Source organism: Coffea arabica, chromosome 1e (genome assembly GCF_036785885.1).
Source record: "Coffea arabica cultivar ET-39 chromosome 1e, Coffea Arabica ET-39 HiFi, whole genome shotgun sequence".
Lineage (NCBI taxonomy): Eukaryota > Viridiplantae > Streptophyta > Magnoliopsida > Gentianales > Rubiaceae > Coffea > Coffea arabica.
Window position 1 is genome coordinate 30,750,814 of NC_092311.1, and position 72,089 is coordinate 30,822,902.

Genomic DNA, 72,089 nt, shown 5'->3' on the forward strand with positions numbered 1-72,089 from the left:
AGGCAGATGATTCAAACGAGTGCTTTGATAGGTCAGGGATGGGTAAACGAGTTGATGGTTGGATACTGCACTAGAATACTTGAGAACATGTGCATGATGTGCCAACCTTTGTTCAACTCTGTCCGGTGTTGCGGGATAGTGGAAACATCACTGAGGGACCTTATGATAAAGTATCTGTAGAGGAAGGAATAGAATTGGTCTATATGGCATGAGCCTTGATTTGATACAAAGGGTTTTGGGTGAGCGATTCCAGTATTCCACTGAGACAATCCACCAACATGTGCACCGAACGTGTCAAGCCTTAGTGTATTAACACCTGTTGCAGTCGGACATAGGAACACAGATGCTACTCATTCTAGAATATTGAATAATAGACAGTTTTATCCATGATTTAAGGTACTTGCCTGTCTTGAAATAAAACTATTAAGTTATATATTATATAATTTATATAACCTATTCTAATACAGGACTGCATTGGACCTATTGATGGAACCCATGTCTCGGCAAATGTGCCAAGAGAGGAACATGATGCCTTTCGTAACAAGAAGGACATGTTCTCACAAAATGTTCTAGCTGCATTTGACCACGATATGAGGTTCGTATACATCAAGGCTGGTTAGGAAGGGAGTGCCCATGATAGCCGTGTCTTGATGTGAGGACCTAGAAAATTTTTTTTGTCAATTTACTTAGTCTAAATACATGGTATTTTATTTATTTAGTCATCTATTTATTTATTTATTTATTTGATAATGATTTTGTTTTAAGGCTTTTATTAAATTTTACATGTGAAAATTTGTGTGTGGGGTAAAATGCAATTTTCTTTTTTAGTGGGGTGTGAAATGAACTTTTGAAAAAAATGAGAGGGTTTAGTGCAATAAGAATTCTCTAGAAGGTGACATGTGTCACCATAAGAGTCAAGCCTCTTTCTTTGACTTTTGACCAAAGCTTTCTTACCATTTATCTTCCATTTCTTGCCCTAAAAAATAATAAACAAAACACAAGAGAAAGAAAGAGAGAGAGGGCCGTGAGCTTGAGGAGGAAAGGGAGAAGAAACTTCATCCAAAATAACTTGAATCTTGCTTGTATTTTGCGGGAAAAGGAAGAAGATAGCTTGGAGATTCCATCTGCCTTTGCTAGAGCTTGAAAAATGGAGAAGATTTGGTGGTTGGAAGTTCATCTTGGTTGGAAGAAAAAGAAGTAAAAGGCTAGATTAACCTTCTTTCTTGGTTTTATTTTGAAAAACAAGGCTGATTGTTGGATAAAGATAGGATTTGGTAGTGAATCTTGTAGTTTTCAAGTTGATGATGTTTATACTTCATACTTGAGTTAGGGTTTGATTATACATATGCTTATGGTATAATTTTGATGGCTATTTTGTTGTAATTTTGGCTTCATAAGTGTTTATTATTGTGTTGGTGATGAAACCCTATGGAGTTACTAGATGGTATGGGCTGATTTTGGGACAATTAGTTGGAAGAGTGTTGGAAAAATTTGGGAAAAAATTTCTGTTTGATGGCTGAACCTAAGAGCTGGAATTTCAGCTTTGAATTTTACATTTTCATGATGATTTTAAAGTTGATTTTTGCTCAAGATACTCTATATTACTTTAAGCTAAAGGATGTGCTAAAATTTGACTAAAAATCATGAGTTTAAGTGGAAAAATTGAATCAAGTTTTGCTGAAAATTTTTCCCACATGTGACTCTGAGCAATTTTCAAAAATCTGTTATATCTTAGTGTAGAAAAATTCAAATTGAGTTCTGCTTGTCGCGTTTGAAACTAGATTCAGAGTGCATTCTCTCGTGAAAAATTTCACAATTTTTCTCAATTCCTATGAATATCTATGATTTTCCAAAACTGACTGAATTTTCACACCTGCTCTGTTTTTCTACCTGATAAAGCAGCAAATTGAGACTGGAATTTGATTAATTTATGGATAGAATCTTGCAAATGTTTATTCTGGAAAATTGTAGCCCTTTGATTCTATTTTCCAACGGTATAAAGTTTATAAATTTTGGACTTAAGAAGCTTGCGATACGATTTTTGAAACAGTATTGTTCAAAACTGGAGAAAATTCTATTTTTCTAAAGTTGTTCTTGCTTCCATTTCCAACCTTAAGTTAGAGTTGTTAAACCATTTTGAGTTTAGTTTGATGGTTGGAATGAGGAAATTCTTGGTTACTCATGTCCCTTGGGTCTAAATATTCTCTTTTCACTCCAAAATCATATTTGCATCATTGCACTAGTAGTTACTTGGATTTTCTTTGGTTGACCTAAGTTTTGAATGGTTGAACCATAATAGTTTATTTTGGCTGTTCTTAGGGTTTGTTAGTGATCAAAGACTTAACCCGAGGGCGAACTTTAGACGCTGTTTTGCTTAAATTGGTGAGTGTCAAGTGCATGTTTCTTAATATCATGATTCGAATGATATTACATGTTATGTGTTGAATTCTGAAATTGATGAGACAAGAGTGTACTTTATCGTACTCGTCCTCCCTTTCTTGAATGATCTTGTACCCGCTTGAACTTAATTGACTTGTACTTGTGTTTGTGCTTATACTTGACTTGTAAGTGATGAGCGTCTCTCATCCCGTCTCAGTACTTTTATTCTGATTAAGTCGATTGGAGAGTTATCTCGTCGACTCTAGTGCTAAGCGACAACATGTACCATACTCAAACCGAATGGGAGGTGCCTCTCATCCCGTCTCAGTACCTCTATCTTGATTAAGCCGATTGGAGTGTTATCTTATCGGCCATACTTGTTCTTACTCGGGTATTACCACCACTATTTCTATTTGGCGTTCGGGCCCGATAAGCGGTGAAACGATGGATGGGAATTCGTGTCAAGTGAATTCTACGGACTTATTATTTGCGTGGTTGGTGGAGTGTCAACAAAAGAAAATGATATCCAAGATCGTAAAATGGAAAGCTTGTGGATTAGTTCCTAAGAGCCCCTGTATCCTTTTAATGAACGTGTTTTAGTCCTTTTGTGGTTTTACGTGGAACTATTGTTGTTATTTGGTGCACGTGCCACTTGAGTTGAATTATGGTACTTGTTTTAATTGCTTGCTTGTTTTCTTAACTTCACTGAGCGTTAACTTATTCCTTTTAATTTGTTTTCCTTAGCAGGCGTTGGCAACGCGGAAGCAGGGAAATAGACAGTTCGAGAGTTGGCGTCTAGCTTTAAGTAACTTGCCATCATAGTTGTACTTAGTGATTTGATTAGATGACTTAGATTTTATCAGTTTGAATGTATGTATAAGTAGGGATAACCCGGAGTATTGGATGGTTTGTAATGTTTAACCATGAAATTTTGATACTTACTTTGAGGTTGATACTATTGGAGTTTTGGAATTGTTATTATTCTCTGGGATTCGTGAGTGAGTCCTGCCGAGAATTAGGCAAGCGGCTCGCCAAATCCTTGGATATGCCCTAGGAGAAGGTGGGGCTGTCACAGGTGGTATCAGAATCGCCTCGCATGGTCTCTGCGCGGGGTGAGTTTGGGCTGAGGTGTGTTATGGTCCCGATTGCGTGAATGAATGTGAAGGATTAAATGCTCTTCTTGAGCGTAAACTATGAATCATGAAAGTTATAGGTGTAAAACCTTTATCATGATACTTGAGGAAGATAGATATGTATGTTTGGTAGGAATCTCAAATGTAGGTGATTTACTTTTGGGACTGGCCAGCTCAAATTGTGAATTACCCTATTTTTGGATTCTTGTACCCGAGTATCCAAGAGTTAAGAGCATTTGGATAAGAGTCAACATCACGACTGCCTTTGAGGTAAATTGTTATGGCAAAAGTGAAGACGTGGGAGATTCTAGTCTTGGACTTGAGATTGAACCGATCAAGGAAAGTGGATCAATGGGTGTCGTCATGGACTAGTCTTGTACATGTCTAGCTAGGGTTTATAAGATGATGGCCAGCTCGCAGTCGTCGTGAATGTTTAAGATACTAGTATTGTAAGCCTGTTTCATTTCTCCTATACATGCCTACCCTTGTCCCGTGTTTCCTTAATTTTGCTGTGATCAGATTATAGTTACATACTTATTTATTATGAGTTCATTTTAATTCTTGTTTGACTACCCTTGTCTATTTCCTACCTTTTGGTGATGCCCTATAGAAACTTGGTTTTGATTCCTATTTCTCTATAAGTTATGAATTATGTATGAAGATTTTAGGGACAAGGATGCGGGTTCTACACTTGTATGTAACTTTTGGCAGAATTAGGATGACCGCTTTGAAGCAGGATGGTAAAAGGTACTAGTGGGGGCAAGAGGTCCTGATTTCTTCTTGAGCAAGTCTGTAGGTGAGTGTATAAATGAAAGTGAGTTAAGGTGTGGAACTTGTGGTCTAAGGAGTATGATTTAGTGCTTCATTATGTGTATAAGACCCCAAAATGGGAGTAAGTGGCATAGTATCTTGAGGTATTTTCCTCCTTACGTTTCGCTTTTCATTTATCTTATTTGAGACTAGTTAATAGCTAGTTTGGAAGTGAAAGACTTTAAGAGATATGTGGTTAGAGTTTTAATTTGTGATTAGCCATTCTTATCGATCTTTTGGTCTGTCTAGCAAGTTTTCATTTGAGTTAAAGTGAAGTGGTGATATGAAGAATTTGAAAAATATACATGAGGAAAGAGAGGTTTGTCGGAAGGAGGTAGAGTTCTACAAGAAACTAGCTAACCATTGAGAAGAACGATAGAAACAAAAGTGAGTTATTGAACAAGAACGTGAAAAAGCGAGGAAAATACGAGAGGAAACAAGAGAAATTGTGAAATAAGGTGTGAAATAAAATTATTGGTGCATTCACCTACTCAAGTTGTCTCTCCCAGACATTCCTAGCAACCAAAGTAAAAGTGGTGAAGGAAACTCCCACGATACAAAGAAAGAAGAGATACATTAAAAAGAGATTTGTAACTGTTAAGTGTGAAATCTATGACAAAACTTCATACTGAAAGGTGTGAGTTGAAAATTAGTACCTTGTAGATGCAGTAACTTTGGATGTCAAGTGAGAGATTGCCCGAAATAAAATGACTTAAACTTTGGGAAATCTGCTATTTCAGTCAAAGTTAGCCCTTCATGATGTTTTATCTGGAAGAGTTATATTTGTTGGACTATATGTAGCAAAAGTTTTATGTAGTAAGTTGGATTCCAGTTATAAACTTTGAACTTGAAACCTGTTGTTTGCATTAGTAAATGAAATGTCTATGTTCAGTTGGTATTAAACTCCTATCCATGAGTCTATTGTTACAACTAAATCTCAGATTTAAATGAGAATTCTTCATTTGTGATTAGTAAGGGAGGAATTTTGATGAGAAAGGATGATATGTGTTTTGTTTGGATAAGTCAGAGGAAGCTCTGTAGAAGAGAGAACTCGAGTTTATTTTACAAGCAAAGGGTGAGAATTTCGAGAACGAAATTCTTTTAAAGGGGAGAGGATGTGAGAATCTAGAAAAAAAATTTGTCAATTTATTTAGTCTAAATACATTATATTTTATTTATTTAGTCATCTATTTGTTTATTTATTGATTTGATAATGATTTTGTTTTAAGACTTTTATTAAATTTTACCTGTGAAAATTTGTGTGTTGGGTAAAATGCAATTTTTTTTAGTGGGGTGTGAAAGGAACTTTTGAAAAAAATGAGGGGGTTTAGTGTAATAAGAATTCTCTAGAAGGTGACATGTGTCACCATAAGAGCCAAGCCTCTTTCTTTGACTTTTGACCAAAGTTTTCTTACCATTTATCTTCCATTTCTTGCCTTAAGAAATAACAAACAAACACACGGGAAAGAAAGAGAGAGAGGGCCGTGAGCTTGAGGAGGAAAAGAGAGAAGAAATTCCATCCAAAATAGCTTGAATCTTGTATTTTGTGGGAAAAGGAAGAAGATAGCTTGGAGATTCCATCTACCTCTGCTAGAACTTGAAAAGGGGAGAAGACTTGATGGTTGGAAGTTCATCTTGGTTGGAGGCAAAAGAGGTAAAATGTTAGATTAACTTTCTTTCTTTGTTTTATTTTGAAAAACAAGATTGATTGTTGGATAAAGACATGATTTGGTGGTGAATCTTGGTAGTTTTCAAGTTGATGATGTTTATACTTCATACTTGAGTTAGGGTTTGATTATACATATGCTTATGGTATAATTTTGGTGGCTATCTTGTTGTAATTTTGATTTCATAAGTGTTTATTGTTGTGTTGGTGATGAAACCCTATGGAATTACTTGATGGTATGGGCTGCTTTTGGGACAATTAGTTGGAAGAATGTTGGAAAAATTTGGGGACAAATTTCTATTTGATGGCCGAACCTAAGAGCTGGAATTTCAGCACTGAATTTTACATTTTAATGATGATTTTAAGCTTGAATTTTGGTCAAAATACTCTATATTACTTTAAGATATAAGGGTGTGCTGAAATTTGACTAAAAATCATGAGATTAAGTGGGAAGATTGAGTCAAGTGTTGCTGAACATTTTTTCCACAGGTGACTCTGAGCAGTCTTGGAAAATCTGTTATATCTTGGTGTAGAAAAATCCAAATTGAGTTTCGCTTATTGCATTTGAAACTAGAATCAGAGTGCATTCTATCGTGAAAATTCACTATTTTTGTCAATTTCTATGAATATCTATGATTTTTCAAATTTGACTGAATTTTTACAACTGCTCTGTTTTTCTATCTGATGAAGTAGCAAATTGAAACTGAAATTTGACTAATTTACGGATAGAATCTTACAAATGTATATTTTGGAAAATTGTAGCCCTTTGAATCTATTTTCCAACGGTATAAAGTTTATAAATTTTGGACTTAAGAAACTTATGATACTATTTTTTTAAACAGTATCGCGCAAAACTGGAGAAAATTCTGTTTTTTCTAAAGTTGTTCTTGCTTCCATTTCCAACCTTAAGTTGGAGTTGTTAAACCATTTTGTGTTTGATTTTATGATTGGAATGAGAAAATTCTTGGTTACTCATGTCCCTTGGGTCTAAATGTTCTCTTTTCATTCCAAAACTATATTTGCATTGTTGCACTAGTAGTTATTTGCATTTACTTTGGTTCAACTAAGTTTTGAATGATTAAACCATAATACTTTATTTTGGCTGTTCTTAGGGTTTGTTGGTGATCAAGAACATAACCCGGGGGCGAACTTTAGACGTTATTTTGCTTAAACTGGTGAGTGTCAAGTGCATGTTTCTTGATATCTTGATTCGAATGATACCACGTGTTATGTGTTGAATTCTGAATTTGATGAGACAAGGGTGTATTTTATCGCACTCGTCCTCCCTTTCTTGAATGATCTTGTACCCATTTGAATTTGATTGACCTGTACTTGTGTTTGTGTTTATACTTGACTTGTAAGTGTTGAGCGGCAGCATATACCACACTCAATCCGAGTGTGAGGTGTCTCTCATCCCGTCTCAGTACTTTTATCTTGATTAAATCAATTGGAGAGTCATCTCGTCGACCCTAGTGTTGAGCGGCAGTATGTACCACATTCAATTCAAATGGGAGGTGCCTCTCATCCCGTTTCAGTACCTCTATCTTTATTAAGTTAATTGGAGTGTTATATCATCGACCATACTTGTTTTTGCTTGGGTATACTCGAGTATTATTACCGCTATTTTTATTTGGCGTTCGAGTCTGGTAGGGAGTGAAATGGTGGATGAGAATTCGTGTCAAGTGAATTCTACGGACTTGTTATTTGCGTGATTGACGGAGTGTCAACAAAAGAAAATGATATCTAAGATCGTGAAATAGCAAGCTTGTGGATTAGCTCCTGAGAGTTCCTGTATCCTTTTAATGAACGTGTTTTAGTCCTTTTATGATTTTACATGAAACTATTGTTGTTATTCGGTGCATGTGCCACTTGAGTTGAATTATGGTACTTGTTTTAATTGCTTGCTTGTTTTCTCGGCCTTACTGAGCGTTAGCTTATTCCTTTTAGTTTGTTTTCCTTAGCAGGCGTTGGCAACGTGGAAGCGGAAAAATAGACAGTTCGAGAGTTGGTATCTAACTTTAAGTAACTTGCCATCCTAGTTGTGTTTAGTGATTTGATTAGATGACTTAGATTTTATCCGTTTGATTGTATGTATATGTAGGGATAACCCGAAATATTGGATGGTCTATAATGTTTAACCATGAAGTTTTGATATTAGAGTTTTGGAATTGTTATTATTCTCTGGGATTATAAGTTCTGACAAAAGTTAGGCAGGCGGTTCGCCAAACTCTTGGGTACGCCTTAGGGGAAGGTGGATCTATCACACTTGATGGAGGTCATTTCCAATTCAAGTGCAATATTTCCTGTACCGCCGATCAGTAAATATTACGTAATTGATGTTGCTTACAGACATATGCCAGGTTTCATGGCCCCTTTCAAACATGGCCGAAGAGGGCGATCACAGACAGCACAGAAGGGATTGTTCAATCACCACCATTCTTCAATTCGGAATGTGATAAAAATGTTGTTTGGAGGTATGGAAAATGAGATTTAAAATTTTGGAAAGTCCGATGAAAAACTACCCTATTGAGGCACAGAGAAAAATTGTACTGGCTTGCTGTGTACTGTATAATTTTATCAGAGAGATGCAGCCACATGACCAATTCCTGACGGATCTCAATATTGCCTCTAATATGGATGTCGGAGATGCTGAAGGTGCTCAAGCGACTCAATTTCATGTCATGCCAGAAGCGCAACATGATTAGAAGGAACTGAGAAATGTGATGGCTTATCATAAGTGGTTGCACCGAAATGAGTAATACATGGGGGGACCTGTACAACTTTCTATGTTAAAAAGTTGATTCGCACTTATTCTAGACTAGTTTTTGTATCAAATGACCTATATCCTTTTGTCAAATATCTGGTTATGTAGATGTTTAAGCCTTTTGGTTAAGTAGGTACTTAAACTTTTTGGTTATGTAGGTATGTAAGCCTTTTGAATGTTTTCTAAAAATTATTTACTACTTTGCGTGCCTAATCCAAAATGCATTTTGAGGTGCAAATTTTCTAAATTATTTTGGCAAAGCAAATAATTTTCACAATTTTTTGACATTGCAAATTATTGTAAAATATATGAAAAACTACAATTTGTATCAGTCAATCGAGAAATTTTTTATTTTTGCTACAATAAAGTTTTTAAAAAAATCAAAACCATAGGAGAGTTTTTCACAGAATTTTATAATACGCTATAGTAAAGTTTTAGATAGATTTCCAAAAACTCATTTGCCAAACGGGGTTTATTTGGTGATAAACCCAATATTTCTCTTTTGAAAATTTTTTGTTGTGCGATTTATGTTTCAATCACACCATCCCAATGGACTAAATTAGGCCCCTAAAAAAGATTGATGTAGGATATGAATCACCTTCTATATTTAAATATATTGAACCATTAACTGATGATTTATTTACTGTAAGATTTGCAAATTTTCATTTTGATGAATCATATTTCTTGACATTAGGGAGAGGAAAACATTAACCGAAAAAGGAAATTATTTAAAAAATATTATTAGATTTACTTGATACTCGTACAAAATAATGCGAACTGAAAGTTCAAAAAATTATTTCATTTGCAAAAAATTACAAATTAATGACCGGATACTTTAGTAATGTCAGAAAAGTTACTAAATCACATATTTCTATATCAGAAGAGTTATTAAATCATATATTTCTGCAAAAAATGCTCCAGTTAAAATTGATATCTCAAAAGGACAAATTACAAGTGATAATGATTTTAAAGCACACCTGAAGCGTGGTAGACCTGTTGGGTTCAAAAATTAAAATTCTTGAAAGAAAAGAGAATTAAATAACAATAAAATCGACGAGTCAATAATTGATCAAAGATTTCAAAATAGTGCTAGTCATAAAATTTAACCTCCTAAAGAGGTTGTTTCAAAAAAATTAGTTCTTGAAGAACATACTTCTGAAAAGGATGAAATTATAAAAATTATAATAAATTTTGTCACTATAGAAAAAAGTTGAAACCGAAAAGAAATAATTATTGATGATATTTTTGCATATGCTATAGCACTTGAAATTATGGAAGAGGATGAAGATCATGAACCTAGATCGACTGATGAATGTTGGCGAAAAATGATTGGTCGAAATGGAAAAATGCGATCCAATCCGAATTGGATCATTGGCTAAAAAAGAAGTTTTTGGACCTGTAATTGAAATACCTGAAGGTGCAAAACCAGTGAGATATAAATAGGTATTTGTAAGGAAAAGAAATGAGAAAAATGAAGGCCCCATTTGGCAAATGAGTTTTTTTGGTGTTTGTCTAAAATTTTACTGTAATTTATTATAGAAGTTGTAGAAAAATTTTTGAAGTGTGCAAATTTTTGAATATTTTGAAATGTATAATTTAAAAATTTTGAGAAGTTTTTTGAGTTCACTGTAGCAAAAGTTGTTAAAAGACTTGCAGCAGACAAATTTGGCCAAAAACTTGTTTGCTAAACAAGCCCGAAACTGTGAGATATAAAACAAGGCTAGTAGCCCAATGATTTTCACAAAGATCTAGGTTTGATTATGATGAAACATATTCATTGGCAGTGAAAGCAATCACATTTAAATATCTTGTGAGTTTAGCCGCACATGAACAACTAGATATGTGTTTAATGGATGTAATCACTGTTTATTTGTATAGGAATCTTGATATCTATATGAAAATCTCTAAAGGATTCAACATGCCTGAAACATATAAATTAAATCCTAAAGATATTTACTCTATTAAATTACAAAGGTCTTTATATGGGTTTAAACAATTTGGATGTATATGGTATAACTGTCTCAGTGAATGTTTAATTAAATAAGATTATACCATTGACTCAATATGTCCACGTGTTTTTATCAAGAAAAATTGATCAAATTTTATAATAATTGCAGTGTATGTTGATGAACTTAATTTAGTGTATGTTAATGATTTTAATTTAATTGAAACTCTTAAAAAACTTTAAAGACTATTTTGAAGAAAGAATTTGAAATCAAGAATTTTGGAAAGACTAAATTTTGTCTTGATTTGCAAATTGAACATTTGAAATGTGGAATTTTGTCTGTCAAACTACTTCTACCTAGAGGGTATTAAAGCGGTTTTATATGATAAAACACATCCATTGAGTATCTTGATGGTTGTCAAGTGTTTTGATTCCAATAAGGATTCCTTTAAGCCAATAAAAGGAAGATAAAGAGATTTTTGGTCACGAAATACCATATATCAGTGCAATTGGTGAACTAATGTATCTTGCTAATTGTACAAGATTAGATATATCATTTGTTGTGAATCTATTAGCAAGATTTAGTTCTTTTCCTTAAGACGACATTGAAATAGTATTAAACATATTTTTCACTAACTCCAAGGAACAGTTAGTCTATTTTATTTGAATAAATCTTGACATGAATTGTTTGATTATGCTGATGCTAGATATTTATCTGACCCACATAAAGTAAGATCTCAAACTGGATGTCTATTTATATGTGATGGTACAACTATTTCATGACTATCTACAAAATAATCAATAGCTGCCACTTCTTCGAATCATACTGAAATAATAGCAATTCATGAGACTAGTTGAGAATGTATTTGACTACGATCGATAACCCATTATATTTGAAAAAAATAGTGGATTATCTTTTGAAGGGGGAAAATCCTCCGATTACATTATATAAAAATAATGTAGCTTGCATAGCTCCATTGAAAGGAGAATATATTAAAGGAGATAGAACGAAAAAATTTTATCAAAATTTTTCTTCACTCATGATCTACAAAAGAATGGTGAAATTGATGTACAATAGATCCAATTAGTAACAATCTGACATATTTATTTATCAAAACATTGTCAACTACAACATTTGAAAACTTAGTGAAGAATATTGGAATGTATTGGCTAAAAGATTTCAACTCATGTTTGGATCAAGGGGAGAAATTAAAACACAACAATAGTGTACCCTTTTCCCCTCATTAGGGTTTTCTTTCCGCTGAATTTTTTTCTAGTAAAGTTTTAACGAGACATATTTTTTGTCTAATAGACATCTAAAGAGGAGTGCTATGGAATAATTTAATATTGTAGATGTCTATCACATTTATCTCATCGCCTAAATGATGACAAGTCTTTCACATTGTTCGATATAATAAAGTTATGGGGTGTAAAATATATCATGACTTTCGATAAAACTATCATGTCTTTCAAGGTGATGAAATTAACACGACTTACAAGAAGATCTTATCATATCTCAAAAAAGTTAGTTGATTTACTTTGAATTCACCTATAAATAGGGTTAAGCCCCTCTTGTATCAAAGTGAAAGAAAACTAAAGTTTCACTTGAGTGAATGAAATAATAATTCTTTCCTTAATTTTCTCTTCATTTGAGTTCTCTAGTTTTCTTGTTTTTCTTAATATAGTACCCACCACATAAACAACTCAAATCCTATATCACATTAGTATCATTTTTATAATAATTTCAAGGAAAATTTTCAGATACCTCCCCTGAGGTTTCCGACAGTCTCACTCCCCTCCCCTGAGGTTTTCAAAATATCAGAGAGCTCCCCTGGCAGAATTTTGGGTCCCATTTCTTATATCATCATGAGCGAAAAGACTTAAATACCTATAGAAGTTAGTAGATATTTCATGATTATCTGGACAAATCTAGTTAAGTTAGTTACAAACATAGTTAATGTAATTAACGATAATTTACATTCCTTTAATGAATATATAAAAAGCCTTCAGCAAAATGGCGCGAAATTTAGGTGCTAGTTGGTACATATAGAAAGCTATAGGTACATACAGTTGACGGGATTTTTACATCAATGCAAGTTTAAATCCGATTTTATACCCGTTGACTGCAAGTATACAAGCCGAAATCGTAATGTAGGGTATGTCTTGGGTCGATCCCACGAGAAGCAAATTAAACAAGTACTAAGCTCTTATTTTTCTCTATTATTTAGACTTACAATAAATTGGAGCAGAGAAAGTATATTGCTATAGTCTACAAATCTGATATACAAATCTAGTTTAACAAATGCTAAATGCAAATGGAGAAATTTCACTCAAGGAAGACTCTAGGGATGTAGATTCCACTTATGGCATAAACAACATAAATGAATGGATTTACCTCTTGTTATTATTCTTGTTTAACCAGAGATTCATTTCCAAAATTACCAAGTCCCATTCTCATGATAAAATGGTCTAGAGTAGTTCAGTTTTCCCTATTTTCATGGTGAAATACTAGTTCTACTCTGTTTTCTTTCATGAAATGCTAAGTAATCCACTTAAGTGTATCTCTATTTTCATGAACATACAACTTAAGCTCTACTCATGTGTTTCCATTGTTACTACCAATTCTTATTGAACAATAACAACTATAAACATGCTATTGGTGATCAATCAATAATAAGTAATCACAGCTACACAAGTAAACAAGTTAATACAAGATATAACAAGTGTAAATCACATTCAATTCATATTATTTAGCCATAAGCTTCATCTATTCCCTAGATAAAGAAAATTACCTACTCATGAATGATTTAACAATCAAACTCACAAGTTTATTAATGCAAAACATCATAAAGTACAAGTACAAGAAAGATAAAAGAAAGCTTAGCCAATTGATGGTGAAACCCTCAAATTCTGCTATGTTCTTGTACAAGATGATATCAAGTGAAAACTCCAAATGCTTCTCCAAGAACTCCTAGTTAGAGAGAAACTAGTTACAAGAAGGAAAACTAGCTATGTAAGGGTCCTCCTGGCTTCTCCCCTGTGTTTCTGCATAAAAGGTGATAGAAAGTCTATTCCTCTCACTTCATAATTTCCTCCACTCAGATTTTGTAAAAAGAAGTCAAAGATATGATGTTTTCTTTTGTCTACAACTCATTTGGTCTTCTCTTTTGTTGCAGAAGCATGTGCCATCGATTTCTATCCCTCAAAATAGCTGGAAAAGTTGTGAGAAAGGTAAAGAAAAACGGTTGTGCCACTTTCTGAAGAGAGAGACAGATCCGAGCCTCGGATCCGAGGGTTGAATATGGATCCGAGCCTCGGATCCGAGGGTTGAATATGGATCCGAGCTCAGATCTTTAGGATCCGAGGCCTTTTTTCTATGGATCCGAGGTCGGATCTTTTGACCTCGGATGCACTGCTTCAGAAACACAGACAAGGGCTCGGATTGCCCCTTGTTCACACGGATCCGAGCTCGGATTCGTGTTGATCAAATTTCCAGTTTTTCACTTCTTTCCTTTTTTCCTTCATTTTTGCTCCTAGTTTCTCTTGTACTTTATCCTCAGGACGATTCTTACAATTTCTTCATCTCGTGCATGAATTCCATATATCCATATCCTTCATATTTTCACAAAATTAACACATTAATCCACTTATTTATCAAGTTTTGAATATTTAAACAATATTTAATCAATTATCACCAAAAGGGTTCAAATATGGCTTTAATCTTCTCAAAACATACCAAAAGTTCATGCCAAACTTGTACAAAATGTACGTTAAATATTCCCTTATCAAATTCTCCCACACTTGAATCATTGCTTGTCCTCAAGCAATTCGCACAAAACTTACTTCAATGATTCAATAGATAAAACAATATATGTACTTTTGTCAAATTTAATTCCTCAAAAACCTAGAAACCAATCATTATGCCATTTCTCAAATTACACTAAATACTCAAAATATTCAATTAAATAAAAATAATTAAGCCTTAATTTCAACAAATTCAACTCAAAATCTCATTCTATCATAATTTCACAAATAAGTAAATCACATAGTCAATTCTATGGTCTTCCTCATCCCATGACCATCAAAACTTAACAGTTGAGAGGGATTTATTCACACTTCATTTTACTTAAATAGTGAAAACGCCTTTTTACATGAAAATCAACACTTTTATGTGAAGATTCCCGATTACTCAACATTTCACTTATTCAAATTGCTAAGCATACTCTTAATTCCAATACCTTTTTACGTGAATGTTGACATTTGACATTTGTAAATGCCAACCCTCGGTTACTCAGTATGTGAATCATTGGAGTAGAAAAATAATATCAACATATATATATATTTTCTCTTTTTTTTTTAAATGTTGGAAAGTAATTTGAGAAAATTTCGGTAGAGTTTCCCCTTGTAAAAGGACGAAACTCCCTGCCAACAATCAACAAATTGAAGCAAATACTCTGCTTAACACATTCTCAAATCCATTTTTAACATTTAGAAGATATATCTTCAATAAGGAAATCAACCCCCGCATGATAAATCCAAATGTGTGAGATTTAAAACCATTTGCAAGGATAGAATATTATCTCAAAGTAAAATGGACTATCATGCACTATTTAAGTTAAGCCTCAATCATCAATTGAACACAACATCTCCTTATGCATTACGAAAAACATCCTCAATTCAAACAATTCTCAGCTTTTGTCTATTTCCATCAAAGCAATACATAACAATCCACTATACTTACTACAATTTATCATCAATTTGCATAAAAATGAGTTTCATTTCAAATAAACAAATGCAAATTATACAAAGAAACAACAAAATTGCAAACAAAAGTCTAATGTGCTTTCATGAGAAAAATTATACAAAATTTATCACCACATTAGCAAATTTCTCAATTCTAAACAAATAAGTATTGCTAATGACATATATTGGCACAACGTAACAAAATTATAGCATTAAAATTCAACATATATGCATTTCCCAAATTTATAGAAAAATACAAAAATTAAGAATTGAGAAATGTAAAATTTCAAAGAAAGTTGAAAATTGTTACCTCAAATGTGTGGAATGATGATGGAGGATGATAGTAATGCAAAAATGAACAAGAAACAAGCCCAAATCCGACTCAAAATGGAAGAATTTCAGTGCGGCCCGAAGTCTCTTTTTGAAGATCAAAACCCTTGTTTGAGGTGGTTTTGATGCGAAATAGCTTGGGGTTTTTTATCACCAAAGTGTTTGGAATATTTTTGTGGTGAAAATTTGGATGATTGATGGATTAAATAAGAGATTGGTGGAGAGGGGCTAGGGTTTCGGAGAGAGAAAAAGAGAAGAAAGCTGGAAAATGAAGAACCGAGCCCTCGGTTCCATTCATATCGCGAACCAATCCGAGCTTGGATCGGTTCTGGAAGCTCTCGGATCCGACAGAGCTCGGATCCGTCACTCCAGAAGTTCAGCCGAGCCCTCGGATCCAACTGGGTTTTGTTGGATCCGAGCTCGGATCATAGGATCCGCGGTCAGATTCGTCTGGGTTTTTCGGATCCGAGCACGGATCTGTATTTCTCTGCACTAATTGCAGAAACTGCAATTTTTCAAACTTTTTCTCCCTTTTCCAGCCAATTCCAAATTACACATTGGACAAACTTTTTATCAATTCCAACCTCTCACACATATGTAATATACCATAAACACAATATCTAACCTCTCAAAACCACATCAAACACATCTTCATTGAAAATCGAGGGGTGAGGTTCTTTGATCATTTTTGCACTTTTACACCAAAATGTCATTTTTGGACATTAAATGCACATCAAATGAGTCCATGAGCATTTATAACCATGTTATCACCAAAACTCACTTGAATATACTTGAAATGCACAATGTATATATGCATGGGAATTTTAAACTCTTAAAACACAATTTGGTAAGAAAACTTCCCTTTTTACACGTGTTCTTCAATTGTACTTCCAAAATGAATGATGAAACTTCGGTACCTCCTACAAACAAGTAAAATATATCTAATTAGTCAATGAAATCACACCAAAATGTAAGAAACAATACAAACACACAACTACAATATTATTATTGGGTTGCCTCCCAACAAGCGCTTTTGTTTATGGTCGTTGGCTCGACTCTCCTATAACTTTATTAACTCTCCGTTGCATTTCCTAAAGAGTAAATTACTCATTTATGAACCTTTTCTCGGGACAAATAGAGATTCAATCTTTGACCATTTACTTTGAATGTGTTCATCTCAGTCCGTATCTTTTGATGATGACAAAACAAATGGATGACACTAATATTCTCCAAAATAGATATTTTCAGATTTGGAGCAAAACTAGCTAACAAATGTTAAAGCATGTGTCGGACGCACAAAAAGTCTGCATCGGCCGTCCGACAACCTACGAGCAACTTCGGACGCATAAGGAACTCACTCTCGGACGTTCGAAGCAAATGAACCTAGCTCTCTAAACTCACTGATTTCGTTTGGACGAACAATACCTGAATACCGGACGTCCGACAAACGGTGCGACACTTCGGACGCAAAGTATTGAAGCACCGGACGTCCTAAACATTTCAAGAAAAACTTCTACAACTCACTACCTGCGATCAGACGCGGAAAATCTGCCTACCAGACATCCGACACCACCAACGGCTAGTTGACTCTTCAGCTGCCTTCTATCCGTTGACAGCATTTATTGGAGTACTTTTTGGTCTCTTATAAATAGAAAAAGTTGATCACTTCAGAAGTACTTTTGCACATTGAGACTACATCAGATCTTGAGTGATTCAAGTGTGTGAATACTCCAAAAAGAAGATTTGTACTCTTAGTTGTGTAATTTTCAATAAGCTTTTCAAGTGTGTTTCAATTTTTTCAATAGTGTAGTTTTGTGAGGGTTATTCAAGTGATTATAAACTTCCTTACTTGATCAAGTGAGACTTGAGGCAAGGAGGAAGTGATCATTCCTTTGTACACAAGAGATTGGTTGTAAGTTGATCAACTTGAAGAACCTTGCTATATAAAGTGATATTCAAACTCAAGTCTAATTTGAAACTTGATTTGCTATTCCATCTCTTTACATACTGTGATGCAATATAAATTGCTTATTTCTTCTACTCACAATCACTTCTGCTTATTTATTAATTGTTCCTTTGTGAGGTCTGTTAGAAAAAGAGGGCAAGTTCGAGAAAAAGTGATTCACATCTTGGTTAGTTTTTAAACCACCTAATTCACCCCCCTCTTACGTTGTCTTCGATCCTTACAATCGGTATCAGAGCTTGGTCTCCTAGAGATTAAGCTCAATCGACTTTGGAGTAAAAATGACAGCCAACAATGCCATGTTCTTTGAGGGACAATCAGTCACTAGACCTCCAATGTTCAATGGATCAAATTATGTGAGTTGGAAGGAAAGGATGATTATTTTCTTACAATCTATTGATATCGAGCTATGGTTTATTATCAATGAAGGTCCATATGATACTTCTGTTACTGATAAAGTTACAAACAAGCCGAGACCAAAAATAAGAAGTGAGCTGACTGCTGAAGATAGAACTCATCTCACTCTAAATGCCAAGGTGATGAATGTACTATATAGTGTTTTAGATTCAAATGAATCTATTAGAGTCAAGGGCTGCAAATCTGCAAAGGAGATTTGGAATAAATTTAGAGAAATCCATGAAGGAAGTGAGAATATGAGAGAACAGAAGAAGTCCATTCTGGTCACTAAGTATGAATCTTTTAAGATGGAACCTCATGAAAACGTTGACAAGATATATTTCAAATTAAATGATCTTATTAAGGATTTAGAAGTGCTTGAGAAAGATTACTCTCTAAGTGAGAAAAATAGAAAAATTCTGAATGCCTTATGTAGTCACCAAATTTTTAGTGTATTTTTATTTACTATTATTTTATTTGTCATGTTAGTTTTATTTGCTTTTAGTCTTTTATTTTTTTTAAGTCATTTTAGCATAGAATTTTTTGAAGAAAGAAAGAAAGAAAAGAAGAAAAATTATTAGCATTTTGTTGTTATCTTTTATTCATAGTTTTGTTCATTTTATCTGAATTTATTTTAAATTGTTATTTTTCTTTATTTATTTAGTTCATTGTAAAAAAAAAAAAAAGAGAGCCCATGCACACGAGAAGCCTACAATCAAAACTCCTCTACATTTTCATCTACAAAAACCGCAGATACAAAAATGGTTTTCTCTTCCGTTATTGGCTCAATTTTCTCTTCCGTCCGATGATGTTAATAGAAGACACTTGGCTTGATTCAAAGTTGATCAAAAAACATGAAAATCTAAGGCTGTAAAAATGCAAGAGGAGAGGGAGTTTTTTCGGGCCGTAGATGCTAGGTTTCAGAAGGAAGTCTCGGATATAAAAAGCTGTGGAAAGCTAAGGTTTCTGGGGACGGCGGATGAAAGAAAAGAGAACGGCAGAGAACTAAGAGAGCAAGGTAGAGAGACCGAAGGAGTTAGAAGAAGGAGAGTTTGGACGGCTAGGGAAAGCAAGGGGTTGACGGCTGGGTTTAGAGGGCAACAAAAATGGAATAGAGTGTGGCAGCTGAGGGAGGAAGAAAAGGGAAAAAATTGAAAACAACCGAGAGAGAGAGCTGGGGTTGAGCAAGGACAAAAGAATACGACGGCTGGGCTTGATAGGAAAAAGGCAGCTTCGAGGAGAAGGTTTGGGCGTGAAAAAACAGAGCAAGGAAGGAAAAGCTTCGGATAGAAAAACATGAAGGAGGGCCAGAGGTTTTCAGCTAAGAAGAAACGAGAAACAGAGAAAGGAAATCTGGGTGGCCAAGGGAGAAAGGAGATAACAAGCCGACGGCTAGCAAAGCTGAGTAGAAAGAGCTAATAGGGAATAGAGGCTACGGATAAGAAACAAAAACGGAAACCAGAAGAAGAAAGCTTCGGGTAATGACGGAAGGAAAATTGCAGGAGTTCCTTCTGCAAAAGTTCAGCCCGGATGATGAACTAACCTACTTTAGGACCAGATTCCTGTTTTGATTCTAGCCTTCTGAAGGATCTCTTGATTTCTGCACATTCTTGGGAGGCCATAGAGGAAATCTCGTTCACAAATCTCTGGGAAAAGATCATGGGAAGACAGCTCAATCAAGAGCCCAAGTGACGGCTTCATCAGCCCGAAGTTCTGCGGCGGCGACATCCGCAATTTCGTTTTTGGAATCAGCAGCGCTTCCTGGCATTTTCCACTCTCAACTAACCACGTAATCATCCTCAGGTAACTTTGGCCCCTTCTTTCGCTCCTTTTACATGGCTTTCATGAAGATTCCAGCTAGCTAAACATGGGTTTTGGGTTGTTTTCGCTGTTTGATGTCATTCAATGACAACATTTTTTTTCCTGTCTCATTTGGTGGTTGTGACTAGTTATGCTTGATGTTTTCCTTTCGGTCATCTACTGTAAGTCTTGGTGATTCTTCGATGTGACCGGAACAAGGAATGAAATCAGGAAAATTTGTTTCGCACGATTCATCTGTTGAAAACTGTCGGACATGAACACCCGCATTTTATTACTGATGCTTGTAATCACCCGCACCTTGTATGTATGTATTGTTCACCCCTATTGTAGACTTTGGGTTTGTTTCTGGTTTGAGGTTGTTGTCGAAAAGCTTGCCGCATAATAATTGTTGATTTCTCAAAGCTTTAAGAGGTTGCAGACGATATCTGTTGGGTTTCCTCTGTTAGATTTTAGCAAGCTTGGCATTAGATTTTGGCATGTTAGTTGTGGTGTCTTGCGGCATAGTTGTTTGATAAGTTTATGGTAGTCGCCTTTTATCTTGTTTTGGTTAAAGTTCATACAATGAATAAGCTGCAAAGTTGCAGCAAGGAACCGGTAAAGAAGAAGATTGCAAGGTTGGATTGCAGAGCGATGTTGCAGCAGTTTTCTTCGAAAGCTTGCATGGTAACTTTTAAAAATCATGTTTTGACCCCTCAAGTCCCCCTTTGTTTTACTATGACCCAACCAATTGAATAATGTCTTCAATTTGGTCCTTGGCAGTTTTAATTCTACAACTTCATTGCTTGTTTGTTTCAATTAATTACTATGCTTTGTTTCAATCGCACTTAAGTCATGACTTTAGGGGCTTTATGACCAAGTGAGCTTGGGTTTGCCTATTTTCTTTAATTTTCCCAAATAAATTGGTACCTTGACCATTTCTTTTATTTTGGAGGATAAATAAGTGATTTCACTCCATTTAAGGCGTCAACTCAAGAGAGGTATAACTTCTTTTATCTTTTTTGTTTCTCTCCTATGTGATCCAACGTGCTAAGTGAGAATTGCATGTCTACTTTGCTTTCCTTGTTTTTTCCCTTAATTCATTTCATTTATTTCATTTACTTTTTCTTTTGTTAAGTCATTCTTTTATTTATTTATGGGGTATGTGTACACCTCTTGGCTTGTAATAGATAGGGCTTGGAGAGCATTTTTATTCACTTTTCCCCTTCCCCATTTGTTTTAGTTAGCCAATGTAACAGGTTCATTAGCTTGATTGCTTGCTTTTGTTGCTACGTGTTAATTTGCTTTATTAGGCTCTTGCATTTAGTCGAGCATGCTAAGTGTTATGTGCTACGTGTTTATAGGTGATTGGCATGTCTACTCGCTTTCTATAGTCGTAGATGAATGTGATGGATGTGCGTCACCGTGGCTAGTCCAACGCTGGCCATGGTCTTTTCCCTCGAGCTCTCGCTAGTCCAATGCTTGCGAGAGAATTTTAGAAAAGGGCTAGTCCAACGCTAGACCCAATAGGTCGTCCCCTTTCGTTAGTACATACTTGCATGTTTCACTACATTTCATACATTTTTCTTAGTTTTCTAGCATTTGGCATGATCCTCCAATCCTTTCCCCTTCATTTTAGGTTTTTGCATCCTCATGCTAGTTATAGGGTACATTTGCTTGAGAGTCCCCTTTTGGTAAGGGAAACGAGCGAGTGTGGCTATAAAATAGCCTTAGCACGCTAGTTCTTCCTTCTAATCAAAGAAAAAATTAAAATCATGAAGATAGAAGTCATTCCCGTACCCGACTTGATGCATTCCTCTAGGATCATGCACCTCCATTTTACCATATCATTTTTATCTACATTTTCTCACTACTTATATTTTTCTTTCTCCACATGCCATGGTCACACACTTCTCTTCTTTTCCTATCACTTATTTATTTTCTACCTCACAAATTGCACCCAATTATACTTAGATGCATTTACTACTATTTATGCCATATTTTCATCCACTTGCACACAAACACCTTCATTTTTTTTTCAATTGGCACACATGCACTTCTCTTACATTTGCACACATTGCACTTTTTTTACATTTGCACACCTTGCACTTTTCTTACATTAGCACACTTGCACTTACATTTGTATTTCTATCTTATTTTGCATTCCTCTTACATTTTTCACACTTGCACTCATATTTGAGTCTTCATTTGCATTACTCGTGACCTCTATGAGAGTTTTCCTTATTGGCCATCACAACTCATGTGATTGGGACCAAAAATCCTCATAAGAGACATTTTAGATTTAGGATTGCATTTTTGTCATATCCATTAGTCACATCCAACATGCAACGCATACTTTGGGTAGAAGAATTAGGAAAAGAAGGGCTAAGTCACGCAACTAGCTTTGGCTAGGGTAAGGGAATGCCTTAGGCTTTGCCTTTGCCTTCTCCCTTATCAAATGTGACCCCCGATCCCTTTCTTTGGTTACGTAGACCTAAAAAGTTCTTTAAAAAGGATTTGTTTGTTTTTCTTTCCAAAAAATCACTTTTTTTGGGTGACTTGGTACACCCTAACTCTATACCAAGTGGCGACTCCATTTTCCATTCAAAAACCCTTTTTGAACTTTGTTTGGCCAAACCGTCGCATTTCACAATCCCACGGCCTTTTATTTTCATCTTCACACACGTTCACATATCCCACACACTACTTTCACACACTCAAAAAGTGGGGTGCGACACCTTATCGAAGGATTGGGAGAGTAAAGTGACTGCCATTGAGGAAGCCAAAGATCTAAATACATTATCTATTGAATCTCTTATTAATTCACTGACTTCTTATGAGCTAAAACTCAAGTCCAAGATACAGGAAGAGGAAGACACAAAGATGAGAAAGAGTATTGTTCTGAAAGCCTCACAAGATGAAGATGATACAGCCTCTCTGGATGGAGATGACATGGAAGGTGATGACAGTGATATTGCACTCATCACACGAGACTTCAAAAAGATACTCAACAAGAGAAGATTCAGAAAAGGTGGACCTAACAATTCCTTTCCTAATCAGTTCAACAACTTAAGAAACAGAGGAAAGTCAGAGTTCAACAAAAAGTAAACTGATAAGTGTTTTGAATGCGGCCAACTTGGGCACTATGTAAATGAGTGTCCAATGAAGAAAAAGAAGGAGAGCAAGGTTGAATGAAAACCAAAGTTCAACAATTTTTAGATCACCTGGAATGACTGCAATTTAGAAGGTGAAGTCGAAGAAGAAAAGGAATCTGCTTAAGTAGCTTTCATGGCCATTGGTGATGAAGAGATAACCACATGTAACTCTCAAACTAATAGTGATAGTGAATCCAATGATGATGTTAATTCATTTTTGGAAAAAATGTACAATAGTTTGAAAGAATCCTATGTTAAGAACAAGGAACTAAAACAGAAAATTAATTTTCTGATACAAGACAATACAAGTCTTTTTCGACAAAACAAATGTATGAGAAATGAAAATAAGAGCCTGAAAATGATTTGCATGCTGAACTTGATAGAAAAACAAACCTCTGCAACATGCTTAGAAATGAACAAAGCAACTTGAAAAGAAGAATGGATGATCTTAGTCATATGTTTCAACATAAGAAACAAAACTGGTTTCAAAGGAATGACGCAAAACCTCATTCTGGCACTCATCAGATAAGACTGAATCAAAATCCAAATGAGTTTGCTATCCATGGGAAAAGGCAAGTCAGATTTATTAAACACGTTCACGTGAATAACTCTTTAATTGAATGCAGTTTCTGTTGTCAAATTGGCCACATAAAAAGCAATTGTTATATAAGGAAAAATATGAGAAATGGCATGAGATGCATGTGGATGGTTAGACATAATGCTAACTCTCAAGGAACCAAAAAGTAAAGGGTACCAAAAATTATCTTGTGGATCTCTGCGTAGGTGAACCTGGTGAACACTATTAAGGAATCAAAGTGGTTCATAGATAGTGGATGCTCAAGACATATGACTGGTAATACATCACAGTTCATCAAACTCAAACCAAAAGCAAGCGGAAAAGTGACTTTTGGAGATGACAACAAAGCCAAAACTGTTGGTATTGGTGATGTGGGTAAGAATGGTCAAACCTTTGTTCACAATATTCTTTTAGTTGAAAATTTGAGTTACAACTTGCTAAGTGTTAGTCAATTGTGTGATAGAAATCTGTTTGTGTTATTTAAAAAGCATGAATGCCTTATTCTTGACTCAAAGTTCAACATTGTTTTCAAAGAAAAAAGAGTAAATGACATCTATATAGTTATCCTTGAAAAAGTTGATTCCTCTAGCGTTAGTTGTCTCAAAGCAGCAAATGAGGACCCCTGACTGTGGCATAGAAGGCTCTGTCATTTCAATATAAATTTGCTAAAAGAAATTTCCAAAAAGGAACTTGTTAGAGGGTTTCCAAAAATCAAGTTTGAAAAAGACCGAATCTGTGATGCTTGCCAATTTGGAAAACAAGTCAAGGTATCTTTTAAACCCAAGAAATATGTTTCTACTTCAAAGCTTCTAGAACTTTTACATCTTGATCTATTTGGTCCTACTCAAACCACAAGCCTAGGTGGCAAAAGATTTTGTCTTGTTGTTGTTGATGATTATTCTAGATACACTTGGGTGATGTTCCTTGCACACAAAGATGATACTTTCAAAAGCTTTATTTTACTATTTGTAAAAGTTTAGAATCTGATTGGTTTGAAAATCATCAAAATAAGGAGTGACAATGGCTCAGAATTTCGTTTTTGTGATTTTTCAGAATTTTGTGATAACAATGGTATTACACATGAATTTTCTATTGCAAGAGTTCCCCAACAAAATGGGGTTGTTGAAAGAAAAAATAGAACTCTCCAAGAGGCTACTAAAACCATGCTCAGTTAATGTAATTTACCAAAGTATTTTTGGCCTGAAACTGTAAACACAGCCTGCTATACTATGAACAGAGTTCTTTTAAGATCAATTTTGAACAAAATTTCCTATGAACTGATGTTTGATAAAAAGCCTATTGTTGGATATTTTAAAATCTTTGGTTGTAGATTCTTCATTCTAAATATCAAGGAACACCTTGGAAAGTTTGATAAAAAATCTGATGAGAGAATCTTCTTGGGATATTGTGAGAATAAGAGAGGTTTTAGAGTCTATAATCGTAGAACTCTGGTTATAGAGGAAGGTATACACATTACTTTTGATGAATCTAATGGTGACATTTCCATGAGTTGTGGTGAAGATGATGATGCAGGTGTTCAAGAAGAAGTAAAAAGGCTAACAATCAGTGACCAAGGCACTGCTTCACCAGAAAATGATTCAAAGGAAGATGAAACTCAAGACAGTCCAACTAGAGAAAATAACGACAGAGACTCTACCACCCCTGATGATCTTTCAAGAGCCTGGAAATTTGTCCAAAACCATCCTAAGGAACTCATCATTGGTGATCCATCCGAAAAGGTCAGAACACGTTCCTCCTCCAGACAACTAATAGATAATTTTGCATTGGTCTCACATTTTGAACTCAAAAATGTTGTTGATGCATTGAAAGATGAGAACTGAATTTAAGCTATGGAAGATGAGTTAAATCAATTTGAAAGAAACAAGGTTTGGACATTAGTTGTTAGACCATATGATCATCCCATCATTGGCACCAAGTGGGTTTTTAGAAACAAAATGAATGACAAAGGTGAGGTAGTAAGAAATAAGGCTAGACTGGTAGTTAAGGGATACACTCAAGAAGAAGGAATGGATTTTGATGAATCATTTGCACCCGTAGCTAGGCTAGAATCAATTAGAATGTTTTTGGCCTTCGCATGCTTCAAGAACTTTAAATTATTTCAAATGGATGTTAAAAGTGCTTTCTTAAATGGATTCATTGATCAAGAAATCTATGTTGATCAACCTCCTGCTTTTGAAAATAAATTTTACCCAAATCATGTTTTTAAACTTTCAAAAGTCTTGTATGGATTGAAACAAGGTCCAAGAGCATGGTATGAACGTTTGAGTGATTTCTTGATTGAAAATGATTTTAAAAGAGGTATTGTGGATACTACCCTTTTCACTAAACAAAATTCATGTAATCTTTTAATTGTGCAAATATATGTGGACGATATCATATTTGGTGCTACTAATGAGAGCTTGTGCAAGAATTTTTCCAATATCATGCAAAAAGAGTTTGAAATGAGCATGATGGGAGAATTAAATTTCTTCCTTGAACTCCAAGTGGTTCAAACCCGAGATGGAACATTCATCAATCAAACCAAATACGCCAAGAAGCTGCTAAAAAGATTTGGAATGGAGGATTCAAATCAAGTTGGAACACCTATGTGCACATCTACCAAGCTTGACAAGGATGAAGAAGGTACAAAAGTTGATGAAAAGAAGTATAGAGGTATGATTGGTAGTTTGTTTTATTTAACTGCTAGTAGACCTGATATTATGTTTGTTGTGTGCCTATGTACTCGTTTTCAGTTTTGTCCAAAGGAATCACATTTGAATGCGGTAAAAAGAATTCTTAGATATTTAAAAAGAATCTTGAATTTTGGCCTTTGGTATCCTAAGTGTCATGAAGTTCCTCTATGTGGATTCTCTGATACTGACTTTGGTGGCTGTAGGGTAGATAAAAAAAGTACAACCGGTATATGTAACTTTCTTGGAAATTGCTTAGTGTCTTGGTTTAGCAAAAAATAGAATGTCATTTCATTGTCTACAACTGAGGCTGAATATGTTGCTGCTAGTGCTTGTTGTGCTCAACTGTTGTGGATGAAAAATACATTGAATGACTTTGGTTTGGTGTATGATTGTGTGCCTCTGTATTATGATAACACTAGTGCCATCAATTCGACAAAAAATCCCATTCAGCATTTTAGGACTAAGCACACAGATATAAAGCATCATTTCATTCGTGATCTTGTCCACAAGGGTACAATTTGTGTTCAATATGTTTGTTCTAAAGATCAAATTGTTGATATCCTCACAAAAGCCCTCACACTGGATCAATTTGTGTATTTGAGAACAAAACTAGGCGTTTCAGAAAAAAATTTCTAAGTGTTTTTTCTGGTCTCTCTCTATCGGACGTCCAATGAGCTAGAATGGACGTCCGACAGTGTTCTTCATTCCTTTTTCAGAAAAATTTTGGTTCGAACGATTGTGTCGGACACTTCACTTCGTTCGGCCGTCCGACACTCAAAAATTGAGTCTTATAAAGAAATTCTCAGCATCATTCAGTTCATTCTTACTATTCATCTCGGACGCAACTCTTCATATTCTCTCTCAGTTTAAAATTCAAAATTCGTCTCTCTTTGGAACAAGTTCCAGCAAATTACTCTGACCGACACCTTCTCACACCTATTGTGTGTTTATTACACTTCATATCTTCCCCCCAACCGCCAACTACACCATAAATCCCAATTTCTACCCAAAACCCTAAATCACTAAAACTCACTCTCTGTGGACAATTTGTGCATCCACTGTAGTTCATACTAAACTCCTTCACCGTTTGATACTCAGTTGCACTACATCACATAACACAAACACCACTGCATTTCAATCATGGTGAGGATCAAAGGGGGATCCGTGAGTGCCGGACGCTCTTTCAAACTGCGTGATGAAGAGGATGAAGATGTTCAAGTTATTGAACCCTCCATCAAATCACCCAAGAAGAAAATTGAAAATCGTGGTGAAAAAATGAAACAGTCAACAAGAAAAAAATAGAATGTGCAGACTAGAGAACCATCTGCTGAACCATCTATTGAGCAGATGGAGGAACAACAATCTGAGGAGCATCCAGTGAGTGACAACGAAGAGGAATCAGCGCAGCCCACCAATGCAGATGTAACTGTCACCAAATCACCTAGGAAGGGTAAAAGGACTGCAAAAAGAAAGAGCATTGCTCAGCCCAAGGAAAAGCAAACTGTTGATCCTTCTGGGGATCAGTAGAATGCAGAAAAAATTGCTAAGGATCAGCAAAATGAGGAACCATCTACCAGGAAATCACCAAGGACAAGGTATGATATCCAAAGTGCTGCACAATCTGCTCAGCGCATTGGAAAAAGAAAGCGGCCTGAGCAGCTTGAGACTCAAACTGCTACTGATCCCACTTCTCTACCCAAGTTCATCGACGATGAAGCCAGAGACAGGTTCGAATGGATTTCGCAGAAGGGCTTCATCACCCAGAAGACCATTATTTCCTACGAATTCCGTAAGTTTGATCTTGAACCCGTTCTCAACCTGTTTGAATTCCAAAAATAAACCCATCTGTTAATCATTCCAAACACATACTATCCTGACATGCTTCATCAGTTTTTTGCTAATCTTAGGAAAGGTAGATCACATACTGATCTCATTTCTCGTGTCAACTCTGTTAACATTGAACTGAATCCTGACATTGTTAACTCTGTTTTGGAAATCCAAATTTAAAGTGGTTTTAAAGGCAAAATTATAAACTTCTTTTCATACGAGGAATTTCCCTCTGCATACCATCACATTCATGTTGCAAAATTAATGACCTATTTTCAATCTCATTTTAATACTCCTGCTGAGACTGGATTGGAGGATCTGAGCCCTCAGAATCTGATTATTTTCACCATAATTTCAAACTTGCTGGTGCCCACTGATGGCCACCAAACTGATGCAAATAAAATGGAACTTTACTTGTTATACTATTTTCTGGAAAAAATTCGAATTGATTTTGGCTTTGTAATGTGTAAGTTTCTGTTCAAGATAAGTTCTGACAGCCGTAGGAAACTATCCTATGAAAAATTTCTGACTCCTATTTTCAATCATTTTGAAATTCCTTTTTCTGGCAAATCCCCAAAAGAGAGTGCATCAACTGTGTTTTCAAAGACTTATTTTGAGAGAAAAAATCTGAAAATTTTTTAGGGTCACTGGTGCTACAAAGAAACTGTCTCTGAATCTAGGAGAAAAAATCTTCATGAAACCTCTGTCACCCCTAGGATTTCTCGTGACCAGTCAATGTATGTGACACCCTTCACCATTCATCCCAGAAAATCAGCCTCTAAATTTCCTTCATCCAACCTTGAGGTCATCACTCTGCTTGAGGATCTCAAACAACATATCTTGCTTCTTGAAGATGGCTTGATGATGACCATGACTTCTGATCAACAAGCTACCTTTGTTGCCAAAAGGAATCTGCTCGCACATCCCATTCCTCCTAAATATGAAAATGCTCACCGAAAAGAGTCTAGAACTGAGCCAACCATTGAGACCACCCCAGAGTACCGTGCCTCCAGTTCTTAACCACAAGACAAGGGAAAAGCTCCGGCAATTGAAGAAGAAACTGAAGAAGAGGATGATGACGATGAGAATGAGGACACTGAGGAAGAAGACCCTACTCAGTTTCGTCTGACTAGAAGAAGGCTTGGATCCTCCAAGATCACATTTTAGGCACCCCTAGGCACATGCACCTCATGGTAGTTCATAATTAGTTCTTGGCATCCTTTACGTTTTAAAATTTATGTGTTTTGTATTAACACTTCTACTTTTTCTTTCACTGCTGGTCTGTAAGAATATTTGGATATTTTTGTGTGCTTTGAACTCGTGACTTGTTATTCCTATGTTTTTTTGGATGAATGTCTGACACTGTTGGACAATATTCTGGATGAATATCTGTTGGTTCGTAATGAATTTGGTACTCCTACGATTTGTTGACTCATGATTTGTTGCATGAATGCTGAGCCTGGTTGATTTCATATGGCCATGATTGATTTAATGATGATAAAAAAGGAGAGAAATGGATTGAATATGAACTCTCTATGTGAGGAGGAGTCAACCTCTTTTAAGCTGAAGGGAGATGCAAAGAAGGAGATGCATTATGTAAGAGGGAGTATGTGTAAGGGGGAGCTATACTTAAAATTTCTTTTGCTCCATCCATTGTTTTGTCATCATCAAAAAGGGGGAGATTGTTCATCTCAGTCCGTATCTTTTGATGATGACAAAACAAATGGATGACATTAATATTCCCCAAAATAGATATTTTCAGATTTGGAGCAAAACTGACTAACAAATGTTGAAGCATGTGTCGGACGCACAAAAAGTCTGCATCGGCCGTCCGACAACCTACGAGCAACTTCGGACGCATAAGGAACTCATTCTCGGACGTCCGAAGCAAATGAACCTAGCTCTTTAAACTCACTGACTTCGTTCGGACAAACAATACCTGAGTACCAGACGTCCGACAAATGGTGCGAAACTTCGAACGCAAAGTATTGAAGCACCGGACGTCCTAAACATTTCAAGAAAAACTTCTACAACTCACTACCTGCAATCGAAAGTGTAAAATCTGCCTACCGGACGTCCAACACCACCAACGGCTAGTTGACTCTTCAGCTGCCTTCTATCCGTTGACAGCATTTATTGGAGTACTTTTTGGTCTCTTATAAATAGAAAAAGTCAATCACTTCAGAAGTACTTTTGCACATTGAGACTACATCAGATCTTGAATGATTCAAGTGTGTGAATACTCCAAAAAGAAGATTTGTACTCTTAGTTGTGTAATTTTCAATAAGCTTTTCAAGTGTGTTTCAATTTCTTCAATAGTGTAGCTTTGTGAGGGTTATCCGAGTGATTATAAAACTTCCTTGCTTGATCAAGGGAGACTTGAGGCAAGGAGGAAGCGATCCTTCCTTTGTACACAAGAGATTGATTGTAAGTTGATCAACTTGAAGAACCTTACTATATAGAGTGATATTCAAACTCAAGTCTAGTTTGAAACTTGGTTTGCTATTCCATCTCTTTACTTACTGTCCTGCAATATAAACTACTTATTTCTTCTACTCACAATCACTTCAACTTATTCATTAATTGTTCCTTTGTGAGGTCTGTTAGAAAAAGAGGGCAAGTTCGAGAAAAAGTGATTCACATCTTGGCTAGTTTCTAAAACACCTAATTCACCCCCCTATTAGGTTGTTTTCGATCCTTACAGAATGGGCCACCATTTTCTCCTTTTATTTCCACTGCTCCATAAGGAAACATGCGAACCACTTCAAATGGCCCGGACCATCGAGACTTAAGTTTTCAAGAGAATAATTTAAGTCTTGAGTTAAACAATAACACCTTTTGCCCTTCTTCAAAATATTTAGGAAGAATGTGCTTATCATACCGAAATTTCACTTTTTCTTTGTAAATCTTGGCATTCTCATACGAGGTTAACCTCGATTCCTCCAATTCGCTTAACCCGAGCATTCTTTTTTCACCTGCAGATTTAAAATCAAAATTAATAGTTTTAATGGCCCAATAAGCTTTATGTTTTATTTTTACAGGTAAATGACACGTTTTTTCATAAACAAGCTTATATGGAGACATTCCTAACGGCATTTTAAATGCCGTTCTATACGCCCACAAAGTATCTTCAAGCTTGTTTGTCCAATCCTTTCTCGATCGGTTGACCGTTTTCTCCAAAATGAATTTAATTTCCCGGTTGGCCAACTCCGCTTGACCATTGGCTTGAGGATGATAGGGGAGTGACTTTTTATGCCTGCATCCATATTTAAGCAACAAAGTGTCAATAATTTTATTACAAAAATGCTTACCTTCATCGCTTATTATTGCCTTTGAGATTCCAAACCTACAAAATATGTTCCGTTTAAGAAACTTAAGTACAACTTTAGCATCATTAGTTTGTGAAGGAATGGTTTTCACCCATTTAGAGATATAATCAACTGTTAAAAGGATGTACTTATTATTATATGAACTAGGAAATGGTCCCATAAAATCAATGCCCCAAACATCAAATAACTCAACTTCCAAATACGTAGTTAAAGGCATTTCATTTTTTCTTGAGATATTACCGGTTCTTTAGCATTAATCACAACTTTTAACCCAATTTCTAGTGTCTCGGTACATAGTAGACCAACAAAATCCAGATTGCCATATTTTTGCTACGATTTTAGTAGTACTAAAATGACCTCCCGTTTCAAGGGTATGACAATGCATTAAAATACTATGTATCTCTTCTTCCGGAACACATCTTCTAATTATTCCATCTGCACAATATTTATAAAAGAATGGTTCCTCCCAAAAGTAATGTTTAGCATCATTTAAGAACTTTTTCTTTTGATGAGAATTCAAATTACTTGGTATCACTCCACTAACTACAAAGTTAACTAGATTAGCATACCATGGTGACTTATAAATTGTCATTAAAAGCTCATCTGGAAATTCTTCTTTAATGGAGGAATGGTCTTCTTGAGGCATGTTTTCCAGTCTAGAAAAATGATCAGCGACTAAGTTCTCGAATCCTTTTTTATCTTTGATCTCCAAATCAAATTCCTGTAATAATAAAATCCATCGAATTAGTCGAGATTTTGCATCTTTCTTATTTAAGAGATATTTGAGTGCTGCATGGTCGGTATAAATGATAACTTTATATCCTATTAAGTACGATCTAATTTTATCCAATGCAAATATCACTGCTAGCAACTCCTTCTCTGTTATTGCATAGTTAACTTGGGGTTCATTTAATATTTTACTTGCATAATAAATGACATGAAATCGCTTATTATGTTTTTGCCCAAGAACAGTCCCAACTGTAAAATCACTTGCATCGCACATTAATTCGAATGGTAAGCTCGAGTCTGGTGATGCTATGATGGGTGCTGAGACAAGTTCTGATGTGTGCATGGATCTTAGCCAAAGTAATGACCCAGTCCGAGTTCCATTGGGCCCAGTCACACATGCACGAGCCAAGCTCATCAAAGAATCCCTCCAAGCCTTTGTTCGAATTGTCCAAGACCAACATGGAGTCCATAGAGATATTGAAGGCTTGGACGGAGACAATCAAGTTATCTACACCATGATCCAAGCCCACGAAGAGTCAAGCGGGCCACCAAGAGAATAAGGCCTTAGGCCCCATCAATTAGTTAGCAATTAGTTAATGATTAAGTAAGAGCATGGGCCGGCCTATCTTGTTCCAAGAGCATGGGCCAACTTTTTCCTTTTCCTAGCCCCTTTAGGGTTTTAGTCACTTTAACCTATAAATAGGCTTGCTTTGTAAGGTTTAGAGGTTAGAACTTTTATCAATAAAATTGTCTTATTTTTGTTCCTTCTTCTAAGAAGAGTGTTCGAGCCTTTTACTTGCTTTGGCAAGGGTTTTGAGCAATCTTACGTCTCGTCTTAGATTGTTCTACCGACCTATCCCGTGGAGTAGTCACCTTCATTGGAGTCATCGTCCTACCGTCTTGAATCAAATCGTGTCATCCGTTTGGTTCTAGATCCCGCAATTCCTTATTTTTCGAGGAACGTATCAGTTGGTTTCAGAGCTTAGGTGGAGGTATCTTTCGTTATATCCTTATTTTTCGTAGTTGTGTCGTAGGGTCTTTGTGTTTTGTCCGCTGCCTTGTTAAACCAAAAAAAAAAAACACTGTTTACCGTACTGTTCATAGTTACTGTTCATCCGACATCAAATCTGTCCAGCCTTGTTGTTTGTGTTATTCAACTTGTTTACTTGGTTTTCAAATCTGGATTTTGGCAAAACTTGTTGGAATTTTGTGAATTTTGAAGAGAACTTACAATAATCTTGAGCTTCTTGAATTCTTGACCACAATCTTGAAATTTCTGAAGTTCCTGACAACTTCCTTGAAAGTTCTTGAAAGATCTTGGAGTTCTTAGTAGTTATTATTTGTGGACTTCCTTGTTTTCTGTCGTGGTTGATAGTTGTAGTCAAGAAAAAAAAATAGAAAACAAAAACAAAAAAAAAAGAAAGAAAAGAGGAATCGGTTGGCAAGAGAAAAAAAAAGGGAAAGGAAAGAAAGGGGCAACCGAATTGTTTTGAATAGGGAACCAAATCTGATTTGTGCAATCTTTCTTGGAGTAGAATTTGGAAGTTACCAAAAGTTGTTTCAAGAAGATTACCAAAAGTTGTTTCAAGAAAATTACCAAAAGCTGTTTCAAGAGGAAAAGGATTTTCAAAAGGTTTCCAAAAACTAACTTGTTTCCAAATCAATTAGGAAACTAAGTAAAGCACTTGGATAACTCTTTGTACTCATTTGGACACTCTCTCTCCTACCTTTTTAGGAAACTTTTCCAAACTCCCTCATCCATTTTTTTTGGAAACTTTCCTAAATTCTCTCATCCATTTTTAGGAAACTTTCCTAAATTCTCTCATCCATTTTTTAGGAAACTTTCCTAAACTCTCTCATCCATTTTTTTTTGGAAACTTTCCTAAAGTCTCTTACCTATTTTTAGGAAACTTTTCTAAATTCTCTCATCCATTTTTAGGAAACTCTCCTAAAATTCTCTCATCCATTTTTAAGACCTTTCCTATATTCTCTCATCCACTTTAGGAAACTCTCCTATATTCTCTCATCCACTTTAGGAAACTCTCCTATATTCTCTTCCTAGATTTTAGGAACACTCTCCTACATTTTCTCCTATATTTTCTCCTACATCTCCGTGATTACTCTTGAGGAAGAAGTTGGTGACAATTATTTGGGCTTGAGCAGCATTTCTCAAACTATCTAACCCAACAGGTAAAGGTGTTTGGTAAGTCCATTGGAGAGCTATAGAGTGACATCCATATACACGAGTACGAGTGAATACATGTAAGGGAGCGTTAAAGGCAATATCTTCGGTTTCGTTGCTAACTTTTTGCAGGTTCCCTCATACGTCATGGCGAACACAAGACGCATAAAAGCTAACCCACAACATTGTCTTCCTGATCCTAAGCGAGTCAAAGAAGTGGCATTACGTGGTGTAGATGAGCAATTGGACCTCGTCAAATCTCAGTTGCTTGGTTGGTTTTATATCCGTTGTGGTGTCAAAGATAAAATTTGTAGCTTGGCCATTGATGGGAGTTGTGAAGTCAACTTTGCAAGTGCTATCATGGTTGAGAAATTAAATCTTTCAACCATTGATCATCTTCAACCGTACAAGTTGACGAGCACTCATGGTGATGTTTGGGTTACTAAACACACACTTGTACCTATTCAAATTGGCAAATATGTGGATGAGGTGTTGTGTGATGTAGTCCCAATTCAAGTGACACATGTGTTGTTGGGCAAAGCATGGATGTTAAGGCGAGAAGTTAGATATGACGGACATACTAATAAGTATTCCTTCTTATTTAATAGTCGTCGTTTGGCACTTGTATCACTTACTTATGACCAGCTTTGTATTGATCTAGCATGCATGAAAAGTGAGCTTGAGCATTATAGAATGGAGAAAAAGCTAGATGAGGGAATTGTGCCAGCAGAGGTAAAACCTGAGGGAGTTGAAAGTAATGAGATGAAAGGGTCAGCTGTTGAACTAGAAAAAGAGATGAAAAAATCTAATGAGATGGGTGGTAAAAAGGAAGAAAGAGAGAAAGTGGGCTGATCTTGAGCAACCCGGTGAAGGCCTATTATTTTCTTAACGAACTTACCTTTGCTTTGTTTAGTGTTTCTTCTTTTATACAGATCAAGCAAAGGCAAGTTGAGCTGATCTTGGTGTGTTCCATTCCAAAATCAATTGTAGACGTTGCAAGCCTCCATGGAATTGGTACTTCAAGAGTTAAACCCCGTTGGTATCCATTCATGGAACAATGTCAACTCAAATCAGTCCACACCAAAGGGGAGTTGATTCGAGCTCGTCTTGAAGGGAACACTCCACATTTTGGGGATGGTTGTGTACCAAGGGTTCGTTTAAAGAACAAGTACTTCAATGACCATTATAATTTTTGTCTTGCTCTTAGTCCACATGAAGCTCCAACATCACCAAATCCGCCTTGGTGCCTTGCAAGTGTGTTCGAACCCGAGTTCGATTTCATAGGATACACTTCATACCACTTTGAGAACCCTTACCTCATGACCACAAACAATCAAGTTGAGTATACATTGAAGATGGTTTGTGAGATTCAAGGTTCGACAAGGGTTATTTTCCAACTTAGCACATGGGCTTTGAATTGGATGCCATCTGTAGCCATCATAACAAGATTGAGTCGAAGGCATGTAACTCGTCTTGTCACCATTCGTGCTTCAATTTGTGGGTAAATTGCTTTCAAGAGGAGGGGAATGATACGAACAAGAGGAGTCACTGGAGTAAAGCATGAGTTTTTCTAGGCTGGTTGTGAGCATTTTTCAAACTAACCAAGAAACATGTAAGTCAATCTGTGGTGGCGTTCGATTTGAGGATTCAGACTACCAACCCTTGTTCGTGTCATTCATTTCCATCCAGATTTGAGGACAAATCCTTCTCAAGTGGAGGGGACTGATGTGTGCACGGACCTTAGCCCAAGTAATGACCCAGTCTGAGTTCCATTGGACCCAGTCACACATGCACGAGCCAAGCTCTTCAAAGAATCCCTCCAAGCCTTTATTCGAATTGTCCAAAACCAACATGGAGTCGATAGAGATATTGAAGGCTTGGACGGAGACAATCAAGTTATCTACACCATGATCCAAGCCCACGAAGAGTCAAGCGGGCCACCAAGAGAATAAGGCCTTAGGCCCCATCAATTAGTTAGCAATTAGTTAATGATTAAGTAAGAGCATGGGCCGGCCCATCTTGTTCCAAGAGCATGGGCCGACTTTTTCCTTTTCCTAGCCCCTTTAGGGTTTTAGTCACTTTAGCCTATAAATAGGCTTGCTTTGTAAGGTTTAGAGGTTAGAACTTTTATCAATAAAATTGTCTTATTTTCGTTCCTTCTTCTAAGAAGAGTGTTCGAGCCTTATACTTGCTTTGGCAAGGGTTTTGAGCAATCTTGCGTCTCGTCCTAGATTGTTCTACCGACCTATCCCGTGGAGTAGTCACCTTCATTGGAGTCGTTGTCCTACCATCTTGAATCAAATCGTATCGTCCGTTTGGTTCTAGATCCTGCAATTCCAAGCGTTGGACATTCTCGCTAGATCCTTGGGCAAACGTGCTACGTGTCTCGAAATGAGTTGATCGAGGAACGTATCAAGTTCCTTCTTCAACCTATTAAAAGCAAGTAAACACTCATCATTAAAGTGAAAAGGAACATCTTTTGCAAGTAATTCACATAAAGGTTTAGCAAGTTTGGAGAAATCCTTAATAAACCGCCGATAAAATTCCACGTGTCCAAGAAAGTTTCGAATGCCTTTCACATTGGTAGGTGGAGGCATTCTCTCAATAACCTCTATTTTGGCTTGATCAACCTCAATACCTTCTGAAGAAATTTTGTGATCTAGCACAATACCCTCACAAATCATGAAGTGACATTTTTTCCAATTGAGTACAAGGTTTGTTTCTTCACATCTCTGTAAAATTAGATCTAAATTGTTAAGACAATCATCATAAGTAGATCCAAATACAGAAAAATCATCCATGAAAATTTTCATAATTTTCTCACTAAAATCAGAGAAAATTGGCATCATGCATCGTTGGAAGGTGACTGGTGCATTGCATAGTCCAAAAGGCATTCTTCGAAATGCAAAAGTGCCGTAAGGACATGTGAATGTGGTTTTCTCTTGATCTTCCAGTGCAATGACCATTTGATCATATCCTGAAAAACCATCCAAGAAACAATAAAATTCATAACCGGCTAATCTTTTTACTATTTGATCAAGAAAAGGTAGAGGAAAATGATCCTTTCTAGTGGCTGTATTCAGTTTTTTATAATCTATACAAACTCTCCACCCAACCACAACTCTAGATGGAATCATTTCATCATTGTTTCCACGTATTATGGTTATCCTCCCCTTCTTTGGCACTACATGAATAGGAGAAATCCAAACACTATCAGAAATTGGAAAAATTATACCTGCATCCAACCATTTAAGAATTTCTACTCTTACCACTTCTTTCATGTTTGGATTTAACCTTCTTTGAGTTTCAACCACTGGTTTAGAGTTCTCTTCCAATAAAATCCTGTACATACAAATAGTTGGACTAATTCCTTTGATATCAGAAATTGTCCATCCTATAGCCTTCAAATGCTTCCTCAAAACACGCAATAACTTGTCTAATTGTTCCTCATCTAGTGCTGCATTGACGATTACCGGTAATGTCTCTTTTTCTCCAAAAAATGCATATTTGAGGTGTTTAGGCAGTGGCTTAAGCTCAAGCCGTGGAGCTTGCTCACACGATGGTGGAGGTAGCCCTTTGCTCATCCCTAACTCCTCATATACATTCCTCCTTTTATAAGGAACTTGTGCCTGCAAAAATTCAGTCATTTCTTCAACTTGTTTCTCTTGTAAGCCTATACCATTAAGACAAAGTTCAACAGAATCATCATCAAGATTAACTTGACTCATTTCTAACGCCAATTCACCACATATGTCAACAGAATAAATATGGTCAGTAAAAGAGGGATACTTCTCCACTTTACTCAAATCAAATTCCACTTCCTCTTCACCAATTTGGAACTTGAACTTAGCTCGTCTGCCAAGTATAATAAGCACATTCACATCTTCCTCCATATCTAAAACAACAAAATCGACAGGAATAATGAATTTCTGTACTTTAATGAGTACATTCTCCAATACGCCCATTGGATGTCTAATAGACCTGTCAGCCAATTGCAAGAAAATGTTAGTACGTTTTAACTCTTTCAATCCTAATTGTCTAGCCACAGTTAAAGGGATTAATGAAACACTTGCACCAAGATCACAAAGTGTTTTAAAAAATTCTATATTACCAATAGTACAAGGAACTGTGAAACTCCCTGGATCTTTCAACTTGGGTGGCAATTTATTTTGTGTGATTGCACTACATTCTTCCGTTAATGCAATTGTCTCACTATCTACTAATTTTCTTTTCTTAGTCATTATCTCCTTGAGAAACTTTGCGTATGAAGGAATCTGCAAAATAGGATCAACAAAAGGAATGTTAATATGTAATTGTTTGAAAATGTTGACAAACTTCTCAAACTCTTTATCATTTCTTGAAGGCTTCAATCTTTGAGGGAATGGCACTGGTGGAGGAATTGGTGTTATATCTCCCATTTGTGATTCATTTTCTTCCACCTTTTCTTTCCCTTTAATTTTCTTGCTTTCCTCTCCTAACTCACTCAATTGCTTATTTTCTCTTCTTTCAAACTCTCTTCCACTTTCAACTACCGACGGCTAACCTAATTCCTTACCACTACGGAGGGTTATAGCCTTCACATACTCCCTTGGGTTCACCTCAATCTTGCTAGGTAAATCCCCTTGGTTGTGATTGTTAACCACATTAGTAATTTGCCCTAATTGGACCTCAATATTCCTGTACATATTGGTGAGTTGGTCCATCTTTCTTTCAATTCTTTCAAACCGTTGAGTAGTGGCACTGGCTAACTTTTCAATTTTATCATTTGATACATTTGACAGCTTTTCAATTGCCAATTTTCAAGCTGGTTTGGACTCCGGAAGTGGTTGCTTTGGTTGAAAATCCGGTGGATTAACTGGTCTTTGTTGATTCCCTTGATCCTTCCATCCAAAATTCGGGTGAATACGCCATCCTGGATTGTTTTGGAGTATGGATTGTTTTGGAGTGGACGGTTGTAATTGTTGAGATATTGAACCTGTTCGCTGCTAGAACACATAGAATCATCATGATCTCCGCCGCAAGTAGTACACCATGCAACAACTACTCCTTGATTAGAGTTAGAACCAACGTGCCTATTAAGCATCTTAACCACATTATCCATTTTTGCACTTAACATATTCAAGGTATCTACTTCAAACATACCTGCGGTTCTCTTTGTATTACCTGGTTCGTTTACCCATTGGTAGTTGTTACCAGCCATTTCTTCAATCAATTGTTGAGTTTCCTCAGCTGTCTTTTCCATCAAAGCTCCCCCCGCTGCCGCATCTACATGTATCTTTGTTGGATAGGTGAGACCATTGTAAAATGTTTGGACTACGAGCCAATCTGGTAAACCATGATGAGGACATCTTCGTTGTAATTCCCGATAGCGCTCCTAAGCTTCATACAATGTCTCTCCTTCCTGCTGAGAGAAACTAGTTATATCCATTCTGAGTTTAGCAGTTTTTCCAGGTGGAAAGAATTTATTAAGAAAAGTCTTAGCTAATTCAACCCAAGTTGTAAAAGTATTTGAATACTCTATTCATTAGAGTTTGTGTTTTACAAAAGACTTCTTATTACTTTCTTATATTATTTTTATTTTTCTAGTTAGGTTTTTAACTAATTTTCTTGTCTTTTCTTAAAATTCGTTTCTTAAATTACTATTTGAATAAAATTCTTCACCTATCTACAACCTTGTTTAGTTGATTAACGTATTACGATCCAACAAAAAGTATGGGCAATTCCTACCCAAGTAAAGACTTTTTCCGTCACTATCTTTGTTAATACTATTATATCTGAATTTTTTATCAACATGTTCAAATCTTTAAAGTCTCTTTTTCCCCTATTTATCTCAGGTATGGGTGCTTTGGACATAAGATTGACTCAAAGGCCTTTAAGAATTAATTTGTAATTTCAATATAAAAGTGTTAAAACACAAGTAGAGAAACTTTAGACAAGTTTTTTATGTTGGATTATAACAAATTAATGCAACATAAAATCTTAGGCATCAAGATGAGGAAAATATTTTATTGATGAAGAAAATTTACATCAACTAAAACACTTACTTGGTTGATAAACTTTGTACAATGGCTAGATTGATAAACTTTGTACAACGATTGAAGTCTTTGAATATGCTAATTGATGGTTCTAATATGAAACAAAAAGAAGGAACAAGAAACTAGTTTTCTAGCTAATAATCCAAAAGTGATTTGGATTATTGTCTGGAATTTGTTCTTGCAATTGCCGTCTTCAGAGTGGATGCTTGAATTTGAAGATAGACGTGAGTTTTCTTTCTCTCCAGGACCTATTCATCTCTGCTGCAGATTCCTCTTTTTATAGTTGCTAGTAGGGGTGTAAACGATCTGATTATTAAGCGTGATTACCTTTTACGATTACAAGTTTTCATTGGTCCTTCTTACTTTGATAATTTTAATACCATATTATTTATTAGAGTTTGTGTTTTACAAAGACTTCTTATTATTTTCTTATATTACTTTTATTTTTCTTGCTAGTCTTTAAACTGATTTTCTTGTCTTTTCTTACAATATGTTTCCAAAATTACCCTTTGAATAAAGTTGCTCACCTACGACCTTATTTAGTTGATTAATGCATTACAATACAACAAAAAGTAGGGACAATTCCTAGCCAAATAAAGATTTTCTCAATCACTACCTTTGTTAATACTATTATACCTGAATTATTTCTTAATTCTTTATCGACATGTTCAAATCTTTAAAGTCTCTTTTTTCCTTATTTATCTTAGATATGGGTACTTTTGGACATAAGAGTGACTCAAAGGCCTTTAAGAATTAATTTGTAATTTCAGTATAAAAATATTTAAACACTAGTAGAAGAAACATTAGGCAAGTTTTTTATGTTGGATTACAACAAATTAACGCAACATAAAATTATAGATATCAAGATGAGACAAAATATTTTGTTAATGAAGAAAATTTACATCAACTAAAATACTTACTTGGTTGATGGATTTTGTACAATGGTTGGATTGATGAACATTGTACAACGGTTGAAAACTTTGAATATACTAATTGATGATTCTAATATGAAACAAAAAGAAGGAACAAGAAAATAATTTTCTAGTTAATAATCCAAAAGTAGTTTGGATTATTGTCTAGAATTTGTTCTTGCAATTGCCGTCTTTAGAGTGGATGCTTGAGTTTGGAGGTGGACATGAGTTTTTCTTTCTCTCCAGGACTTCTTCATTTCTGCTGCAAATTTCTCCTTTTCTAGTTGTTAGGACTCCTTGATAAGTGCATATTTTACATGTTTTAAGTGTGTTTTATTAATTAGTTTTAGTGTGTTTTAACTACTTTGATACCTAATTAACTAAGTTTCCAGTGAAAATATGCATTTTGTGGTTTAAGTGGTAAAAATTGCATTTCTATAGATTTTAATGGTGAAAACTTCATATTTTGTAGGTTTAATGATTCAATCATCAAAAAGAGTGAGTTAAGAAGATAATTGGATGATTGATGATGGTTTGAAATGATAAAAAGAGAACATGAAGTGCAAAATACTCAAAGGATGAAATGCAAGTTTTCTAGCTTTGAAATATTGTGGTAGTTTGGCTTTATCTTGAGATACAAGCATTGGATTGAGGTGCTTCTTTTGAAACTAAAAGATAGATCTACATTTGGTATGAAGACATCGAAGTCCAGTTCAGCCGTTTTCATTATCAAAAAGTCGAAATAGAGAAGTACATTTTCACGATCGAAAGCTAAAATAGAGTTCTGACCAGTTGAGAGTATTTTGATCATTTCTTGGATCACAAAACTCCAAATTGGATGATTCTTGATACATTGGAAAGCTAACTCAAAGGGCTACAACTTTTATGTTTTGTACAATTGTTAGTTCAACCTCTATCATCAAGAGAATATCAGTTGAAATTGGACAAAAAATAGAGCAAGGATGAAATCTGTCCAGAATTGAGCAACCTGCAAAAGGCAATACGTGGGATATAATACACGACCTAAGGTCACATTTTCGAGATCCCATATTCATCATTTTCAGCTGTAACTTGCTCTGCAACTTGTTCTTTGTTCACACAACTTTCTAGCTCAATTCCAGCAAGTAATTTCGGTTGTATCTGACCAAGAAGAGTGTTGAAAATTGGAGAAACAACTTATGAGAGTTTCAAAAGTTAAAAATGGCAATTAGAAACAACTCATTTGGCTCTTGAATCCTCTATAAATAGCAGCCTTTGGAGACCATTTTCACTACTTTGGAAGGCTAGAGAAACTCACTAAAAATTAGTCTTCACTAGAATTTCCTTAGTTCATTAGTTAGGTCAGTATAGTATAGAATAATTTAGGTAGTTATATGTGTTATCTACTCTTGTGTATTGGCTAGATTAGAATGAAGATGCAGATGAAGAAGGAGGGGTTGAAACTCATGTGACAAGGGTTATCTCTTCTCCAACTCTTTATCTTTTGTATTGGATTCTTAAGTATGGTTAATATGCAAGTTTTGGATTTGTGTTTCAATATGTGTTTCTAAAGTTTATGCCTAGAGTTATAGATGAACTTGTTATATCTTATTAATGATATTTACTTGGTTATTTGATGATATTATTTTGAGTAAATTATTTATCACTTTTCTTTTCTAATCATGATTAAACGCTATTAATTGTGATAGTCTTAAGGGGTTAAGTTTGCAATAAGAATTAAAATTTAACACTAGCTCAAGAAAGTGATAAACCTAGAGAGTTCACTCACGAGAGTAGAGGTGCACTTATATGGCTTTAGTGACTTATTTCATGTAATTTCATAGAAGAAATAAGTTTGTAGTTAATTTCATAACCACGAGAGTAGGTATGGCTTAACTACAAGTATAGTTGATTCACTATGAGAGTAGGTTTCACATACATTAGGAGATTATGCCATAACTAGCCAAGATAATAGCATTCACTTAACCGGTAATATCATTTGCAAGAGTAGTAAGGAATTCCATACCTTTAGGAGTTTTCTATTGTATTTTTGTTACTTTTATAGTGTAGATTTAATTTCTTGTACCTGTGATAGTCTAAATAATAAAGAAATTTAAAAAACATCAGTAATTGATAATCTTCCCTGTGGGATTGACACCTAAGACCCTTATACTCAATAAATGACTCGTATACTTGCGAAAAATTGTATGTGGGGTATTTAGAATTTTATAAATGTAAAACTTGATTGTGGATAAGCTAATTGATATATGTATACCCCGCGCTTGTCAAGTTTTTGGCGCCGTTACCTGGGAAGATTTAGTCAATATCGGTGCTAAGAACTATTTTATTAGTTTAGACATTTTGCTTATTTTACTTATTTTTGTTGTGTCTAGTATTCTTGTTGAGTCTTTATTAGTATGTTTTGTATTTGTCGAGTCACTTATTCTTCTTGACTAAACTTGCTTTTGAACAACTTTGGGAGCATGTTTAGGGGTTCAAAAAGAGTAGAAAATATGTGCGGACAATGCATGAGAAGTGAAAGTTCGGTAGCTAATAGTTACTACATGCAAAGCTCTAAGCATAGAGGTAACCAAGAAATTATCGAAGGTATGTCATTTGATAATGGTTTGAGATGTTTAAAGGTTAAATTTGATGTTATAACGTTAAAAGTTCAACTGAACATCATTATGCATGAAATTGAGCAAAAGAAGAATGCTAATGCTTTCAATTCTTATCATGTGATTTGTGACTTGTGTGGAGATTATCATGCTACTCATACATGTAGGAAAGCATAAAATGTAGATTATTTTGATAAATTTGGGCATTGCAATCTTTGTTTTGGTCAAAATAGTCCTAATTGGGACAATCTTATGCTTATGATTAGGATAATCAATGTGTATATAATACTTCTCTTTATTTATATGATAACCAATCCGAATGTGTTCAATTTCAATCTAGACCATCTTGAGAATTGGCAATATAAAGTTAACTAATGCATCTTTATCTTAGAAATTAGAAAGTGAACCATTAGCTAACGATTCTAAGCCATCTTTGGAATTAGCTATAGAAAAGTTAACTAATGCAACCTCCGACCGTTTTGATAGGGTTGAAGAAAGGTTAGATGCATTAGCTTCTCACTTTGGTAGAATTCAAGATCAATTACATGTATTGTGGGAAGTTATTTCTTCTAATGACATGCACAATGACTCTAGTATGAATGGTGAGCATGTTGCATGTGAAAATGGAGTGCATTTTGATGAAAATGATGCATCTAATGTGTGTTTCAATAAAAAAATGTCTATTTCACAAGATAATATTCTTGTAGATGAGTATCAATGATTCATTTTTCACCCCTCTTGAGGAATGTGTTGAAAGTATAGGTGCTAAAGATGTCGTTACCCAAGAAACGCAAGCGGATGTTCCTTTGATGAGTTCTTAAGTGGCGCACATTCAAGGTAATATCTATGAAGCACTTGAGATAGGTAAGCCACTTCCACCTCTCACATCATTGAACACGTGCATTTTAAATCACTTTTAATGATCCATCACATCCTAAAATGGTGGATCATTCATTGACAAAACCTCCTTGAAAAATGAGGTAAAATAGTCAAGTTAATGACTATAAAGAAGCGCTTGTTGGGAGGCAACCCAATAATTTGGTGTTTTATTTCAATTTAGTGCAATTTTAGCATTTTGATATGTATTGATGTTATTTTATTTTGTTTATTTTGGAGGTATTGAAAATGGAAGCAAAAGTGACCAAATGAGGTGAAAAAGGCGAAATTTGATCAAGGAACCCAATTCCTCTATTTGCGTAAAAATTGTTTTTGATTCATTAGAAAGGGGTAAAATACATGTTTTGATCATTTTACATGTGCGTGTATTGATAATTTTGACAAAAAGATGATTTAGGATGCATTTTGAGCATCTGGGGTAAAAGTCAAATTTTTGAAAAGTTGAAAAATTTTGCAGAAAAATTACAAAATTGCAAAATGCGACTCAATACGCGACTAAAGATTGCATTTTCTCAAGTCGCATATTCTATTCTGCAACAATAGAATAGAAAACGTAGGCATCAAAACGCGACCTAAAGTCGCGTTTTTCTAGAAGCCATGTATTCCTTTCTGCATCATTAAAGCAGAAAACGTGACTCCAAAACGCGAGCTCATGGTCGTGTTTTTAAGTCACATTTTTAAGTCGTGTTTTTGGGTTCCTCTTTTAAAAGACAAAACGTAGGTTGCATTTTCTTCTCTTCTTCTCTTTCACCTCATGTATTTCCACACACACTCACACACATTTCACCAATCTTCTCTTATACACTATTTCCTTGCATAAAATCATTCAACAAACATCATTTAACCTTCATAGAGCCTTTATAACCGATTAGAATTCACATAAAACATATCAGAAATTGGTTGTAGGCTAGGGTTCACATTTTCTAAATCTATCAATTGGAGGTCAATTGGGGTGATTTTCATAGGGCTTTTTGCATCATTTGTATCACCAAACATCACTCTACCAATTTGAAGTAAATTTCTTGAATTTAGCTTGGTATTTTAAAAATTCGTCATTTGCATATCTTTTGAGTTTAATGATACACTTTGAATGATGAATTTGTGATTTATTTAACATTTTTAAGCATGTTTAGATGATCAAATGTGGGAATGTGATGATCTATACAATGTTTTAATTTATGCATATTCCTATTTTATGATCAATATAGTAGTTGCTTTTGGAATGTTGTTAAGCATAATTGGATGGTTCAAATTGCTAAAATGTGACTTGTTTATAATACTTACATAGATACATTCCTTATATGATGACATTTTAGCCAATTTGATTGCTTAATCTTCATATAGAGATTGATTGGATGATTAATTTTGAATATGTGAAGAATTTAGCAATTTTAGTGACATTTTAGGGATAAAATTGAACATGTGCATAATGTATATTCCTTAGATTGCATTTTACTTCTAATCTTGTTATTATATGGTGATGTTATAATTACCTAGAGAAGGAGACATGCTTATAATTCATATTCTGGGTAATAAATGTGATGATTGTGTTAAATGCATAAAAAGTTTGAAAAATGTTGTGTGATGACATGGGAAACATTGGCAAAGAGTTAGTTGCAAAAAAAAAAAAACCTTTATACCTTTGTCACTATTGCACATTTTGATCCTTACCTAGTTTGTTTTGCTTTTTCAATTCTTAAGTTCAATTACTAATGGTTATCCAATGGAACTCATGAAATTTTGGAGATAAGCGGATAATTGTTTGTGACACTTCATGAACATCAATCGCAATAATAAGGAGTATTCCTTTCTTTATCTTGGTTTTCTTTTTTACTCATTAAGGATAATGTGCATGTTAAGTGCAGGGGGAAGAATTAAGATTATATATATTGGTTGTGATTGACTTGTTATTGAAATGATTTGGACTTGCCTTGGAAATATTTCTTGTGCTTTAATTTGTTCAAAACTAGGTTTGTTGGCAGGGAGTTTTATCCATTTATAAGGGAAAACTCTGCTAAAAATTTTTCAAAATTTTGTCCAAAATTGCAAAATGCCCCAAAAAAGTTTTAATTTTTTTCCAAACAGCTACAAGTTCCATACCATTAGTAACTCAAATTCCTTCTACTTTTGAGATAAATGTATGTGACTTAAAAACTTCATTTCTTATTTAACTTGAAAATGACTATTATGTGATTATAATTTATTACATTTGTAGGATAGTGTATCTTGTAAAGTGGAGAAAATTATGCCTAAATTTTGTATATTTAATGAAATTTCTTCTCTTCACTTGATTTTACAAAGTTAAGTGATAAATATGATCAATAATTACAATACTCTTCTCATGATTATTCTTTTGAGGGGACTAATTATTATCTTTACTTTGAAAAAAAAAGAGAGAGAAAAAAAAGTAGAAAAAAAAGAAACAAAAAAGAGAGAGAACAAGATTTGTTCTACTCCAATGGTTCTTGTACTTAGTAACCGGGAGTTTTCATCTAAAAATATCGACTTTCATGTAAAATGGTACTTGAATTAAGAGTATGCAAAGCAACTTGAGAATTTGAAGTGTCGAATAACCGGTGATCTTCATTTAAAAATGTCGATCGTCGCGTCAAAAGACACTTTCACAACTTAAGTATATATTGTAGATATACTATATAAATAATTCCTCTTTAATTTTGAATAAGAAGATGACCATGAGTTTAGGAAGCATTTTCATTGATCATATGACTTACTTGATGGTGAAATTGGGTAAGGATGAAAAATTGAAGTGAACTAATTACAATTGTGGTATAATTGGCTCTCCTTTACTTGATATTATGAGTACTTGAACTTAATTGAATGATTGCATAATGGTTATTTATCTTGTTTTGAGGAAATGAAGTTGAATTGTGCACATATGTTTATTTTCAAAATTTTGGATCATTGTTGGTTTGTATTTTTTATTGCTTGAGAATAAGCAATGGTTCAACTGTAGGAGAGTTTGATAAGTGCATATTTTAAGTGTGTTTTATTAATTAGTTTTGATTTGTTTTAACTACTTTTATATCTAATTAACTAAGTTTCTAGTGAAAATATGTGTTTTGTAGTTTAAGTGGTAAAAATTGTATTTCTATGGATTTTAATGGTCAAACTTTCATGTTTTTTAGGTTTAATGATTCAATCATCAAATGAAATGAGTTGGGAAGATAATTGGATAATTGATGATGGTTAGAAGTGATAAAAAGAGAACATGAAGTGCAAAATACTTAAAGGATGAAATGCAAGTTTTCCAACTTTGACACCTTGTGGTATTTTAGCTATATCTTGAGTTACAAACATTGGATTGAGGTGATTCTTAAACCATTTTGAAACTAAGAGATAGATATACATTTGGTATAAGACATTAAAGTCTAATTCAATCATTTTCATTGTCAAAAATTCGAAATACAGGAGTATATTTTCATGGTCGAAAGCTGAAACAGAGTTCTGATCAGTTGAGGTATTTTGGTCATGTTTCAGTCCATAGAGCTCCAAATTGGATGATTCTTGATGCATTGAAAATTTAACTCAAAGGACTATAACTTTCATTTTTTGTATAAGAGCCATTTTGTGAGGACCCGAAAAAAAATTCTTATTTTTATCAAATATTAATGGTTTAATTAAGTATTTATCCACCTATTTTCCCCAAATAATTTATTACGACCATTTTAAATCCATTTGTATGGAATAATGTCTTCATTATACTTTTAAAACATCCCGTTAACAACTTCAATTTTTGGAGGATTGTTTAAGTGAGAAATAATGAACACGAGTGTTTCAAGGTGATATTATATTCGAGAGTATGATTATCCTGTGGAAATTAAGAACGGACAATAGCAGATTAAGAAAAGTTAATCGAGAATTAAAGGTGAATAAGTTCTAAGTGAGCATATACTACTCACGCGTGGATAGTTTTCCAAAAGACGTATGGATACAAATTTATTGGAGATTTGAGGAGTTAATACTCGACTCATGTGAGGACTCGTAAAACTCCTATTAAAACCCTATTTTGAGCTTATTTAATTATTTACTTGTTTATTTATTCCGAGTATTATTTTCTAGAACTATTGAACCTAATTACGTGGAAATATAGTTTCGTTATATTTTTAAAGTGACTTGTTTTAAGAATTAATTTTCGAGAGCGCGTTTAGTGAGAATGTAGACACCAAATTTTTGGTGTAATTTCTTTTACTTTTTATTCTCATTTGTCGTGGTTGCTTTTAGTTTTTTTAGTTTCTAGTTTCTATTTTAATTTTTAAGTTTTAACGTAGAAAAATCATGGAAAAAGAGAAAAAAAGGAAAATTGTTCACAAAAATACGTTCAAATTTAATTTTTTGGCATTTTGGTTTATTTTTGTTAATTTATTTTGAAAAAAAAAATGATGAGAAATGATGAAAAATGAAAGAAAAGATCGAAAATGATAATTTTGTTATTTTTAGTTTGTTTATTTCGATGTGTTTGTAATTAAAATTGTTGTTTTTATTATTATTTAGTTTTACTATTATTTTTGTTAAATAATTAAGGTGAAAAAAAAAATAAAAAAAAATAAAAAATAAACATCTCCATTTCTGCCGGAGTGCATTTTCAGTCTCCACACACACCCCACTTCCCTGATCCGTGACTTAGCTTCCCATTTTCAGGACACCATCTCCACTCCACTATCAGATTCCTAACCACAACCAAATCCTTTACCTCGTGATCATCGACTGAGATAGGAGAGAGTGAGCTGCATTCGGCAAACCAACCGAGGACAAGAGGGAATCCGCGAGCTGCAACACTTTAAAATTTCTGTCCGTGAGCTGGAGTGAAACCAGGGAGAAGCCGTGAGCGAGCTCCACCCATTCTGCACTTCCGTTTCTACCAACTACATCCAGTTTCCAACCGCAACAACCACCAGCTCCACCGGCTGCCACAGCCAAGCAAACCAGCACTTCAGACCGGGCGTGAGAACCGAGAGGAAAGAAAATTTTTCCAGACTTCTTGTGCGTAAGCTTAGCTTGCTACTGAGGTAATTTCTGGACTTAGATGAGTTGTTTATGGGTTGATGAAGCTGTTTATAAGCATGCATGTGGGGTTGTACGGTTGGATGATGAACTAAGTTACAAGAAAATCTGATTTTTAAGGAATTGGAACTGTCCGATTGCTTGAGCTGGAAATTTCAGCTTTAAATTGCTAACTTGTGATGATCTGAGCTCAGTTGTATGTTTAGCTAATTAGCAGCTGGATGATTGAGCTTTGCATGAAGTTAATCAACATGTTTAAGCAAGAAAATTGAGGGAATATAAAATCTGTTTACATGTATGACAACCGAGAGAGAAATTGGATGAATTTCTGGTTAAATGGTGATTTTTGATGACATTTGAACTTGATTTTGGACCCAATCTGATAGATAGCTCTTTATTTGGTGTTGCATGTGATCTTTATGGCTAGGAATTCGGTTGCATGGCTGGAAAATTTTATTGGAAGTTGCTAGTTGTCAAGGCATCTGAAATGGTTTACTATATGAATTTGTTTGTTATCAAAATTCTGATTGGAATTTTCTGGTTGCAAAACCTGTGAATCAAAAAAGCTGTTGGCTTCTTCGTTTGTTTTGCTTTTTTTTCTTTGAAGCTGAATGAGTGAGGCCGGCAGGTTGCAGGGGATTCTTTGCATTGTGTTTGTTCTTTTAATTTGGGACCTTAGGATGTTTTTTCTTGAATTTTGTTTGATTTGAAGTTAGTTGATGTCCGAACGCCTTTGTATTGCTAGACTTTGGTTGAGGTTTAAAGAACCTGTTTTGTTGTCTCCCTGCACATATGAAAGCTGAATTTGCACAGAAAGAAACCCGTGAGTGAATTCAAGTTGCTGGTTTCATAGTAATGTCGAAACTTTTGGTTTGGTTGCAGCTGTGTTCCTCCTCAAAGAAAGTGTTTAAATGTGTCCCCAGCTTTGCATCAGTCTTGCTTATGTGTTTTGCTGATTTGGTTTGAGTTATATATCTCGTTGTTTAGTTATAGGTTATGGTTTTGGTCGAAATTTGTTGAATAAAGCTGCGTGTTTACATCTAAAAATCTGAATTTTCCTTCTTGAGCAAAATTGTTTTGAACAACAGGTTTTGCTCCATCCTTGTTGCGGCAGTGATCACCTTATTGCTTGGCATCTAGGTTGTTTGTTTATTTCTTTCTGCCGTATGAAGTAGCCTCATGGGCCAAGTTGAGAGTGAACATGTGCACTTGTGTGTTGCTAACAACACTCTCAAGTGAATTTCTGGTCTAATGAAGTAGCCACTAATCCTTGCATTACTTGGCTGCACTTTGTATTTGGATGATTTGTTTACATCTTTGCGGGTAATAGATGGCTGTGTTTGAGTAAAGTGAACAACATGAGTGAGAGTCTTGCATCCGTTATTGGATTTGTGGCATTGATAGAGTTTATTTAGGATCCAACCACATGAAAACAAGCTGCAAAGTTCACTCAAGAAATTCTGCCGCAGTTTTTGATTTTTTTGGCCATAACCCATTTCTTTTCTTGTCGCTGTTTTCTTTTTGAATTACCATGGCTGTGTCTTTAGTTTAAGAAATGTAAATTTACAAGTTTCATGTTTGCAAAGTAGAGAAATGTGTGATAGTTTGCTTGGATTTTACTTGAAAAATGTGTGATAGTTCACTATGCCGAATTGCTGCAACTTACGCATATCAGAAATTGTAGAAAGAAATGGAATTGCAGAAGCTTTGGCCGTGAATGTTGATTTGCATGCATGAAATAATCTTCACAAATTTCGCTTTGACCCCTCAAGTCCCTTCTTATTCTATTATGGCCCCAGCAATTGAAAAGATTAATCGATTTAATCCTTCAAAGTTCCTTTTCCTTCCAAATTGGAATCCCATTTGTTGAATATGGATTTGTTTGATTATTTGAAGGACTTAATGGTTCAATTTTATAGCTACTAGTGGTTCCCTATGTTTTGTTTTTGAAGAATTTATGTTGTTTGATTTACTATTAAATTGGTGCATTAATCCTTTGTTTAATGGTTTTAGCCCAAATTAGAACCTTTTCCATTTATTAGCTTCACAAGCGGGGGAAGGTATAACTTTCTTTTATCCTTTTTGCCTCTCCCTATGTGATACAACGTGCTAAATGAGAATTGCATGTCTACTTGGCTTTCTTAAGTTTTCTTTAATTCCTTTCATTTTTAAGTCTTTCTTTTATTTTATTTATGGGGTATGTGTACACCTCTTGGCTTGTAATAGATAGGGCATTGGAGAGCACTTTGTCCATTTTTCCCCCTTCCCCCATTTGTTTTAGTTAGCCCATGTAATAGTTTCATTTGCTTTTGGGGTATTATTTGGTTTGCTATGTGTTTAATTTGCTTTATTAAGCTATTGCATCTAGTCGAGCATGCTAAGTGTTATGTGCTACGTGTTATAAGTGATTTTGCATGTCTACTTGCTTTCTATATTTATAAATGAATGTGATGGATGAATGTACGTTTCCGCTTGTCCAACGCTAGTCGGAATTCATAGAATGGGCTAGTCCAACGCTAGACCCTTAGGGATTTCCCCTCGTTAGTACATATTTGCATGTTCATTACATGCCATGCATTCTTTTTAGTTTTATCATTTTTTGCAGGCCCCCGACCCCCTTTCCCCTCACTTTTGGTCTTGCATCTCATGCTAGTTAGGGTACATTTGCCTGAAGGACCCCCTTGGGTAAGGGAAACGAGCGAGTGTGGCTTCAAAATAGCCTTAGCACGCTAGTTTTTCCTTCTAATCAAAGGAAAATTAAAATCACAAAAACTAGAGGTCATTCCCGTACCCGACCTGATGCATTCCTCTAAGTTCATGCATTTTCATATCATTTTCTCACTATTTTCCTCACTAATTATATATTTTAAATCCACATGTCATATTCACACACTTATTCACTTTCTTTACTTTTCACTTCACACATTGCACCTATTTTACTTATATATTTACTATTTTCATTCACTTGCACACGAGCATTTATATTTTTATTCATTTGCACACAAACACTTTCAAATTGCACACATGCACTTTTTTCTACACTTTGCACACTTACACTCTCATTTGAGTCCTCATTTGCATCATTCATGATTTTCTATGAGGACTTTCCTTATTGGCCGTCACGACTCGTGTGAATGGGACCAAAAGCCTCATAAGAAACATTTCTTAGATTTAGGATTGCATTTCTCATTCATTAGTCAAATCCAATTTGCAATACATACTTTGGGTAGAAAATATAGGAAAATAAGGGTTAAATCACGCAACTAGCCTTGGTTAGGTCGAAGGGGTGCCTTGGATTTTTATCCTTGCCTTCCCCTTCGTCAAATGTGACTCCCGAACCTTTTTCTTTGTTTTACGTGGACTAGGAGTCGTTTAAAAAGGGTTTTCTTACTTTTTTCTTTAAAAATTTCATTTTTTGGGTGACTTGGTACACCCTAACTCTATACCAAGTGGCGACTCCATTTTTCATATAAAAACCCTTTTTGAACTATTTTTCTTGGGTCAAATCGTCGCATTTTCAAAAGTCCCATTTAGACCCATTTTTGTTTTTATCAACAAAATTCATTTTTCCCAAATCAATAAAATTCAACAAAAAAACAATTATTTTATTTTTTCCAAAAAAAGTGGGGCGCGACAGTTGGCGACTCCACTGGGGACTTCCTAAGTGGGTCCAAGCATTTGATTTAGCCATTCTTTTCCTTTTTTCTACCCTTTTTATGTATAGCATTTGGATATTAGGATTGCATTTTCCCTTTCTAGGACTTTTTGCCACGTACGCGCATATCAAACTACTCCCTCACTCACGTATGTATGATTGGATGATTGGATGTATGATTGTACTTGCTTTATCTCGCGCTTTGCATTTGCATTTTGGGGGGGGTGTGTCACCCTTAGAGCCACGCGTTGGTTCTCGATCCCTCCCCTCCAAAACGTATACTATCATACGCGCATACGCTTTATTATTCATCCCTCTTTATTTTCTTTTTAGTGGCTTGTCACGCCACTCCACCCTATTAGGATTAGGAGACCCACTTGGACGTGTGATCGTGACACGACGTGTGCGTAGCACGATCCAATGGGTCACTCAATCTTCCGCTTTAAACTTTGGGTTGATAGCCTTTAGTTTTTAGTCGAAGGTTGAGGGTTTTTTATAGATTCACTCAAACATGCAGCCGTAACACGACGTGTGCGTAGCGGTGTTTGGGGAATCGCTCGAGCCACCGACAAAGGGCCTTGGGATTGATGACCCTTGGCCACGAGTCTGAAGGCTTGGGGACCTGAGCTTATCGAGTCTAGATGCATTAGTGAACCCCAACCGCATGCATCCATATAGTTCACCTAGGGTAGAGTCTGCCTTGCCCTAGTAGGGACACCATTCACGAGGGGAGGGATCCCACCCTTTTCCTTATTTACTTTTCCTACTTTTTATATCATTTAATTGTCCAACGTGTTATGTGATTATGTGTTGAACTAACTTTCCTTGTCTCTTGCCTTTGCATTCACAAACGTTAGGAAATAAGAGGTCGGGCATGACCTTCTTTTAGGACATACCCTTATAGATAGGCTATTGCATGTTTAAAAATTGTGGTATATTTCGTTCATAAATTAATAATGCCATACCATTTTAGGCCTACCCTGGCAGATAAAGGGTTCCTTAGGTCATGTCTCATTTCAAATTGCATATCTTACTGCTTTTAATAAACTGGCATCACGCATCCACCCTAGGAAGGGAATGCCATTTAGGGGATCCCGTGTTTAGGAATAAGCCACCATATGTCTCGGATACTTAATCCAAGGAGACTTGCACGTTTACATTTTTTGTATCATCCAAAAGGGTAGTGCACAAGGTAAGGTAGGATCCGATCATTTTCATAGAGCGATCTTTGGAATATGAGCGTCTAATAATCACCTTTTGGCCACTTTATCAAAATTGGTAAAAATCCCTTGCGTAAAGGACATTAATTTGAAGAAACCCAAATAATTCTTCACTATTGAGACGATAAATCAATGGAGGCCAAATCTTGATTTTAGGAGGCTCATAGACTAAGGCATTGTAATGATTTCTTGAAACTACCCAATGGGTAGAGAACTCAATCGATTTTTGAACAAATCATCCATTTTATCCAATCCATTTTTGTCAATTCATTCAATTTTAGTTCAATCTAATCATTTTTGAATAAATTCATTTCATCCAATTCATTTGACCAATTTACCCTTTTTAGGGTCATCCGGTCAATTTTTGAATAAATCAATTCATTTGACCAATTTACCCTTTTCAGGGTCATCCGGTCGATTTTTGAATAAATCATCAATTCATTTGACCAATTTACCCTTTTCAGGGTCATCCGGTCGATTTTTGAATAAATCATCAATTCATTTGACCAATTTACCCTTTTAGGGATTTGGCCGATTTTTAAAATAAATCATTAACTCCATTTCATCTCTTTGGCCAATTTACCCATTTTTAGGGCGAAATCAAGTTGATTTTGAAGAGATCATCAATTTCATTCAATTCAGTTGACCAAGTCTATCTATTCGATCAATTTTGAATAAATCGTCAATGTTATCCAGCTTACCTATTTTTAGGTAAATCGGTCGATTTTGAATAAATCACCAATTTTATCCATTTGACTCGCTTTTTCCCCTTTAGGGTTCATTGAATAAATTAATCGAGACATGGCAATCCCTTTCACAAATCATTTTATGTGTAGATCAAAGCAAGCAATCCGTTCCGACTTCGTCCTCATGTTTTAGGGCAAATGTCTCTTCTCACTCCAAGTGGCCAAATTTTTCAAATCATTCCTCACACGATCAGTCGATCGGATCCATCAGGTATTGTATAGTGCCTGCTCTGGAGGACTGCATTTTCATGCTAGGCCTACCCTTGGCACAAAAGGGTTCCCCCATAGGACATGCATCCGAATTTTCTGAATATCTACTAACTCTTGTTTTTTCTTTTCTTTTTCTTTGTTTTTATTGGAATAACTAAGCGAGGGTTAAATCTAAAGGCAATCTTTCAAAAATTCTCAGGTAATATTTAAATATAGCTTCTCGTCGAAGCCCCATCATAACGCGATCCCGTAGTCAAGCCCAGAGGAGTCGTGTAAACATGAGTTCACAACCGGAACAGTCAGATAGGTCTGCTACTACCGCTCAACCCGAGACTGCAAGTTTGGGGATTCAGTTGACTGAGATGCTTACCAAGTTTGGAGAGATGGCGTCTGAGATGGCCGCCCAAAGGAAGTTGAATGATGAGCTAATTAGCAGCGGAGTTCAACCCGAACCTGTACCCGCCAGACAGCCTGAGCAAGAGCCGTTTGTCCTACCTTCGGCCCATGCCACTGTTACTCCATCATTTCCTATTGCACCCGAAGAAACTTTCACCTATCCCACCACAAATTTGCCATACACTTACCCTCCTCATCCTTCATTTTTTCTTACTCACACGCGAGGTCCACCACCCCAAATCACTTCAAATGTACCACCTGAGCCACATACCTTTTATCACCCTGTTGCTGAGCCATTCCTACCAGACCATATTGTTCAAACCAAGGCAGAAATGGGGGAATCTTCTGCTCCCGTTGATATAAAGCTGCTCAAACACCTTGATCGTTTTGATGAGTTTATGAGGAAGAGTCAGGGGTTGAACAAGCAAGGAGTCCTGGACTACGATGAGCTTTGTCTCTTTCCCAATATGCAATTGCCCGAGGGGTTCAAAACCCCTAAATTTAACAAGTACGATGGGACGGGTAATCCCAAGACACACCTCCGACTATTTGCTAACAAGTTGGGAAAGCCTGTAGACGACGAGAACCTGCCTCTAAGGTTGTTCCCGGAAAGTCTGGAGGGGGATGCCCTCGACTGGTACTCAAATTTGAAGTCCGAAGAAGTAAAAACCTGGATTGACTTGTCCAATGCTTTTGTAAGGCAATATGAGTATAACTGCGAGTTGGCTCCGACACGAACCACGTTGGAAGGAACAAAAAGAAAACCCTCCGAGGATCACAAGACTTATGCCAAGAGGTGGAGGAAAATAGCTGCAAAAGTCGAGCCACCGATGACTGAGGACGAAATCATACGCACTTTCATTAAAGCACATGATCCCCCGTATTTTGAAGAAATTTTCCGCATGACTGGATGCTCGTTCGCCGCCATTGTCAATAAACTTGAGGAGTACGATGACTTCGTGAAAGCTGGGAAGATTGTTAATGTCTCTGCCCTCAAATCCCAGTTGGATGCTTTGCAAGGACAGGGGACTAGTGAGAAGAACCCGCAATTTAAAAAGAAAGAGGGGGAAACTGCCTTCACCTGGAATCAAAACCCTGTCCCAAGACCCAGACCTCGACAATACCCTACCTACTCAAACCCTTACTCCTACTACTCAAATCCTCATCCTGTTTACCACACCAATATCACTCATCCTCGACCTCGCCCAAATTATGCCAACCCGCCTACAACCCCTTTCCAAATATCTCAACCAAGCTTTCAACAAGCTCGTCCTCGGCCTCCTTACCACCAAAGATTTCCCCCACCAAATAGACCCACCTACAACTATCCCCGACCCACTGAAACCTACAATCAAAGCCGTACCCGAACCTTCACCAACCTAGGCAGGCCTTTGGACCAATTGTATGAGCAATTGAAGGTTGTCAACAAAATAGGCGTGATTCCCCCTCCAACTTACCTTCATGGCATGCCTGTTGGGTACAATCCACATGCTATTTGTGCCTATCATTCGGGAGTACCTGGCCACTCAACCGCCGATTGCAGGGCACTTAAGCACAAAGTCCAAGACATGATCGAGGCAGGAGAAATAGTGCTAAGGAAAAGAGGTGAACAAGGGCCGATCATAAGTACAAATCCTTTTCCTGAACACCAGGACACCTTCGAGGCATCCACCTCCAACGACGAAATTTGAAAATCCTGAAGGAGCTTTGCACAATTTGGATGGCCGAGTATCTTCCCTCTCGAAGGGAATTTCGGTAAATCTAGGGGTTGTTATTTACTAAAGTTCACAAAAACCATTTCTTGCATATGTGAATAGCTTCATGAAAACATCTTTCGCAATTAAGTTTTTGTCTTGTTTTCGCTTTGATTAGTTTTTCCATTAAATGCACAATTTGTTTATTTGATTATTGTCCTGAATTTTAATTCTTTTAAATGGCCAAAGATGAAATTATTTGACCCTTTGAATATCACTGTTCTGGATTCCGATAATACCATTCATCTAAAAATCCCTTCATTAAGAAATCCCTTCATTGATTCGTTGAAAAATCCCTTCTTTGAGAAGGTCAGAAATCCCTTCGTTGAAAAATCCCTTCTTTGAGAAGGCCAGAAATCCCTTCGTTGAAAAATCCCTTCTTTGAGAAGGCCAAAAATCCCTTCATTAAAAATCCTTCATTGAAAAATCCCTTCATTAAGAAAGCTCTTCATTGAAAATCCTTTCGTTAAGAAAGCCTTTCATCAAGAAATCCCTCCTCTGCCAAGTTCTAAGCTGATTGGTTAAAGCAGCGTCACCGACGATTGATTTTGATGGATGAAAGGCAGTTGAATGTCGTATGGCCTGTGTTCATAACAAAAAGGTCCGCCACCGGTCCTTTAGAGAAGAAGGACAAAGAGTTAAAGCGAGATTTGCCAATGCAAGATGAAATCAAAGACGAATTTGGCCTAAACTGGTAAGGCCATTTGTCATTCAAAAAGGTGCTACCGAGTGGAGCACTTATCCTTGAAGAGATGGACGGACAAACAGTCTCTCAACCTATCAACTCAGACATGTGTAAGAAGTTTTATTTTTGATTATGCAAATTTCTTTTGGAAATCATGCAAGGGACGAGGCAAAGGTCAGGCCATCTTCCTTTCCAATCAAAACATTTCATCCCTAGTCATCCCTTTTGAGCTATCAGAACAATAATTTTCGTTTGGCAGCCCCTGAGGATTGCAAGCCCCACACTGGGGCAAATTCATTTTTTTTTTAAAAAAAAAAAAAGATGATGATCAGAAAGAAAAGAAAAACCCCACACTGGGGCAAATTTAGTTTTTGAAGGAAAGTGCCATAGTGAAAAATGCAATGAAATGCACAAAGAGAAGAATTCAATCAAACTGGGGCAAATTCTCCTCAGTTTTGTTCAAAATTTGGAGATGATCTCAAAATGATGCAATCTCAGGTTATTTCACACCTCTCATCAAATTTGCTTTCAAGCCTCAACTTTTCTTGAAATACCCCACCTGACCCCATTACAAAAGCCCAAAGTCCTGGCTTTCGTCACTTGCTGTATTTCTATTGGAAAGTTTGCTAATCAACTGACAAGTGATGTCCATAATGCCTTCGCTTAATCTTACAAGGGGAAGTGCATTTTACTGATGTCAGAAATCTTTAACTCATACTCCTGAGGCGATTAAGGTTGAGCTCTTCCATTGCTTCCTTAGGTAAAAACCCGAAAGGGCACCTCAAAAAAAAAAAAAAAAAAAGAAAGAAAAAAGAAAAAAGAGAAAAGACAAAACGAAACAAAAAAGGGGGGGCAACCTTGGTAAAAACCCGAAAGGGCACCAAGGTAGGATTTTGCAGCGAGCAAGCACGAGGAAGAACAGCTGGTGATTTGGTTCATTTGGATTTCTCCTCATTTTGTCATACTTCTGTCAATTTTGAATTCCAGAACAAAGATATCCAGAGAATTGAATATGACATTTGTTGACCAAAACTGTGTCATTTTGTAAAACATTCTTTTGCAAATACATTCTTAGGAAGCTCATTTTTCCAAATTACTTGCATTCATGGCATTTTTTGTAGAATTTAAGCACAAGTGGTTATGTGTGCATTCTTGTGCATATTTATTCTTTCATGACATGTGAATTTTCTTGCATACTTCATTCTTTATCTTTGAATTTTGGTGAATAACAATCCCCGTGGTTTATTCGAAGCATACTTGGGTTCAGTCATCTCTTGAAAAGGGTTAAGGTTCAACAAAGTCAGTTACGCAGACTTCACAATATGGCAAAGCACATACCTGATCAGTTTGTAAATCAGAAAAGCCTTAGGGTGAAAAATCCAACTCAATCGACTGCCGCAGCAAAAGTTGATAAAGGCGTTGAAAGACTCATGTTTACACGATTCTCAAAGGAAAACGGATCAAGTGATGGTGGCAATTTCTTTGTTTTCTTTTCTCTTTTGCAGAAAAACTGCATACACAGATGAAAGTAATCACACCTCGCACTGGAATCGGTGTCGGAAAGAGTTCTCCGGTGAACAAAGGCAGATTGAAAATGTCGCAAGCAAATTTCATCGAAAAATGCAACAGCATGGCGATACAGAATCAACTCTGGACTCACATTGCAAAAATTCATCATACTGGGGCAAATTAATTTTTCGGAAAGATTTTCAAAAGTCAAAAAGAAAAGCAAAAAGAAAAAAAATCATCAATAAAAAAATGAACACAAATTTTATCGCGGCAGGCTCGGGTTTAATCCCACTGACCGATTGTCAAGGCATTTTTATTTTACTCTGCCACTAGCTGTGAGTCAGTCCCACTAGTGCGCATTTCATTTTGCATCGCCACTAGCCGTGGGTCAGTCCCACTAGTGAGCAGTTCATGATTCAAAGCATATTTGGGTCAGTCCCATGATTTAAAAGCTTATTCGGGTCAGTCCCACGATCAAAAACTTATTCGGGTCAGTCCCACGATCAAAAGCATTTTCGGGTCAGTCCCACGATCAAAAGCTTATTCGGGTCAGTCCCACGATCAAAAGCATTTTCGGGTCAATCCCACGATCAAAAGCTTATTTTCGGGTCAGTCCCAAGATCAAAAGCATTTTCGGGTCAGTCCCACGATCAAAAGCTTATTCGGGTCAGTCCCACGATCAAAAGCATTTTCGGGTCAGTCCCATGATCAAAAGCTTATTCGGGTCAGTCCCACGATCAAAAGCATTTTCGGGTCAGTCCCATGATCAAAAGCATTTTCGGGTCAGTCCCGCGATTAAAGCTTGTTCGGGCCAGTCCCATGATTTGAATTTCCTTCTCTAGTCAGTCCCAATTTTTAAATTCCTGTTCGGGTCAGTCCCGCTTTAAGTTCCTGTTTGGGCCAGTCCCGTCTTTAAATTTCGTTCGGGTCAATCCCACTTTAAATCTCCTGTCTAAGTCAATTCCATTTTAAAAGTTTTGCCAAAAGGGGTCAGTCCTTATTTCTAAAACGTCCACCGTTCGTGACGTTTGCCACCGAATAAAGCAGGTAAGTATTTGGTGTCTACTTCTTTGTCTCAAGTTTTTCCAAAACTCAGACAAAGAGGGGCAAACTGTAGACACCAAATTTTTGGTGTAATTTCTTTTACTTTTTATTCTCATTTGTCGTGGTTGCTTTTAGTTTTTTTAGTTTCTAGTTTCTATTTTAATTTTTAAGTTTTAACGTAGAAAAATCATGGAAAAAGAGAAAAAAAGGAAAATTGTTCACAAAAATACGTTCAAATTTAATTTTTTGGCATTTTGGTTTATTTTTGTTAATTTATTTTGAAAAAAAAAAAAAAGAAAAAAAAATGATGAGAAATGATGAAAAATGAAAGAAAAGATCGAAAATGGTAATTTTGTTATTTTTAGTTTGTTTATTTCGATGTGTTTGTAATTAAAATTGTTGTTTTTATTATTATTTAGTTTTACTATTATTTTTGTTAAATAATTAAGGTGAAAAAAAAAATAAAAAAAAATAAAAAATAAACATCTCCATTTCTGCCGGAGTGCATTTTCAGTCTCCACACACACCCCACTTCCCTGATCCGTGACTTAGCTTCCCATTTTCAGGACACCATCTCCACTCCACTATCAGATTCCTAACCACAACCAAATCCTTTACCTCGTGATCATCGACTGAGATAGGAGAGAGTGAGCTGCATTCGGCAAACCAACCGAGGACAAGAGGGAATCCGCGAGCTGCAACACTTTAAAATTTCTGTCCGTGAGCTGGAGTGAAACCAGGGAGAAGCCGTGAGCGAGCTCCACCCATTCTGCACTTCCGTTTCTACCAACTACATCCAGTTTCCAACCGCAACAACCACCAGCTCCACCGGCTGCCACAGCCAAGCAAACCAGCACTTCAGACCGGGCGTGAGAACCGAGAGGAAAGAAAATTTTTCCAGACTTCTTGTGCGTAAGCTTAGCTTGCTACTGAGGTAATTTCTGGACTTAGATGAGTTGTTTATGGGTTGATGAAGCTGTTTATAAGCATGCATGTGGGGTTGTACGGTTGGATGATGAACTAAGTTACAAGAAAATCTGATTTTTAAGGAATTGGAACTGTCCGATTGCTTGAGCTGGAAATTTCAGCTTTAAATTGCTAACTTGTGATGATCTGAGCTCAGTTGTATGTTTAGCTAATTAGCAGCTGGATGATTGAGCTTTGCATGAAGTTAATCAACATGTTTAAGCAAGAAAATTGAGGGAATATAAAATCTGTTTACATGTATGACAACCGAGAGAGAAATTGGATGAATTTCTGGTTAAATGGTGATTTTTGATGACATTTGAACTTGATTTTGGACCCAATCTGATAGATAGCTCTTTATTTGGTGTTGCATGTGATCTTTATGGCTAGGAATTCGGTTGCATGGCTGGAAAATTTTATTGGAAGTTGCTAGTTGTCAAGGCATCTGAAATGGTTTACTATATGAATTTGTTTGTTATCAAAATTCTGATTGGAATTTTCTGGTTGCAAAACCTGTGAATCAAAAAAGCTGTTGGCTTCTTCGTTTGTTTTGCTTTTTTTTCTTTGAAGCTGAATGAGTGAGGCCGGCAGGTTGCAGGGGATTCTTTGCATTGTGTTTGTTCTTTTAATTTGGGACCTTAGGATGTTTTTTCTTGAATTTTGTTTGATTTGAAGTTAGTTGATGTCCGAACGCCTTTGTATTGCTAGACTTTGGTTGAGGTTTAAAGAACCTGTTTTGTTGTCTCCCTGCACATATGAAAGCTGAATTTGCACAGAAAGAAACCCGTGAGTGAATTCAAGTTGCTGGTTTCATAGTAATGTCGAAACTTTTGGTTTGGTTGCAGCTGTGTTCCTCCTCAAAGAAAGTGTTTAAATGTGTCCCCAGCTTTGCATCAGTCTTGCTTATGTGTTTTGCTGATTTGGTTTGAGTTATATATCTCGTTGTTTAGTTATAGGTTATGGTTTTGGTCGAAATTTGTTGAATAAAGCTGCGTGTTTACATCTAAAAATCTGAATTTTCCTTCTTGAGCAAAATTGTTTTGAACAACAGGTTTTGCTCCATCCTTGTTGCGGCAGTGATCACCTTATTGCTTGGCATCTAGGTTGTTTGTTTATTTCTTTCTGCCGTATGAAGTAGCCTCATGGGCCAAGTTGAGAGTGAACATGTGCACTTGTGTGTTGCTAACAACACTCTCAAGTGAATTTCTGGTCTAATGAAGTAGCCACTAATCCTTGCATTACTTGGCTGCACTTTGTATTTGGATGATTTGTTTACATCTTTGCGGGTAATAGATGGCTGTGTTTGAGTAAAGTGAACAACATGAGTGAGAGTCTTGCATCCGTTATTGGATTTGTGGCATTGATAGAGTTTATTTAGGATCCAACCACATGAAAACAAGCTGCAAAGTTCACTCAAGAAATTCTGCCGCAGTTTTTGATTTTTTTGGCCATAACCCATTTCTTTTCTTGTTGCTGTTTTCTTTTTGAATTACCATGGCTGTGTCTTTAGTTTAAGAAATGTAAATTTACAAGTTTCATGTTTGCAAAGTAGAGAAATGTGTGATAGTTTGCTTGGATTTTACTTGAAAAATGTGTGATAGTTCACTATGCCGAATTGCTGCAACTTACGCATATCAGAAATTGTGGAAAGAAATGGAATTGCAGAAGCTTTGGCCGTGAATGTTGATTTGCATGCATGAAATAATCTTCACAAATTTCGCTTTGACCCCTCAAGTCCCTTCTTATTCTATTATGGCCCCAGCAATTGAAAAGATTAATCGATTTAATCCTTCAAAGTTCCTTTTCCTTCCAAATTGGAATCCCATTTGTTGAATATGGATTTGTTTGATTATTTGAAGGACTTAATGGTTCAATTTTATAGCTACTAGTGGTTCCCTATGTTTTGTTTTTGAAGAATTTATGTTGTTTGATTTACTATTAAATTGGTGCATTAATCCTTTGTTTAATGGTTTTAGCCCAAATTAGAACCTTTTCCATTTATTAGCTTCACAAGCGGGGGAAGGTATAACTTTCTTTTATCCTTTTTGCCTCTCCCTATGTGATACAACGTGCTAAATGAGAATTGCATGTCTACTTGGCTTTCTTAAGTTTTCTTTAATTCCTTTCATTTTTAAGTCTTTCTTTTATTTTATTTATGGGGTATGTGTACACCTCTTGGCTTGTAATAGATAGGGCATTGGAGAGCACTTTGTCCATTTTTCCCCCTTCCCCCATTTGTTTTAGTTAGCCCATGTAATAGTTTCATTTGCTTTTGGGGTATTATTTGGTTTGCTATGTGTTTAATTTGCTTTATTAAGCTATTGCATCTAGTCGAGCATGCTAAGTGTTATGTGCTACGTGTTATAAGTGATTTTGCATGTCTACTTGCTTTCTATATTTATAAATGAATGTGATGGATGAATGTACGTTTCCGCTAGTCCAACGCTAGTCGGAATTCATAGAATGGGCTAGTCCAACGCTAGACCCTTAGGGATTTCCCCTCGTTAGTACATATTTGCATGTTCATTACATGTCATGCATTCTTTTTAGTTTTATCATTTTTTGCAGGCCCCCGACCCCCTTTCCCCTCACTTTAGGTCTTGCATCTCATGCTAGTTAGGGTACATTTGCCTGAAGGACCCCCTTGGGTAAGGGAAACGAGCGAGTGTGGCTTCAAAATAGCCTTAGCACGCTAGTTTTTCCTTCTAATCAAAGGAAAATTAAAATCACAAAAACTAGAGGTCATTCCCGTACCCGACCTGATGCATTCCTCTAAGTTCATGCATTTTCATATCATTTTCTCACTATTTTCCTCACTAATTATATATTTTAAATCCACATGTCATATTCACACACTTATTCACTTTCTTTACTTTTCACTTCACACATTGCACCTATTTTACTTATATATTTACTATTTTCATTCACTTGCACACGAGCATTTATATTTTTATTCATTTGCACACAAACACTTTCAAATTGCACACATGCACTTTTTTCTACACTTTGCACACTTACACTCTCATTTGAGTCCTCATTTGCATCATTCATGATTTTCTATGAGGACTTTCCTTATTGGCCGTCACGACTCGTGTGAATGGGACCAAAAGCCTCATAAGAAACATTTCTTAGATTTAGGATTGCATTTCTCATTCATTAGTCAAATCCAATTTGCAATACATACTTTGGGTAGAAAATATAGGAAAATAAGGGTTAAATCACGCAACTAGCCTTGGTTAGGTCGAAGGGGTGCCTTGGATTTTTATCCTTGCCTTCCCCTTCGTCAAATGTGACTCCCGAACCTTTTTCTTTGTTTTACGTGGACTAGGAGTCGTTTAAAAAGGGTTTTCTTACTTTTTTTCTTTAAAAATTTCATTTTTTGGGTGACTTGGTACACCCTAACTCTATACCAAGTGGCGACTCCATTTTTCATATAAAAACCCTTTTTGAACTATTTTTCTTGGGTCAAATCGTCGCATTTTCAAAAGTCCCATTTAGACCCATTTTTGTTTTTATCAACAAAATTCATTTTTCCCAAATCAATAAAATTCAACAAAAAAACAATTATTTTATTTTTTCCAAAAAAAGTGGGGCGCGACAGAGAACAGTGAATAGTGCTTGAACATTTTACCCGATTGAGAGTACAATAGGCTTGGAATATTAAAGATTTATACAATGGACCTAAATTAGGTAATTTAATGTTTAAATACTCAAGTGATAGTTATTAGTTTTATCATTGTAAGAATTTCTCGGAAGCTTCGTGTTATCGCGCTCAAATTGGATATACGCGTTCTCACACGCATGATTTTAATTGAGGGACTTTAGACCCTTATTTTGGGACAATTAAGAGTGAATAATATTTATATGAACATAAGTGCATTAGAGGGTTAGTGCACTAGTGAAACAAACGCGAGAGGAATCGAGCACCAAACGCGCGCGAGTGCGCGCGGTAGTAGAGTTGACTTTGGCATCAACATGGGCCACACAAATGAAGCTTCCTTAGGAAGCTAAATTTGATCAAAATTTCTCTCTCCTCACCCCTCATTTGGCCGGCCATTGAGCTCAACAAGAACACCAAGTTCTTCCAAATTTTCCTTCACCAAAAATCATCATCAAACCATCACCAAATCCTACCAAAATTTAACCACACTTAGCTCTACACTAGAAGATCATCTTAAGCTGCAAAAGGGAGCTGAAAAGCCACAGTTTTTTGGAGCAAAGAGTGACCGAAATTCTGCTCTTGAACCTCCAACCAAGTGAGTGATGATCCAACCTTAGAAACTTGTCATTTGGAGGTTATCTTACCTAGTTAAGTTCATTTATGCCTTTGGTTAGCTTGTTTATGGTGTAAAATGAAATGGGTGGGCTCTATGAACTCCCACCTTTGTCTTGGGGGCTGATCTCATGCTTGATGATGGATTTAATGTTGGTTTAGTGCTCAAAATGGTAGATTAATGGTGCATAACTAGTAGAAACTTCAAGGAGTGCAAGAATGCAAAAGTTCGGATTCTGCCCCTGCTTTGAACGTACCTACTTTTGCAGAATTTTGAGGGTTTAATGGCTTTTATATGATTTTTATATGTTGTATAGATGGTGTATAAAATTTCATTGAAAAATATTGAGGTTTGGTTGGTCAAATGAATTATTTTCGTAAAGCTAGTGAATCTGGAAACTGTTCCCGTAATGCTCAGACCAGCTTTCTTGTTTCATCCATAACTCTGTGCTCCGACATCGAAATTGAGTACCGTTAGTGGTATTTGAAACTAGACATTCCCACCTTTCCGACGGTATAAAATGCACATTCTGGTTCCATATATGTGAGCTGAACCAACCATTTAAATTCGGCTGTCCTGTTCCTCTGTTTTCCTGGAACGAAATGCTGAGGCTGCAACTTGTGGCTCGAATTCGAGCTAGTTGTGTGCCGAATTTCAAAATGATTTTTTCTGTAAAATTATAGCTCTATGAATGTATTTTCCAACTCCATAAACCATGCTCAATTCTGAGTTAATTTGAGTGATTTGTGATCAAAATACGGAACCTGCCCTGCTCTTGAAAACCCTAACTTTTGGACAGATTTGATGCAAGGCTTGGTGTTGACTTGCTAATTGAATTTTTGGGTGTTAAACACTTACCAAATGTACCATGAATGTTCCTTAGGCTTTGCCTACACTAATGAACTATGTTTGGAGGATTTTCCTTGACCAAATGTTTGGAATGGAAAACAAAAGGCTCAAGCCAGTTTTGTCTTAGGATTTTCGAAACTTTGGTTGTTTGAGTGACTACCTTCCCGAAGCTATTTTTCCATGAAATTTGATAGGGAGATACTCTTTATATAGGAGTATTATACTGCCAAATTTTGTACCAATCCAAGTCCATTTCGATACCTAACTAAAGTGCCAAAGTTGGGAGCTCAAATTTGGAAATTTGTTCACCAGTTTTGAATTTTTCCCTAACTTTGAGCTACCGTATCTCGGTGCTCGAAACTCCGATTCTTGATTCACTTTTTCTGTTAAAAATATTACTTGCAACTCTAATTGAGTTATAGATTTCAGAGGCTAGCTCGTAACGTGTGAATTTTGCCGAATTTCCAAAGTTAGCGAAAAACCAACCCCAACACAACCTTAAGTACCCTGAAACAGTAACTTTGAGCCTATTTTTGAATGTCTTCCATTTAGAAACATGGAAAAGTGTCTTCTAAGAACTTTTAGTACTTTCAAAGAGATTTCCAACGGTACCAAGTTTTTCAGTTTTTGAGATGTAGAATGTGAGATACGATTTTTCAAAATATCGTATCAAAACTGAAAATTTTCCGAATTCCAAAGGAAGGGAGTTTTCAAGCACTCCTTATTCCTTCGATATTACTTGAACATTTTATACTTGATTTTCCGAAATGAAAACTCGATCACTCTTGTACTTTAAGAAACTCTAATTGAACCTCGATTTACGAGTAACTGAGGTTCGTTTTCATGAAATTTCTTTAGATTGTACTAACATACAATCTTCCTTGATAATTGGGGCACGTGAATGATAATACATTATATTTTGCTCAGGTGCACTCGAGGACCTTCAAGAGGATCCTACAGTGAACACTTGAACTTCCAGAAAATATTTCTTCTTGATTTGCTCGGTGAGTGTCAAGTGTATGGCTACTTGAACTCTATGGACTTGATTCATGCTTCGCTTACCTGATTACATGCTTAGCTTACTTGGTTTTGAAAAATGGAGTCGAGTGTGTACTTTATCGCACTCGTTCTCATTTGAAACAAATGACTCATGCTTAACATGTTTTGATTGGTTTACATGACCTGAAATACATGCTTAAACCTGTCGAATGCTTTATTACATGATATGGTATGCTATGACTGCATACGTCGTTAGAGTGAATCTCCTTGACACTTACATGATACATGGGGGACGCCCAAACTCATAGGCCGACCTTGAAACTCGAGCCGGCATGGGTTTGATCGGGTATCTTGGTGAGTCATGAGAATCACATGATAAGCTTGATCTATTTGAGAGATCTTGCTTTGCATACTCGTGGAGTATAGCCTTATAAGTGTCGTGCGGGCCCGAAGGGGTGTAGGGTAGACGGATGAGAAGTAAGTGGTGATCTACGGTTTGGAAATATAAGCCGGTTGACGGAGAGTCATCGCGGGAAGATATACGAATGAACTGGCAAAGCAAGTGGAACTTAGCTCCTGAGAGCTACTATATCCTTGAATTGTTTCTGCTTACTTTCACTAGCTTTATTAATTACTTGTAATTATCTCTTGGACTGTTATTTGGGACTGTTATCTGGACTACGTGCTTGCATGTGTGTTCTTGGCCTCACGAGCGTTTTGCTTACCCAGTAGATTTGTTTTCCTTAACAGGGTTGGATTTGGAGAAATGTTGGAGAAACCCCTCTTGGCGTACTCTTGTTTTTAGGGTTTTCGTTGCACTTTGGGGCTAGACTTGTGATTGATGTATATTTTGAATATTGATGTATTTCGAGATCCCGATGTAATGATTGGGCAGATGTTGAATATTGATAAGCTTGAATGCTTACGCACTGATTGTATTTATGATATTTAATCGTAACGTCTAGTATTGTATTAAGCTTGGACGGAAATTGCTTGAGTCCTGGCGAGAGCTGGACAGGCGTCCCGCGGATACCCTTTGGTTCGCCTTAGGGAGAAGTGGGGGCGTCACAGTTGGTATCAGAGCTTAGACTTTAGATCTCTGTAGTGTATCTTAGGCTTAAACGTTTAGGATGCCGGACTGTGGAATTGGATTGAAAGTTAAGTGACTGCTTGTGAAAATGAAAATTAGAACCTAGGTTCGAATTAGTGGATGACAAGGAGTCTTGATATGGTGTGATACATGTGGGATAGTATGAAGTGATCAAATCTTGTTTATTTAGTGTATTTGGACCTACCTGAGCTTTTACTCTTAAGTGTAAACTATAGAAGGTAATGGTGATATTAAATTGTCTCGGGGGCGCCTTCCGGTGGTCCACTATCGAGAGAGTGACCTAAGAGAGCATTGGAGAAATGGTCCAATTTGCTGGACTAGGATTTCATGTGAATTTCAAAGGACTTGCTCGAGCCCAAATAGTGGGGTGTTAATAGTGATCGATCATTGGAAGTGGCTATCCGAGGAAACTAGAGTGATTCGAAGGGATGATCGAGAATTGAGGACAATTGTGGATGCCTAGACTACTAGAATTCCTGAAATGGAAATTGAAATACTTAAGGAGCGAGGGAGACAAAGGTTCCTAGTGAGAAGCTTCAAAAGCTAAGAACCAACTTGTTAGGGTAGTGCCCGAAATTAAACACAGGATGGATGAGTCGGTGGCTGGGTGTGTTACCTTGGTTGAATGAGTGGAGAATGACAAGATATTCGATAAGGGACATGAGATCTAAAACTCCTAGTGCTGGAAATGAAATTGATCCTACGGAGGTAGTGAAGACTTTTGGGTTCCGCCAATCACTAATTTAGTGATTTAAACTATTTTAATAGTTTTTACCAAAGATAGACAGGGTGACACTCGCTTAAAGGCCGCTGTATTTTGTGTCTTGTTTCAAAATGTTTCCTACCTTTTGAGGCAATTAAACATTTCTCATGACATGTTTGACTTTACTGCTTTATGATTTCAAATCCATGATTGGGGGTTGTACGTATTTGCGATTATCTCAGCGTCTTCCCTTTTATTCTCCTATTTGTTTAGCGTGATCAAAGTCTCACTTTTCAAACTCATTCATTTTATGCCATGTTTATATGACTGTTAAAGTTATGAGTGGCCAAATAAGTAAAAAAGGGACCGAGGGCGAAGGGTTATGCCACCCCAAGCTCCAGGGGATAATTAGGGAATAATTGCTGGATTGAACCGAAACCCTAGAAATGAAGGAAAACACCTACATAGCTCCCACCATTGACCATACGACTGATATCCTAGAACGGTTGGTTGAGTACCAAAGCTCTGGACCAATAAGCCAACCTAAGAACCAGGAGAGGTGTGCAAATGAAATAATTCTTGAAGGTCGTCTATCTAGGTTTCACGGGGGACCTAACCTTGAAACAATAAGATTGATTTGAAAGGATACAATAAGGCACTAATGGGACTACGAGATTTTGATCTCTTTTCAAACAACTTCATAGACAAGTATCGAAGGTTAAAGTAAGACATGAAAAACTTTATATCAAGGAATAGAGTCCCCGTATCTGGTTGTAATTGGAATTAATGGTAGTGATTCTATGGAGACTTAAGAACTCATCCATGTTTGGCAGAGAATAGCTAAGATTTATATTTCGGGTTGATCTATAAACAAAAGAATGAAAGAGTAATCTGGTTCGAACTTCCATTATGCATAGCTACTCTTTTGATCCTTTGATTTGCCTGGTAGGTTAGTATTTGATTTAAACCAACTGGTAAAATGGCAACTTTGGAAGAAATGCGTAAGGAATTGGACCTTCTTCGAAATGAGGTAGAATTTCAAAAGAAATTGGCTGACTACTGGGAAGAACGGTGGAAACAAGAATATGCAGAGAAAATTGAATTACTACGCCAGAATGTAGAATTAGAGAAGAAATGCAAAGAAAATCCTCGAACTGGCCAAGTCGCCACTTCTCATGCAAATTGTGGATACTGCGGCAAGGTTAACCACGTTGAGGCCGAATGCTGGATAAAGCAAGGAAAGTGTCTGGGGTGCGGTAGTACCAAGCATAAGATTTCGGATTGCCCTAGAGCTTTTAAAAAGAGGAAGTACTCATTAGCCAACTAGGTCCACCGCAAAGCGATCAAGTGCCAGATGTGAGTAATTAGTACTAATGGCTATGAACGGTGTCCTAGTAGTGAAGGTTTCATAGATTGAGATGGTTTGACTTCACTCGAGGAATAGAGGTTGTAGTTTTACCCTAGATTAGGCTAGCACCTTTGGAGGTTGTGATCTTTTGAAAAAAAGAAAAGTCTTTTGTTGTTTTGTATCCTGGCAACTTGACATGTTTTGCTACAATCCTGTCGTTTCTCCTTTTCCTTTTGAGAGGATTTGATAAACCTCTTCCAACTGGATGTAATTATTATGATCTTTATGACTCATGAAAATTTACTTCGCTTTTAATTGTTTTTATGACTGACACGTATGTTTAAATCCTGCCCCACGCCCTTAGAATTATAATAAGACACGAATGGTATTGGATGTGATCGAGATTTTGCTTGAGAATATAGACCACGTGAGGTCTTGATAGTGACTAGAGATCGGGACCGAAGTGAGAACTTAGCGTTGAAATGGGATTCAATGTTTGAAATGCCAATTTGAGAAATAAAAAAAAATGGTGGATTTGAGTTAGTGAAAGGAAATAATTAATGGATTCCATGTGCCTAACGATTAAGGACTAGATATCGTATTTGGAATGAAGGCTAGAAGCTATGTATTTATAAATTATGGAATTTGGAGCGATGTGACCATTAAGAACAACTACCCTTTTGTCTTACATGGATAAGAATTTGATAATTTGTAAGGAGCCGTGATCCTATTTAAATTGG

At 36.1% G+C, this 72,089-nt stretch overlaps 1 non-coding gene across 1 annotated transcript; it reads left to right on the forward strand.

Moving 5' to 3' along the window:
* Positions 1 to 39,748: 39,748 nt before the first annotated feature.
* LOC113719476 (small nucleolar RNA R71) lies at positions 39,749 to 39,855 on the forward strand. Its single transcript, XR_003454901.1, has one exon. It is a non-coding gene; the product is annotated as a small nucleolar RNA R71 (small nucleolar RNA).
* The last annotated feature ends 32,234 nt before the right edge of the window (positions 39,856 to 72,089 follow it).